We start from the raw sequence: 72,089 nt of genomic DNA, 5'->3' as shown, positions 1-72,089 counted from the left end.
TTTAACACATTGTTTGTATACATGGAGCATAGATTCATGTCTGGACGAATCTGCAGATTTTCAGACTAATGGAAAGTTTTTGAATTGCCACACACAAATAATACTGTAGTAAATTACCTATCTGTGGTAAACCAAGGGCATGTTTATCCAAAATTATTATACAACCCTTCCTTAGTCTCATCTAAAACACAATGTTATTCATATTAACACATAAAATAATTTACTTTATAGCAAAGCTGGCATTGAAAACAGTAGGGATATGATATTCAATAAATGGTATTGAAATAGCTCTCATTTTGAAGAAAGTAAAGTCATATCTTTCCCTTACATTATTAAGTCTTGCTGAAATAAATATTCAGTGTTATAAAAGAAAGCAAGGATTATCATTGTGACTATGAATCATTTATATCATTTTGAATTTTAATAATTTCAAATAACATTCATTATTCAGTTTATCTTAATATTCAATAATTAAGTATGCTATACAATACTGTATTCAAATTTAGAACTTATCTTGTGTGAGTTAGCAATTACAGACATTAGTACAGTAGGTATATGATTCTTTATATTAGATTGTGCAGTCTTACATAGATATTCTCAAAAGATAAAAATTAAACTTTATATTAATTTTTCTTCAATTTTTCTGTTTAGTTTTCTTCTAAAACTATCTTCTGATTATTATTTGATATATGCAAAACCCTTTTCAGTGTACCCACTTTAAAGGAATTCTATTTAATCACAATTCTAATTTTTTTTCAAAATTTAAGAAATTGCCTTCATTTTTACAGAGGATGTTCATGTGGCATGACTAGCCTTCTGTGGAGTGTGCCACATTAACTAAATTTTGGCTGAATTCTGGAGATGTGCTCATAAAACAGGAAACTTCCTCAAGACTATGAAGCTAGTAAACATCAGAGCTAGGACTAGACTCATGATAACCTTGACTATACTTGATAATTAAGCTATATTCTTGCCTGAGAACTTTGAATTTTGCTCTGAAAATTTTTCACATTCATTGCTTTCTCTTTATCCTCACAACAAACAATTTGGATCAAATGTCTTCACCTTTAAAATAACTATGTGGTAAAATACAAGGCATAAAATTTGCCACCCTACCCATCTTGAAGTATACAGTGCAGTGGTATAAAGTACATTCATAACAGCGTGTAACCATCACCACCGTCCATCTCCATAACACTTTTCATCTTGTAAAACTGAAACTTTGTTCCCATTAAACAATAACTCTCCATTTTTCCTTCCCAGAAGTCACCCACGAACCCATCTAGAGTCATCATGTTAGAACAAAACGTACTCCTAGTGCTTTTGTCACTTAGAAATTTACAATGGCTTAAGGACCTCAAGGGAAGAGTTGACTCATTGGAAAAGACTCTGATGCTGGGAGGGATTGGGGGCAGGAGGAGAAGGGGATGACAGAGGATGAGATGGCTGGATGCCATCACCGACTCGATGGATAAGACTTTGGTTGAACTCCAAGAGTTTCCTGATGATGGACAGGGAGGCCTGGTGTGCTGTGATTCATGGGGTCAGAAAGAGTCAGCCACGACTGAGTGACTAAACTGAACTGAACTAAGGAGCCCTTTGTCAAGGTTGGGGTCAAAGACACATATTACAATAAGAAATTCTCCTCATGCTCTTTTCACTTAGGAAATTACAAGGGTTTTACATCCACTGGATCATAGGAAAAGCAAGGGAATTCCGAAGCACATCTACTTCTGCTTCATTGACTACACTAAAGCCTTTGACAATGTGGATCACAAAAAAATGGAGAATTAGAATTGGGAATACCAGACCACCTTATCTGTCTCCTGAAAAACCTGTATTCAGGGCAAGAATCAACAATTAGAACTGGACATGGAACAACAGACTGGTTCAAAATGAGGAAAGGCTGTATATTGTCACATTGCTTATTTAACTTATATGCAGAATACTTATATGCGTATCTTATTTAACAGATATGCAACTGATGTCACTCTAATGGCAGAAAGTGAAGAGGAACTAAAGAGTCTCTTGAAGAGAGTGAAAGAGGAGAGTGAAAAAACTGGCTTAAAACTCAACATTCAAAAAAATAAGATCATGGCATCTGGTCCCATAACTTCACGGCAAATAGATGTGGAAAAAGTGGAGACAGTGACAGATTTTATTTTCTTGGGCTCCAAAATTACTGTGGATGATGACTGCAGCCATGAAATTAAAAGACGTTTGCTCCTTGGAAGAAAAGCTATGACAAACTTAAACAGTGTATTAAAAAGCAGAGACATCTCTTTGCCGACAAAGGTCCATCTAGTCAAAGCTATGATTTTCCCAGTAATCATGTATGGATGTGAGAGTTGGACCATAAAGAGGGCTGAGTGCCAAAGAATTGATGCTTTGAAACTGTGGTGCTAGAGAAGACTCTTGAGAGTCCCTTGGACTGCAAGGAGATAAAACCAGTCAATCCTAAAGGAAATCAACCCTGAATATTCATTGGAAGAACTGATGCTGAATCCGAAGCTCCAATACTTTGGCCACCTGATGGGAAGAGCTGACTCATTGGAAAAGACCTGCTGCTGGGAAAGACAGGACAGGAGGAGAAGGGGACGACAGAGGATGAGATGGAATCATCAACTTAATGGAAATGAGTTTGAGCAAACTCCAGGAGATAATGATGGACAGGGAAGCCTGGCATGCTGCAGTTTATGGGGCCTCAAAGAGGGCACATTTCATGCAAAGATGGGCTCGATAAAGGACAGAAATGGTATGGACCTAACAGAAGCAGAAGATATTAAGAAGAGGTGGCAAGAATGCACGGAAGAACTGTACAAAAAAGATCTCCACGACCCAGATAGTCATGATGGTGTGATCACTAATCTAGAGCCAGACATCTTGGAATGTGAAGTCAAGTGGGCCTTAGAAAGCATCACTACGAACAAAGCTAGTGGAGGTGATGGAATTCCAGTTGAGCTGTTTCAAATCCTGAAAGATGGTGCTGTGAAAGTGCTGCACTCAATATGCCAACAAATTTGGAAAGCTCAGCAGTGGCCATAGGACTGGAAAAGGTCAGTTTTCATTCCAGTTCCAAAGAAAGGCAATGCCAAAGAATGCTCAAACTACCGCAGAGTTGCACTCATTTTACATGTTACTAAAGTAATGCTCAAAATTCTCCAAGCCAGACTTCAGCAATACGTGAACCGTGAACTCCCTGACGTTCAAGCTGGTTTCAGAAAAGGCAGAGGAACCAGAGATCAAATTGCCAACATCCGCTGGATCATGGAAAAAGCAAGAGAGTTCCAGAAAAACATCTATTTCTGCGTGATTGACTATGCCAAAGCCTTTGACTGTGTGGATCACAATCAACTGTGGAAAATTCTGAAAGAGATGGGAATACCAGACCACCTGACCTGCCTCTTGAGAAATCTGTATGCAGGTCAGGAAGCAACAGTTAGAACTGGACATGGAACAACAGACTGGTTCCAAATAGCGAAAGGAGTACGTCAAGGCTGTATATTGTCACCCTGCTTATTTAACTTCTATGCAGAGTACATCATGAGAAACGCTGGGCTGGAAGAAACACAAGCTGGAATCAAGATTGCCGGGAGAAATATCAAAAACCTCAGATATGCAGATGACACCACCCTTATGGCAGAAAGTGAAGAGGAACTGAAAAGCCTCTTGATGAAAGTGAAAGAGGAGAGTGAACAAGTTGGCTTAAAGCTCAATATTCAGAAAACGAAGATCATGGCATCCGGTCCCCTCACTTCATGGGAAATAGATGGGGAAACAGTAGAAACAGTGTCAGACTTTATTTTTTTTTGGCTCCAAAATCACTGCAGATGATGGCTGTAGCCATGAAATTAAAAGACGCTTACTCCTTGGAAGAAAAGTTATGACCAACCTAGATAGCATATTGAAAAGCAGAGACATTACTTTGCTGACTAAGGTCTGTCTAGTCAATGCTATGGTTTTTCCTGTGGTCATGTATGGACGTGAGAGTTGGACTGTGAAGAAGGCTGAGCGCTGAAGAATTGATGCTTTTGAACTGTGGTGTTGGAGAAGACTCTTGAGAGTCCCTTGGACTTCAAGGAGATCCAACCAGTCCATTCTGAAGGAGATCAGCCCTGGAATTTCTTTGGAAGGAATGATGCTAAAGCTGAAACTCCAGTACTTTGGCCACCTCATGAGAAGAGTTGACTCATTGGAAAAGACTCTGATGCTGGGAAGGATTGGAGGCAGGAGGAGAAGGCGATGACAGAGGATGAGATGGCTGGATGGCATCACCGACTCGATGGACGTGAGTCTGAGTGAACTCCGGGAGATGGTGATGAGCAGGGAGGCCTGGCGTGCTGTGATTCATGGGGTTGCAAAGAGTAGGACATGACTGAGCGACTGAACTGAACTGAAAGAGATGTACACGTCTTAGCAACTGAACAACAACAAGGCCAGGAACCAAGGCCAGAGAACTAAGCTTGAATGTGTATGTATAAATATATATATGTATTTTTCCTATTGTCTCAAATACAGTATTTGTCTTTTATGACTGTCTTGTTTCAGTTAGTATAATGTTCTTTAAATTTATTCATGTTGTAGCAAAATTTACTTCCTTTTTTAGACTGAATAATACTTCATTGAATATACTACATTTTGCTTATCCATTTGTCCTATGATAGGCACATAGATTGGTTCTAGTTTTAGCTGTTGTGAATAAATTTGATATGATCATGGATGTACAAATATTCTTCAGGATCTTGTTTTAATTCTTTTGCTTGCATACCAAGAGGTGGAACTACTGAATTATATGGTAATTGTAGTTTTAATTTTTTGAGGAACTGACACTGACTATGTCATTTTACATTTGCAACAATGGTTCACTAGGGTTCCAGTTTCTCTACATTCCTGCCACCATTTGTTTTCCATTTTTTAAAAAAAGTAGCCGTTCTAATGGATATGATGTAGTATCTCATTGTAGTTTTGAAATTTCCATTCACCTAGTGGTGGCATTGATTTTATTTTCATGTGTTTATTGACTATTTATGTATCTTTTCTGGAGAAATGTCTATTCAAGTCTTTTGTGTTTTTAAATTGAATTATTTGTGTTTTTTTGTTGTTATTGAATTTCAGGAGTTACCTATACTGTTTGTCTTTCGTATCCGTTTTATGATTTGCAAATATTTTCTCCCTTTCTGTGCATACCTTCTTTATTCTATCAATATTATCTTTTGATGCACACATTTAAAATATTCATGAAGTCCATTTTGTCTATTTTTTCTTTTGTTATTTATGCCTTTGGTCATATCCAAAAAATCAAAGTCAAATCTAATGTAAAGCTTTTATCTTGTGTTTTCTTCTAGGAATTTTGTTTCAGGTATTATATTTAGGACTTTGGTCCATTTTGAGTTACTTTTTCTATATGATATTAGGTAAGAGTCCAACTTCATTCTTTTGCATGTGGATATTGTTTTCTCAGTACCATTTGTCAAAAAGCCTGTCCTTTCTCTATTGAATGGTCTAGGAGCAGTTAAAATCATTTTTACATATACAAAAGGGTTTATTTCTGATCTCTCTATTCTATTCCACTGGTCTAAATGCCTGTGTTTATGTCAAAATCACACTGTTTTGATTACTGTAGTTTTTTTAGTAAATTTTGAATTCAGAAGTGTGAGTCCTCCAGTTTTATTCTTCTTTTTCATAATTGTTTTGGCTATTTAGGGCCCCTTGATATTCTATTTTAAGATATATTTTTACAAAAACCATCATTGGGATGTTGATAGGGATAATATTGAGTCTATTGATTGCTTTGGGTATTGACATTTTAACCATATTAAATCTTCTAATCCATGAATATGTGATGTGTTTCCATTTATTTGTGCCTTTTTAATGGTAACATTATGTCTTAGTATTTGATCTTCTTTATTTTAGCAATGTTTTCTCGTTTTCATTATACTAGTACTTTACTTCCTTGGCTAAGTTAATTGCTAAATATTTTATTTACTTTGATGCTATTACAAATGGGTTTGTTTTGTAATTTTATTTTTAGATTGTTCATTATTATTTTATAGGAATGCATTTTTTCCATTGACTTTGGGTCCCACTACTATGGTGAGATCATTTTAGTTTTAACAGGTTGTGTGTATATATGTGTGTATGTGTGAAATCATTAGGGTTTTCTACAGGAAAGATCATATCATCTGCAAACAGAGATACTGTTTACTTCTTCCTTTTCAATTTGGTTGTCCTTTATTTCTTTTTCTTACCTAATTTCTTAGGCTAGAACTTCCATTAATCTGCAATCTCTATCTTTGCCAGGACTAAAGGAGTCTTAGTTCTTTTCCTTGTTTTTATTTTATTTTTTCTATCCTCATCTCAGTTATTCTTCCACACTTTACTTTGTTATAAAGTAATCTTTCTACATTTTAAACATGATCTTTAAGGGCCTCTGATATCCCCAAAGCTGAAGTCCAATTTCTTAGCACTACACTTAAAGTAAAAGGACTCCTACACCACACCCTACACTCTTTGGACATAGATGGCATTTTTATTTTCTGACTTTGGTGCTTTACCCGTGGTTTTCTGTCAGCCTAAATTTCAAGTCTTTCTCTTTCTTGTCATTCATAAATCTCTTCCTTTAAATTCCAGTTCAAACATCTTAACCTGTCTAGAACCATCTCTGAGTCTCCCGTCACTTACATTTCTTTCTAATTTATCCCATGGCACTATATACTGGTCTCATGGCTCTTTTCACACTTTAATCCATATTAGCATTAGTTTATCTCTCTCTGCCACACCCTTTAAATTCCTTGAGGGGAGAAATTGCTTATTTTACTTCTTCTCCAGGTTATAGGGAGTAGCACGTAGGCCTGTTAGTATTATTAGTAAATGTTCAATACATAGTTGCAGATTGGGATTCTAAACATATTTATACCTGTTGAGGAAGAAGAAGTATAAAATAGTAGGGATCTGAAATTTTTATTTCTGTTCCCTGAGTTCCCTCATCTTTACATTTCTTTCACAAATGAGACTGAATATATCTTTTCTTGGTGATATGGGAAAAATTATTTTCTTCTTGTTTCAAATTCCTCTTTAGTAAGCCCAGAGTATGACTGTGAATTTTATATCATAATAAGGGCCACTGAGAGATGCTATAAAGATAAACCAGAAATAGAATATATTTTATAAAGCAAATTTTTTCTCACAATGTAAGAAGAATATCTAACCACCAATGCACTCATTTCTCCAGTTCAGCAACTTTCAAGAAGTGCTGCATATAACTGAATATGTAAGTAGAATAAAAATCTGACAAATCCCTCCTTGGTACAAAAAGATGGATCAGTCAGAGAAACTCACCTTATAAATTCTGCAGCACACACAAAAGGTGGATTGGAAAGTCAGAGCATCTCCAGAGACACCACCACTTGCAAGAGGGTTGTAAATTGTGTGGGATTTTGAGATGAGAGCTAGATGCTTATTCCCAGGGTGTCATAATTAATCTCTGCAGTGAATTTTGCCTGAGAAATTCAAACATAAGTCTTTTGTTCGAGACTTTTAAGAAGTCAAGATTGTATTAGAAAACAGATGATGGCCTGACCCATTGTTATTGGCCTGTCTAAATTGAAATTCAAAGAATATAGTCTTTTAATTAAATCAAACTCTAATACAGATCAGGTGTATTTCTCCCAGTTGTCATTCCTGGAAAGGCTTCAGTAGTTATTGAAATTTATAGTTCAATTTAGTTGGTAAATTTACCTGAATGAAAGATATTATGGCCCTTCCTTTGGAAAATATTTAGAAACCAGAACATTACTAAAAACTTATTTATTATTATTCTTTTTAGAATACAATTTTACAAATCACAGGTTGTCTCATTCTGGAATAACTTCCTAATACTGTTATTTTGATACATACATGTATTCAAATTAGTTAATAAACTGTTATTGAATAGAAGCCTTTTGAACTTACAGCACAGTAAGTATGTTTTATAATAAGGGTATCAATTTTCTGTATATAATTGGATACTTTTAAATGCTAGAATATGTTGAAGTGTTATTTCCTCAGTCTTGTTTGTACTACAGTTTGCCCTATCTGTGCAAAAGTTTTAGCAAGGAATCATTATTACCAATTTTGCTTTTGAACAAATATACTTCAGATTCAAGTTAAGTTCAGACAGAGAGTAAAGCGTCTGCCTGCAATGCTTGAGATCTTGTTTCAATCCTTGGTCAGGAAGATCCCCTGGAGAAGGAAATGGTAACCCACTCCAGTACTCTTGCCTGGAAAATTCCATGGAGGGAGGCGCCTGGTAGGCTAAGGTCCATAGGGTTGCAAAGAGTCGGACACGACTGAGCGATTTAACTTTTTTTTTATATACCTTATATGAGAGACTTATAAATTTGACCTCTATCTATTTTGTATTATTAATCATAAGTTCCTTCCCAAGACTCTTGGACTCTAACACTATGTAAGTTCTTAGTAAATTCTGCTTGAATTAAATAAGTGAATTCAGTGTAACTTTCTTGTGCTCCTACAGTTGTTTCTAACCAGTTGGTGGATATAACTCTTCATTCTTTTTTTTCTTTTTTTGAATAGTTTTCTTGTTCTAGACCTGACAAGATACATGTTTCCTCGACTATTATTTAGTGAAAATCTTTTAAATATTAATATCTGCATTAGTATTAAGAGCAAAGAGGATACAATGATAAGATCTTGTTCCTCACAGATTGGTGGTTGGAGCAGGCATACAGTTCTTTACAATTTGATGTGACCTGTCTTAGTTCAAAGTAGCTTGGGACACTGAGGAAGAGAAGGTAGTCTGACTCTGTTTCTTATAGTATCTGTGAGATTTCAGCCACGATTTAGAGGAGCAGTAAGAGTTCCCAAAGCAGAGAAGACAGTTAGGGTATTTCAGAAAGAAGAGAAAAACATAAAAATGCAAACAAATGACATGGGAATCTTGTCCAGGGAATTTCTGAAATTTTGTAGCTATAAAATATAGTTTAAGAAGGAGCTGTGAAGCATGACATGAAGGAAACTGTATAGTCGAGTTTTGACAGTGCGACATTTTTGAATTCTCTTGCTGGGTTCGATTCCTGGGTTGGGAAGATCCTCTGGAGGATGGCATGGCAACCTACTCCAGTATTATTTCCTGGAGAATCTCCATGGACGGAGGAGCCTGGTGGGTTACAGTCCCTGGGGTCACAAAGAGTCAGACATGGCTAAGTGACTAAGCACAGTGCATGGCTGGCCAAGCTAGTGTATTCTGACCAAGGATGGGATTTTGAACTGGGTTTAGCTGCCTTTGTTGGGTTGGGCTGTGTTGAAATTGAGGCTTGGTTAACCTTTGGTCTTTAATTATGGAGCAAAGAAGAGACCAACTGCAGTATATAGGACAAAAGAAAACCTTTAGGAAACCTATAGGAAACAAAGAAACCTTACAAGCCAAGTATAGATGCTCAAAGAACTAGAGCAGGCACTCAGAAATCTAGTCCACGATAAAGGGTCTGCAATTGCTGGTATTGATGTAGCATGTGAGAAAGTTGAGACAGGATGACCATTTTAGAAAGCCTTCTCAGTCGTTAAAATGGAGATGATAAGAAGCTGAACTGGTATAATGAGAGAAAAAAATGGAGCAGATGAATGAGGTAAGAACAGTATGTAGCTAGAGCTTTCAGGCCACTTACATTTAATACAATTATTAGTTTTTAATCTTTCTAAAATTTTTAATTATTTTTATTTTAAAATTTTAATTGGGGTATAATTGATTTACATTGTTAGTTTCAGCTATACAGCAAAGTTATCAGTTATACGTAAATATATATCCACTCTTTTTTAGATTCTTTTCCCAAATAGGTCATTACAGAGTATTGAGTAGAGTTCTCTGTTATACAGTAGGTCCTTATTAGTTATCTGTTTTATATGTAGTAGTGTGCATTGGTTTTGTGTGACTTAAGTCTACCATCATTCTATTTTTTTTTTTTTTATTTTTCCCGTTTTTTAGGCCTTTTCTCCCTTTGCTGCTTTCTTTAGATGAGCTATCTTTTCTTAGAGTTTCATGTAATTTTCTCTATTACTTTTTTGACTGTATCTTTTTATTTCTTTTTTCCCCACCAATTACTCTAGGGATTAAAATATATATTCTTAAAATATCATAGTCTTATTGTTGCTGTTCAGTCACTATGTTATATCCAACTCTTTGTGACCCCATGGACTGCAGCACACCAGGCTTCCCTGTCCTTACCTATCTCCCAGAGTTGGCTCAAACTCATGCTCATTGAATGGTTGATGCTATCGTACCATCTCATCCTCTCTCACCCGCTTCTCCTCCTGCCTTCAGTCTTTCCCAGCATCTGGGCAGTTTCCAATGAGTCAGCTCTTCTTATCAGGTGGCCTAAGTTATGGAGTTTCAGCTTTAGCATCAGTCCTTCTAATGAATATTCAGGACTGATTTCCTTTAGGATTGACTGGTTTGATCTCCTTGCTGTCCAAGGGACTCTCAGGAGTCTTCCCCAGCACCACAGTTCAAAAGCATCAATTCTTCAGTGCTCAGCCTTCTTTATGGTCCAGCTCTCACATCCATACATGACTACTGGAAAAACTTAGCTTTGACTAGACGGACCTTTGTCGGTCAAGTGTTGGCTCTGCTTTTTAACATGCTGTCTAGGTTGGTTATAGCTTTACTTCCAAGGAGCAAACGTCTTTTAATTTCATGGCTGCAGTCACCATCCATAATGATTTTGGAACCCAAGAAAATAAAATCTGTCACTTTGCAACTGTTTTCCTTTATTTGCCATGAAGTGATGGGACAGGATGCCATGATCTTCATTTTTTGAATGTTGAGTTTTAAGCCAGCTTTTTCACTCTCTTCTTTCACTTTCATCAAGAGGCTTTTTAGTTCTTCGCTTTCTGCCATTAGGGTGATATCATTTGCATGGCTGAGGTTACTGATATTTCTCCCTGAAATCTTGATTCCAGCTAGAGCTTCATCTAGCCTGGCATTTTGCATGATATACTCTGCATATAAGTTAAATAAGCAGGGTGTAAATATACATCCTTGACGTACTCCTTTGTCAATTCAGACCCAGTCAGTAGTTCCATGTTCAGTTCTAACTGTTGCTTCTTGACCTGCATACAGATTTCTCAGGAGGCAGGTCAGGTGGCTTGGTACTCCCATCTCTTTAAGAATTTTTCACAGTTTGCTGTGATCCACACAGTCAAAGGCTTTGGCATAGTCAATAAAGCAGAAATAGATTTTTTTTTTTTTCTGGAATTCCTTGTTTTCTCTATGATCCAGTGGATGTTGGCAATTTGAGCTCTGGTTCCTCTGACTTTTTAAAACCAAGATTGTGTATCTGGAAGTTCTCAATTCACATACTGCTGAAGTCTGGCTTGAAGGATTTTGATCATTACCATGTTAGCATTTTAAATGAGTTCAGCTGTATCAGTCTATTTTGGGATAATATTATAATATTTAGAAAAGTAAGGCATTTACAAAACATACATATATTTACCCCTCCTCTTCTCTGTGCTATTTTCAAATGTGATAAATCCCATATTAATTTGTTACTATTCTGCTTTAAACCATCAAATGATTTTTAAATAAATTAGTTTAAGGCTTCCCTGGTGGCTCAGATAGTAAACAATCTGCCTGCAATGCAGGAGACCTGGGTTCTGTAGAAGGGAATGGCAACCAATTCCAGTATTCTTGCCTGGAGAATTCCATGGACAGGGGAACCTGGTGATGGTGTCACAGAGTTGGACATGACTGAGCTACTAGTGCACAAGGAATTTAAGGTGTTAGGTTTAGTGTGAATTTTCTGAGAGGAACTAATTCCCTCAATTTTTGTTTATTGCAAATGTCTTTTTCCACCTTATTGGTATTTTTTTCTGGTAAAGGGCAAATATTTATTATTATAATCACACAGATATTAAACACTTAAATATAATGAGATTCTTTCATTCAGCTAGTATTTATTGAGTGCCTACTACATGAAAGTCACCTAATTAGGCACTGACATCTTAGTCTTTATACTATTGATGAAATGCCCATTATGAATTGAACATTTAGGCATGGACATCTAGTCGGTCTAGTCAAGGCTAAGGTTTTTCCAGTAGTCATGTATGGATGTGAGAGTTGGACTAGAAAGAAAGCTGAGTGCCGAAGAATTGATGCTTTTGAACCGTGGTATTGGAGAAGACTCTTGAGAGTCCCTTAGACTGCAAGGAGATCCAACCAGTCCATCCTAAAGGATATCAGTCCTGGGTGCTCATTGGAAGGACTGATGTTGAAGCTAAAGCTCCAATACTTTGGGCACCTAATGCAAAGAACTGACTCATTTGAAAAGACCCTGATGCTGGGAAAGATTGAGGGCAGGAGGAGAAGGGGATGACAGAGGATGAGACGGTTGGATGGTACCACTGACTCAGTGGACATAGGTTTGGGTGAACTCCAGGAGTTGGCGATGGACAGGGAGCCCTGGCATGCTGGGGTTCATGGGGTTGCAAAGAGTCAGGCACGACTGAGCGACTGAACTGAACTATCTCACTTAGTTCTTATTTTAACTTCATGCTAGAAGACTATTTTAATTGGATTAAAATTATAATTTGACTTCTTGTTTTGACTTGCTTTGTTTCAACTCTTAATGTGTCCTTCTATTTTTTTTTTCACTTGTATTGTTTGACTGAGAAATCAGTCATCAAAATAGTCATTCTATTTCCCTATACATTATATATATATATATTTTATTTATGTTTCTTTTTTCTTTGCTTGTGTCTTCTTTCAAGATTTTCCCTTTATTTTTGGTTTTCATGAAAAACTTGTCTAGGTGTAGTTCTTTTTGTATTTTTCCTAATTCAGTTCAGTTCAGTCGCTCAGTCGTGTCCGACTCTTTGCAACCCCATGAATCGCAGCACACCAGTCCTCCCTGTTCATCACCATCTCCTGGAGTTCACTCAGACCCACGTCCATCGAGTCGGTGATGCCATCCAGCCATCTCATCCTCTGTCGTCCCCTTCTCCTCCTGCCCCCAATCCCTCCCAGCATCAGAGTCTTTTCCAATGAGTCAACTCTTCTCATGAGGTGGCCAAAGTACTGGAGTGTCAGCTTCAGCATCATTCCTTCCAAAGAAATCCCAAGGTTGATCTCCTTCAGAATGGACTGGTTGGATCTCCTTGCAGTCCAATGGACTCTCAAGAGTCTTCTCCAACACCACAGTTCAAAAGCATCAATTCTTCAGCGCTCAGCCTTCTCCACAGTCCAACTCTCATGTCCATACATGACCACAGGAAAAACTATAGCCTTGACTAGACGGACCTTAGGTTTATTGAATTTTTGGGATTTGTACATTGATATTTTTTCATCAAACTAAAAAAAAGTTGAGCAATAACTTAGTATATTTTTGCTTGCAATTTATTTTTCCTTTCATTCTATGTAAACACTTACAACCATGTTACACACTGATCATTTATTCACAAGTTACTAATACCTCAACCCCTAGCATTTTTTCTGTTTCAGTTTAGGTGATTTTTATTGGCTTATCTTCAAGTTTGCTATTTTTTTTTCTTTTACTTTCCAGCATGTGAGCCCACTCAGCATTATAATTTCAAATATTGAATTTCTCAGTTATAAACTTTCCTTTTGGTTCTTTTTAGAGTTTCCATTTCTTTCTCTCTGACTGTATCTATCTTTACCTATAAATGCTTTATCATATTTATAATTATTATTTTAAAGTCCTTGCTACTTCCAATAAATAGGTTTGAGTCATTTGTTAGACTGTGCCTATAGTCTATATTTTCTTTCTATTATTAGTCACAAGTTTCTACTTCATTGACTGTCTCATACTTTTTAATTATGTTTTTACCTATACTTCAGATATTGTAAATAAAAGTGCAGACTAAAGTATAATTTTGCTTTGTTTTGTTTCTCTCCTCTGACTGGAAATTAGAGTGATATCCTGGTCAGTTAGATTTCTCTAAGTCTTGAGTTGAGGCTATTGCTGGAAACAAGTTATACTTCCTAACTGATGTCAACTGCCTATTTGATTTTCTTATTGCCTCTTTCATGATAGATGTTTTCTGGTGCACAGTAACAGATGACCCAAGAACCACACTATGTGCCCAGCCCCATAGACCTGTCCCTAGACCTCTTTTTCCCCAATCTAACTTTCTTCCAGTCTCCTGGCCAACTATTTGCTATTGTTCTTGAGTTTATGTATATTCTTACTAAGAAATACTTCTCTTATCACACATAGTGAATGATTACTTGAACCACCTGAAGTTCTGCCTATAGGAGGATTTCTCCTCAGTGCTGTTTTTAGTGTTGCCCTGAATGCTACAATGTGAAGTGGCCCATTTTCGTTCTTACCACATGTTGAGCCAAACTATCTGTGATGGAAGTTTGTCCTGTTTTCCTCTTACTTAATCCAGCCAGATGTAAGAAGCCTCCATGTGAACATAGTTTTGACTCAAAGTCAGGTGCCAGTACTCTAGAAATGTGTGGCTTGGGAGTCTAGGCCACCTAGCTCTGACCCTGTTCATGCCATCTTGGATGTGCCTTTTAGGTCTAACAATAAAATTACTGTGCATATTCCTGATATTATGACTCTGTGGTTCTGATAAGATATAGTTCATGATGGGTTGCTCTGGTCAATTGTCTTTTTGTTGTCCCACAGATAGATATTCTTTCTCTACCAGGCCCCAGTAGCACATACGGCCTATTCTCCAAAAGGTGTTTACTTGCATGGCCTTTTACCAGAACTTGCTTCATAAATCTAGGTATTTATATATTATTCTCTTTTTGGAACTTGTCATACTTCTAATAACACTAGAGTTTGCTTGTTCATATGACTCAGGTGATAAGGTTACCTTCACTGCTCTCTAAATAACAGAATCCTTTACGATCTGGGCCCATTCAAAGCTGGCAGCCTTGCAAATCATTTGGTAAATGAGGAAGTATGTTGCCTTCAAAAAAGGCTGCTCAGTGTTTTTTGTTTGTTTATTTCAGAGAAGTCTTAGAAAGTTATGGGCTTCCCTATTGGCTCAGACAGTAAAGAATCCACCTGCAAGACAGGTGAACCAGGTTCAATTCCTGGATTGGAAAGATCTTCTGGAGAAGGGAATGGCTACCTACTCCAGTATACTTGCATAGAGAATTCCATGGACAGAGGAACTTGATTGGCTACAGTCCATGGGGTCGCAAAGAGTTAGACACGACCGAGTAACTGACACTTTCACTTAGAATGGCATGCACCAGAGAGTCCTTCAAAACTCCCCTGGATGTTTTTTAGATGTTCTCACTGAGGCCTTGTCTCTCATTTCTTTCCTTTAGCCAATGGTTTTTGGTCTTGAGAACTGGCTCAGATCTGGAAACTAGGACTTTTATTGGGCAGTTGCCCCCAGCCCCTATTTCTTCATCCTTGATTTGTTTGATTGTATAATTAAGCAGCACTTTTTTGACGACCCAACTATGTTGCTCCTGAGAACACTAAGGCCTGTTAATCATGTTTGTAGGTGTGCACATCTCTCATTTCCTCTGGCTGCCACTTTGAGCTTTGCATCAATGATCACTTTGCCTCAGATGGTCAGTTGCCACCACTGGGCTGTGGTCTTTTGGAAATCCTCATTATCCTGTAACTGCCTCTCCTGCCATCAGTTTTGATCTGCTAATGACAGCCATGACTGATCTTTTCAACCATGCTGATGCCTCACTCATCCCTTAGTATATTGGTAAATGGAGCATCTTTTGGGCTTTTCCATAGAAAATAGTTGGGTGGTGGGCTTCCAGCCTGAGGTAGTATAACTATTCGGGCATGCTCACGTCTTTGAACCATTTGATATCTCCTGCCACCATCCTTTGTGAGAGTTCTCGTATTTTCACTTCATCTAATAATGAGCCATTTCTTTCCTCAAGCTTCCTTGAGCCATTCTAGAAGCTTATTAGTATTGACAAAAAATTAAATCTTGTATCAAAGGATGGTGATCCCATGTCAATCAAGCATTGAGTTCTGCCCACCCTCTTTCATTTTGCGCCTTTAGGGCTTTGTCCTCTACCTACTCTTTCAGCTTCAGCTCCCGTCACTGTACTTTGGATAAATCTAGCAATTTTTTTCAGCATTGTGTCTCATTCCTCTCTTTTGAGACCCAGTTCTTCCCAACCAAATTATGTTGGTATTATTGGTCTAGAGGAGAAACCTTGATAATATTCAAAGTTAGAGAGGGTATATGTTGCTTTGCAAGCCAAAGATCTCTACATAGTTCTTAAATAGGGGTAAACTGGGCTTTTAACTTGGAGGAGTGGCTACTATTACAGGTCCAGAGAATTCAGGTTGGAGAGTTGAGTTTTTCAAGTACACCAACTTAGTTATTTCCATTTCAAGTCTAAGGCTCATACTCCATCCCAGTGAAGGCCCTGATCTTGGCATAGAACACTCACTAGTCAGCAGTTCACTCTTTGGAGCTCTTGAGTACTGAATTGCTCTTACTGTATCAAACTTCCAGCTATAAGAGATAAGAATCTCTTTATATATTGCAGCTGCTTTATACTTTAAGTTGATCATTTAAATAAATAATGACCTTTGGCTTTTAGTTGTCTTTCTCCAAATGTATGATAAATTGTACCTTCAGGGTATTCCATTCCAGTGTTATGCCATCCAAATTAATCACCAGTCAAACTTTTAACCATTTCACTAATGTGGTATACCAAAGACTGTACTTAATCCATCAGTAGGCAATCTGGCTTCTAAAGTCCCGTTGTCAAAATCTGTCTTAGTCCCACTCTGAATACTAACAGTCTTAAGTTCCCCACGAACAATGGTTCCAAGATAGAGACTAGAAATCAGTTTACTAAGAAATACTTTGGAACATTTCTGTAAGCGGTGAGGAGAGAAGATTGGACAGAGGGAGAAGTTGAACTGTGATGTAGTTGCAGCAAGGATTTGGCTAATCCTATAGGGAACTCTTGACTTTGGATGCCTGGATTGTCCCAAACTAGGGAAAGGGCCCATTAATTTGTTTCCCTACATCCCAAGATGTCAGCTGCTTCCCTGAAAGGAGTATGTGTTTGGTTAGGAGCTCCCTATAACTGAGAGAAATACTAAAAGAAGGGATTAGTTAGCTATGATTCACCAGTGTCCAGCACTCCCAGAAGCTTAAGGGAATGAATGCTTTATTTTTCAAGAAGTTTTGGGCAATATACCACAGCTTCCATTATATTTGATATGACATGAGCTTGGACCTCTAAAAATAAGAATGTTTGAGGATTGCAAAAACCTTAAAATTGCTCTAGGGCAGGATGTGGGAGTGTTCAAGGAACAAGATAAATGAAAACATACAAAATGTTCAACACAAGATTTGAAATCCTGAGTTATTTTTTAATCTTCTTATTTAAGTGAAGACTATCTTTCATATCCTGCTTCCTTTGAGTAGGAAGATGAATTTTTCATTCTGAAAGAAAAGTTCCTTTTCTTCTTTGTTTTATGATGGGGTAATACATTCTGTCCTGATAACTACAAATGTTTGTATTTGACAATGGCTATAAAAGTGCATAGTGAAACTTAAGAGTGTGATAGAAAGCAAGATAATATATATCATTATTACTTCCATGCAACAATCTTTCCATCCTGTGACCTTTTGGAAAATTGATGATGCCTAGGATTTTAAATTATAGGTGTAAATTATCTTCCTTTAAGAATTTACTCACACATCAGCTGAAACCTATCAAATAGTGAAACTTGGCATGTGAACTAGAGACTCAAAACTACTATTCTGGTGTGAATTTCTCCACTGAGAACATTCAAGTCACACTTGTTGACTAATCAAGGAGTATATAATATTTTAGGATTAAAGGGGAAATCAAAGTGAAAATGTTCTCCAAATGTCCAATTAAGTTTTGCCAAAGAGAATTTCATAGAAAACAGGGCCTACAGAATGTTTTGTTTAAAAAGAATTTTAATATCCCCAAAGAAACATGCTAATTTTTTTGCTTGAACCCTTCTGTTCACAGACACCAGTTTATTGTGGAACTTACAATCCATTAGAATTAGAGTTTCATGGGAACACAGTGAGATTTAATTATCTTAGATTCCTGCATGGTGTTATAGAAGCTGATGCTGCTCCTGGCTACAGAGTGCTGATTATGATTGTGGTAGCCAGACTCCAATAAGCCCCCAATTTTCTCCTTGCTCCTGGTATTTATATCCTGTGTAGTTTCCTCTTACTTTTTACAGGTCTGTGTGACTGGTAAAATTTGGCAGAATTGATGGTACTTTTGAGATTAGGTTATAAAAATGGTTGTCGCTTCTTTCTTGAAAGCACTGTCTCTTTTTCTCTCCCTGACCACTCATCTGTAGGCAGTCAGCTGCTGTGTCTTGAAGACACTAGGAAGCCAATGGATAGGCTCATATCATGAAGACCTGAAGTGATCAGAACTAAGGCCTGCCAAAAATAGTGGAGTGGAAGCAGATTTCTAGACTTTGTAAGTGTTTCATGATGTATGAAAGTCGTATCATTATGCTATACTTAAAATTTATAGAGAGCTGTATGTTATTTGTATCTCAATAAAACTGGAAATATATGTGTGTGTGTGTGTGTGTGTGTGTGTGTGTGTGTGTGAGTGAGCCAGTGAAAAGATATACTGGACCTGGAACTTTAGTGGCAATCACCACAGAGAAAAGAAAAGGGATTGTCAGGGTGAATGGACCTGTACAATAGACCTGACTTCAGACTTGGCCCCTCAAAATAAGTTATGATCAAGACATGCTGTCTGAATTAGAGAGTGGAATACAGAAGCAAGATTTTCTACTCAGGACACAACTTAAATGGGGGTGAACAACAGTGTTTTATTGAAAGGAATTCTTCTGTCAATAAGCAATCCTCAAGACAGTCTAATCTAGAGGAAGGGAAATGTGAGCTAATCAGGTTGCCAAACCCTCTGACCAGATGTTTGAGATCCAGAGACTCAGGATGTTTTACAAGACTACTTTTTGTGCTGTAATAATAAGTTATAAGCGAAGATGCTTATTAAGGTTTAGAGACATGGTCTTGTCTTTGCCTGTGTATACACTGAGATTTTTTCTTTTTTTGTTATCAAGTTGACAGAAATCCCAAATCAGTTTAAACAACAAAAGGGTTTGGTTGGCTTGCATAAATGAAAAGATATAGAGCTAAATGCAAGCTTTTTTTTAAAAAAAATTATGGTTCTGTGTACCTCTCCATGATTCTTTCTGTTCTACCTTCTCAAGAATGACAGCTTTGTCCTCCAGGTGGATTTCTCATCCTGACAGAATTGCTCCAACATTTACACCTGCATATTTTACCGTCTGGGACATAGGAGACTCTCCATGTACTGGAATCCCCACTAGGAGTTCTGAAAATCACCCTGAATGCACCAACTGAGATCAGTTCCCACTTCTGATTCTATCACTATGGCAGAAGAATGAACTTCACAGATTAGATTAGCTTAAAATATTGCATTAGGTATCTATCTAATGTTTTGTAACAAATTATTCTAAAATTAAGCAGCTTAAAACTCAATATTCAAAAAACTAAGATCACGGCATCAGGTCCCATCACTTCATGGCAAATAGATGGGGAAACAATGGAAACAGTGAGAGACTTTATTTTCTTGGGCTCGAAAATCACTGCAGTTGGTGACTGCAGCCATGAAATTAAGACACTTGCTCCTTGGAAGAAAAGCTATGACCAATAAAGGCAGCATATTAAAAAGCAGCAACATTACTCTGCCGACAAAGGTCCATCTAGCCAAAGCTATGGTTTTTCCAGTAGTCACGTGTGGATGTGAGAGTTGGACCACAAAGAAAGCTGAGTGTCAAAGAACTTGTTGCTTTCAAACTGTGGTGTTAGAGAAGACTCTTGAGAGTCCCTTGGACTGTAAGGAGATCAAACAAACCAATCCTGAAAGAAATCAGTCCTGAATATTCATTGGCAGGACTGATGCTAAAGCTGCAACTCCAAAACTGGCCACCTGATGCAAAGAGCTGACTCATTAGAAAAGACCCTGATGCTGAGGAAGTTTGAAGGCAGGAAGAGAAGGGGGCAACAGAGGATGAGATGATTGGATGGCATCACTGACTCTATGGACCTGAGTTTGAGCAACCTCCAGGAGTTGGTGATGGACAGGGAGGTCTGGCATGCTGCAGTCCATGGGGGTCACAAAGAGTCAGATATGAGTGAGCAACTGAACTTAAGCAGCTTAAAATAGTAAACTTTTGTGTCCATGGATCAGGAACATTGAGTCAGCTTAGTTGGATGGTTCTGATTCAGGATTGGTCAGGGGTGCAGTCTCGTCTGCAAGCACAATTGTATTTATATGTATATGTGTGTGTGTGTGTTTTGAATATTTGCTGTTCAGTGGCCAGGTCATGTCCAACTCATTGCGAGCCCAAGGACTGCAGCATACCAGGCTTTTCTGTCCTTCACTATCTCCCAGTATCTGTTCAGTACAGTCACTCAGTCATGTCCAACTCTTTGCGACCCCATGGACTGCAGCACACTAGACTTCCCTGTCCATCACCAACTCCTGGAGCTTACTCAAACTCATGTCCATCGAGTTGGTGATTCCATCCAACCATCTCATCCTCTGTCGTCCCCTTCTTCTCTCACCTTCAGTCTTTCCCAGAATCTGGGTATTTTCCAATAAGTCAACTGTTCACATCAGGTGGCCAAAGTATAGGAGTTTCAACTTCAGCATCAGTCCTTCCAATGAAAATTCAGAACTGATTTCCTTTAGGATGGACTGGTTGGATCTCCTTGCAGTCCAAGGGACTCTCAAGAGTCTTCTCCAACACCACAGTTCAAAAGTATCAATTTGTTGGCACTCAACTTTCTCTATAGTCTAACTCCCATATCCATACATGACTACTGGAAAAACCATAGCTTTAACTAGACGGCAAAGTTTAGATTTGCAAAACCATAGCTTTGACTTTGTTGGCAAAGTAATGTCTCTGCTTTTAATATGCTGTCTAGGTTGGTCATAGCTTTTTTTTCCTAGGAGCAAGCATCTTTTAATTTCATGGCTGTGGTCACCATCTGCAGTGATTTTGGAGCCCAAGAAAATAAAGTCGCTCGTTGTTTCCATTGTTTCTTCATCTATTTTCCATGAAGTTGTGGGATCGGATGCCATGATCTTAGTTTTTTTTTTTTTTTTTAAATTTTGAGTTTTAAACCAACTTTTTCACTCTCATCTTTCACTTTCATCAAGAGGCTCTTTAGTTCTTCACTTTCTGCCATAAGAGTGGTGTCATCTGCATATCTGAGGTTACTGATATTTCTCCCGGTGATCTTGATTCCAGCTTGTGATTCATCCAGCTCAGAATTTTGCATGATGTACTCTGCATATAAGTTAAATAAGCAGGGTGACAATACACAGCCTTGACCTACTCCTTTCCCGATTTGCAACCAGTCTGTTGTTTCATGTCCAGTTCTAACTGTTGCTCCTTGACCTGCATACAGATTTCCCAGGAGGTAGGTAAAGTGGTCTGATATTCCCATCTCTTTAAGTATTTTCCACAGTTTGTTGTGGTCCACAAAGTCAAAGGTTTTGATGTAGTCAATGAAGCAGAAGTAGATGTTTTTCTGGAACTCCTTATCCAGCAAATGTTGGGAGTTTGATCTCAGGTTTCTCTGTCTTTTCAAAACCCAGCTCAACCATAAAAAGAGTGAAATTTTACCATTGGTGTCAAGAGTGATGGACCTCGATAGTTTTATACTAAAAGAGTACTCCTGGCTGTTTCAATTTTGGAGTAAATTATCCTAGCCTTTTTTAAACGAGACTGTATATTTACTTTACAAAAATGAGCCTTTACTATTGGGCTTCCCTGGTGGCTCAGAGGTTGAAGCATTTGCCTCCAATGCAGGAGAGCCGGGTTCAATCCCTGGGTCAGGAAGATCCCCTGGAGAAGGAAATGGCAATCCACTCCGGTATTTTTGCCTGGAGAATCCCACGGACGGAGAAGTCCATGAGGTCGCAAAGAGTCGGACACGACTGAGCAACTTCACCTCACCTCACTATTTATTAATTAGCTTTTTGTCATTTAAAATATATCTTGAATATCTTTCCATGTCAAAAGAATATAAATATGTTAATTTGTTTACTGAGTTCAATGTAATAAAAATCATTCTGTTATTTATTTCTTCTATCTTTAGGAAAAACAGTGACTCACCCTCCTTATGATAGACAAAATCTTATGACAGAATGGACGGGAAAATGACTAAACCAGCTTTGGCTTTGTCAAGACTTGCTAGAGGGAAGTACTAATACTATTTTTCCTTGCTCAAATAAAAGTAGGTGTGGGTAAGTGAAACCTGTGAAGCTTCTGTGAACTGAGTCAGAATTAGCACAAAGTTTCAAGACAACTTTTATACTCTGAGAAAACCTGAAGCATAGAGATGGTGTGCTGAATCCTTCACCCTAAATGGTGACATTCTCTGTATGAAGGTCATGGTAACATAGTGGGCAGAGGACCAAACAGGCCTTCAGAAATCTGGTTTCTGATTCTGGGGCTGTCACTTGCACTTTTATAATGTTGGAAGAGTCTCTTTTCATTTCCCATGTCTGTTAGAGCTGTTCTAGCTCTGCTAGTTTATGAATCTTTAAGGTTTGTTTAAAAGATGTGGACTTTTTTCTTTTAAAAACATGTGGAAAGTCAAATTTTGCTTCTTCGAGTATTTTTATTTAATTTGAAAGTTCCTCCTTTCACTTGCATAAAGACAGAAGAAATATGAAATTTCCTCAATTTATGCTTTATTTTTAGCAGACTACTTTTCAATTTTTAGTTCTTATTATATCTTATTATAAGATGTTAAGTATAATTCCCTATGCTATAAAGTAGGACCTTCTTTTTATCTGTTTTACATGCATAGTTTGTATCTGCTAATCCAAAATTCCCGATTTACCCCTCCTCATCTTTTCTCTTTGGTAACCTTGTTTTCTATATCTGTGAGTCTTATTCTGTTTTATAAATATGTTCAGACTGAGAAAGACAAACAACAAATGATACATTTATATGTGGAATTTTAAAAAATTATACAAATGAACTTAATTGTCTCTTAGAAAAGTTTAAGACTGCTGTATATGGCCGTTCAAGCTGTGAGCTGCATATCTGTAAGGATGTAATTCACATGGACTATGATCTGAATGATGAGCTAGACTTGTGTAATGTGCAACCTGCCTAAATTTCTAGTGTGTCTATGGATGTTCTCATGATCATTGAACTTCTAATATAGGCAACCAGGTAGATATGAATAGGTCATATGTGTGTGAGGGTTATATTATTCACAATGTTTTTTGTTGTTGTTGTTCAGTCACTAAGTTGTGTCTGGCTCTTTGCAACCCCATGGACTGTAGCACTCCAGGCTCCCCTGTCCTTTACTGTCTCCTGTGGTTTGCTCAAACTCATGTGCATTGAGTTGGTGATGCTATCTAACCATTTCATCTTCCGCCACCCCCTTCTCCTTTTGCCTTCAATCTTTCCAACATCTAGGTCTTTTCCAATGAGTCAGCTCTTTGCATCAGTTGGCTAAAGTATTGGAGCTTCAGCTTCAGCATCAGTCCTTCCAATGTATATCCAGGTATGATTTTTAGGATTGGTTGGCTTGACCTCCTTGCAGTCCCAGGGATTCTCAAGAGTCTTCTCCAGTACCACTGTTCAAAAGCATCAATTCTTTGGTGCTTAGCTTTTTTATGGTTCAATTCTCACATGTGTACTTGACAACTGGAAAAATTATAGCTTTGACTATATAGACTTTTGTTGGCAAAGTGATGCCTCTGCTCTTTAATATGCTGTCTAGATTATTCATAATAATTTTTAAAATATACACTCTGACACCAGTAATGACTTTCCTGCTGTTCTACCCCTCCAAACTCTACACTTTACAGGTTCAATATCATTCTAGGATTTAAGAACAAGTATGGCTTCCCTGGTAGCCCAGCTGGTAAAGAATCCATCTGCAATGCAGGAGATCCCGGTTCAATTCCTGGGTCAGAAAGATCCCCTGGAGAAAGGATAGGATACCCACTCCAGTATTCTTTGGCTTCCTTGGTGACTTGCCTGGTAAAGAATCTGCCTGCAATGTGGCAGACTTAGGTTAAATTCCTGAGTTGGGAAGATCACCTGGAGGAGGAGGGCATGGCAACCCACTCCAGTATTCTTGCCTGGAGAATCCAAGGGACAGAGGAGCTTGGTGGGCTACAGTCTACGGGGTTGCAAAGAGTCATACATGACTGAGTGACTAGGCACAATGCAGCACATGTTCCTAATAGGAAGAAACCTTTTAAGTCTTAGGATAATATTTCAGGCTAAGAGAATAGACTCAGGCTCTCTGATGTTCTCAGTTTGCCCAATAAAGCCTGCTCTTCTAATTACATTCTTGCTTTGTTCCTTGGGACCTGAATTACTTGCTACTTTCTTTCTTCCAGTGGAAGGTAAGTTCTATGAAGGTGGGTGTTTTTGTCTGCTTTGTTCACTCAGATTATCACAGGCTAGAACAAGAGTTTGAAGTCAGTACATACAAAATAAATTATTGATTTGAATTACTGGATGCATGCATGTGTGCTTAGTCCTGTCTGATTCTTTGTGACCTCGTGGACCGTAGCCCACTAGGCCCCTTTGTTCATGGGATTTTTCAAGAATACTAAAATGGGTTGCCATTTCCTACTGCAAGGGATCTTCCTGACCCAGAGATCGAACCCACATATCCTGCATCTCCTGCGTGGCAGGAAGATTCTTTACTGCTGAGCCATCAGGGAAGCCCCTAATTAATGGATAGAACCCTGGATTATCCTGTCCAGGTCAACTGGCAGCAGGGATTTTGCCCACTCCTAAACCTGAGTTCTAAGTCAGGCACCCAGACATCTGCCCTCACATCTGTCATTCTTCTTGATTCTGCATGTTTCTAGACCCCAGACTCTGACAGTGGAGCCTACGTGCATGCTGCCCCAGGTAGTTGAACATCTGCTGAACTAAACTGCTCCCTGTCCATGGCCAACATGATTTTTTTTTTTTTTTTTTCTGACTTATGCCTTCTGAGCTGTTTACCTTGTTTTCTCTGAGGGCTTAGTCTGGCCCTGAGCACCTACTGTAATGTAAAGCATGTCTCATCTCTGGGTCTTAGGCCTCCTCAATTCTTCCCAGCCTTCCTTATTTCCTACTTAGCTCACACCTTTGCAGGACTTACTATACTTGAAGTCTGATTATTGTTAGATTTTAATTTTGACAGCATTTGAAGTTATTTCCATGCCCTCCTCTAAACCTAAAGAATTGAGTGAAGTCACTCAGTTGTGTCCAATTCTTTGCAGCTCCATGGACTGTAGCCCTCCAAGCTCCTCTGTCCATGGGACTTTCCAGGCAAGAGTACTGGAGTGGGTTGCCATTTCCTTCTCCAGGGGATCTTCCCAACCCAGGGATCGAACCCAGGTCTCCGGCATTGCAGGCAGATGCTTTACAGTCGGAGCCACCAGGGAAACATTACAAAAAGAAACAGGGTTTACTTTCAACCAAAGGGCTTATCACCAGATCTTTTCAGAATGGACATCCAGCTCTTTCATGTTCCCTGAACCTTGGGCCAGCTGGTAACATCCTCTGAACCTCAGTTTCCTCAAAAGCAAGTGGGAATTAAAGAGCTTACTTTTGTGAAAGGGCATAACATGACCTTTGACACCTAACAATTACATGCAAGTTACTCTCTGTTCCTTTTTTTTTTTAACTTTTTAAAAAATATATATATATTTTTTGATGTGGACCATTTTTAAAGTTTCTATTGAATTTATTACAATACTTTCTCTGTTGTTTATGTTTTGGGTTTTTGGCCAAGAAGTGTGTGGGATCTTAGCTTCCCAACCAGGAATCATACCCCCACCCTCTTCATTGGAAGGTGAAGTTTTAACCGCTGGACCACCAGGGAAGTCTCTCTATTCCTTTTCTTAATTAGAAACACGATAAAGGCTTGGGATTTGGCAAAAGCCAGCCTTAGGTATTAAGGTCTTCCAAATGTAGCTGACTTGTTTCTGGTCTGTGGATATGATGCTTGCCAGAGCCTGCTTCTCAGGATTCTATTCCCTAACTATTGGCATTAGCCTTTGACTGCTCCCCTCTGGTATTTCTGTCTGCCTCTCATTCCTTATTGTATATGCTGAATATCTGCCCATTTCTCAAAATGCAGCCCTTTTGTTTTGTCTGCCTCCAGTCTCTGACATCACCAGCCCGACTCTCTCTGTTCCCTTGTCTGGTTTAGGAAATTAAATTTAAAATAAGACTTCTATGTAGCTGAGAACTCCCTTCCTTTCCTCTCCTTGCTTTGAAAATGAGCCTGAAGGTAATGACGTAATTTAAAATAATGAATATACATCTGAATTGGTGCTGAAACTTGAGTCCCTCAGAGCCTTGTCCATTGAGTGATTCGCTTTGCTCCCTGATCCTCATTCATAACTTAGCTCCATCTCAAGGGTGTCACTGAGACTATTAGCTGGCAAACTCTTACTTCATACCTATGACAGCAGAAACACTTTATTAATGATCCCATAAACCATACAGGCAAAGAACATATTGTATTTTCAGGAGTGACTCATTTATGAAAAAGAAATATGTCCCGTGATTCCTAGTCTGCTTGGCAAGCTTGAGTAGAGAAACTTGACTTTTAGCTATGTTTTTAGCGGAAGTCTTAAGAGACTCTTCTGTTTTGAAACTTCTTAAGTATGAGGAATATATAAGTATCAAATATAGCTGTAACTCATGGTATTTAATGTACATTGCCCCAAGTAATGCTCTTATGTTCAAAGTAGATTGTGAGCTCCTAGAAAACATTCTCTTAGTCATCTGTTTGTTATTCAATAACTCACACAACGCTCAGGCAACATTTTTTTCTTTATGAATAAATTTCTCAGAACAGGTCAATGACGTAGAAAATCTATGACTAGTTCTTCAGAACCAATCAGTGACAAAGAAAGTATAAGACAGTTCAGAATACACCCATACTTTTATATTAGGCAATCAGAGTATTGTTTTCATACTTTGGTTAGGGATCTAAGAAACCCATATATATAGTTACCCTGCAATTAAAAAATCTTGTCTTACTTATTAAGGAACTCCTGACTCCCCTTTTCATTCACTTTTGTTAAGGAGAAACTTCCCAAGGGTCCCCTTGGATGTTTCTTCTCTCTTATGGTTGATGGCAGTAAGAAAAGGGATTTTAGGCAGGAGAGTTTGAGCTTGTTAGTTTGTATCTTTTGTAATCATAGAACTCAGACACAGAAAAGTTCTATCGAGTTAAAAATGCAGGTAAAAACCTTCAGATACCGAGAATCTATATTGATCTACCATGTGATAGGTGGGACCATCCATCCCTGGAAGCAACAATGAGTTTCTCCATTTTCTTTCTAACACTGAAAATAGCCTGTGTGTGTGTGTGTGTGTGTGTGTGTGTGTGTGTGTGTGTAGTAGTAGTAGTTTCCCCTGAGGTGGAATCAGATCCTTAATGCCTGTAGGGCCAAACTTGTACGTTCTCAGCAAGTTCCATGAATTGTTTTAGAGCTGAAAAAGTTCACAGCTCTGAAGGAGGCCGCTGAAAGGAATGGCATGTTGACTGTTTACTTTCTTCTTCTCCTGGTCTTTCTAATATCACGAAGCACTCTATTTCCTATCTCTCCGCAGGACTGGACTCGCTGTTGGCCATCTATTTGAAAAAAAATCCTCTTGTGGTTGAACAGAATATGTGCAGCACATGGAGGTCAGCATGTAAGATTCTTGAGCTCTCACCCATATCTAGACACCAACTTATCTACCTAGATCCAGGTACATCACTTGTTAGACTTCATTTTTCAGTTGAAACTATTTTAAAAAATTCAGCAATACCAGAAAAGAGTTAGAAAAGAGTTTTTTTATTGTTGTCTTTTTTAAAAGACTGAAGGCTACAATACCTAAAAGAAGATTTTAAAAAGTTTATACACACTATATGCTGCATTTTAATACTAGATTTGCTATAATTTAAGCATTTTTAATAAGAATATAACCAAAGATTAATTAGAGTTAACATTGTATGTGGTATCTTCAGATTAAAAGTAGCAGAATAGGGAACAGTTAAATAAGTTTAAGTGGCATTACAGATTTATATCTAAGCCATGTTTCTTTATTAAAAGGGGTGTATGTTTACAAAACTTTCAAAGACCTCTTATGTGTTATTGTGAATTACTCTATTTCTGTTTTTCTCCTTCCTGTGTCTCCCCCTATCATTTTTATACATTCAGAATGAGTGTTCAAACTTCAGTTCAGTGAAACACACTTTAAGGTAAATGGTAAGTAGTCATACCTTTTCCGTTCACATATAATTCTCTAAGGTCAAATAAATGGTGTTTGCTTGAACACTTAACTGACAGCATTTTTGCAAATGTTAACTGACTAAGGGGATTTAGGCTGTGTTATTCTGTTTTGAAGACTTAGCATTTAATTTTGTTTCAACCCCTGCATTCTTTGGAATGTCAGGATTATGAGTATAGCCTCATTAGATATCTGAGTTAGGTCATACTGGAAAAAACCGTTGGCCATGCAGGAGCTCAGGAAAGGGAGACCCACATGAAGCAAGGAAGAGAAAATGCTTCAGATATGAATGGGACTTATAAAGGAAGAATCCAGTTTGTTTTGTGTTGTGGCCTGTTTACATTTAAGAGATTTAGACTTTTCTATTTAAAGAGGATGACAGAAAAGAACAGAGTGTAATGGTGCTACTTAAAATTATGGACATTAATTGAGCCGAGAGATCTTTCACGCACTTATTAATTATTTATCTCTTTATTCAGCATTTAGTTGATTCCCTTCAAGCATCTACTCTCTACCTAACAAGGTATTTGTGAGTTAATCCAAAAACAAGTGCCTCATATGTTTTCTAGTTTTAGTCGATTCACCTTTTTCAACTTAAATGTTACCTTCTTCTGGTTATGTTTGTTCTCTAAACCTTGTCCATTATTCACTCTTGCTTGAGATTAGCTTTTTCTTTTACAAAATCCTTGATTGGTTACCTAGTTACAAATTTATGTCTCTGTTGTCTCAGTATTTTGTTTCAGGTTTTCACATCTGCAGTAGTAAACCCAGTAACCACTTCCTTCACTTCATCAAGTCTCACAAGCTATTCTCACTTACTGTTTTTACTGACAGGTCCTGCTTGACATAGTTTAGAACTGAGGAGACATTAAGTTTGGCTGATTGAGGCACAGTTTGCAAACTAATCCACATCACTGCCTTCAGAATAAATTTTACTGAAATCATCTCTTACAGATTTACTTATTACTAAGAATTTATCTCCCTGTTCTATTGCACTGATTACGTTCTACTCCAAAGCTCTGAAACCTCATCTCTCTTCCTGTTGGAGATGTGTGTGTGTGTATATATATATGTATGTGTGTGTGTGTACGTATGTGTATCTTACATATTGATATGAGTGTGCTCCTCATAAAGTTTGGGAATCAAAACTCTGCATGTGAGATCAACTTTAAGATTATTGGATATATTTCTGCCTGTTATATGTTATCTAGTCATAAGGCTTTTATTTATTTTAGGAATGTGAAAGGTTAGAGAATTAAATAAAATTTTGGTTTAATTCAAAAAGTATAGGTAGGATAAACTGATCCCAAAATTGAAAAAACCTTAGTCTCTAACACTGAGGGCTCAGAACTCAGTGGGAAAGATATACAAATACATAAATATAAGTCAGGCTAAAAAGTGTTACAGGGCTTCCCTAATAGCTCAGTCAGTAAAGAATCTGCCTGCAATGCAGGAGACCCAGGTCCAATTCCTGGGTAGGGAAGATTCCCTGGAGAAGGAAATGGCAATCTACTCCAGCATTCTTGCCTGGAAAATTCCATGGACAGTGGAGCCTGGTGGGCTACAGTTCATGGGGTCGCAAGAGTTGGACACAACTTAGCGACTAAACCACATAAAGTGTTATAAGAGAAAAAGAAAAATATCTACCATAGTATTATACAGCAGGAAAAGATTAACCAAGAGGATCTCAAAAGGTTATCAGAAAATGAAAGCATATATATGCTTATGTGTAGGCAGAGAAAACAATTTAAGCAAAGAAATGGATGATTTGCCAACTTCTTTTATTCATTTATTCCTCCAGTGCTTATTACTGGTCTAATGCTAGCTGGCATCAGAGAGGTGGAAGGAATGTCTTTGCTGATAAGGAGCTCTTGACCTGGTATGGAGGAGAGATTAAAAGGCAAGTTATCTGTGACAGTGATTTCCCAGAAACTCCAGGGGATATTTTAAGAAATTATGATTCCTGTAAATCACAATCTCTCTGGGTGTCTGCTTTTTGGTAACAATTATGCAGGTGATTCAGACGAGCAAAGTTTTGGAGTCAACCAGCTATGAAATAATGAAACCTGAGTCTAGAAGGAGGCAGAGGGAATTAGTTAAGTGGTGAGGAGAGGGGAAGCGCAAGGATCTTCCAGGCAGAGGGAAGAGCATTTTCCAGATCTTGGAGAGATAGTTATTGGTTCAAAAGAACATGCCTGCACCTAAGAAGTCATAACAGGTGAACCTAGAGAAGCAGAGAAGTGTCAAATTGAGAGAGCGGTTGCGTGCCATTCTAAACAATTTGTATTTTATCCACAGAGTGATGAGAATCTTTAAAAGGGTAGTGGAGAGCAATGTGGTGGAGGAGGCACAAGGAATTACTGCTAATGTATTTGATTCTGAAAGTTTTTTTTTTCACTAATGTTTGAATTTTGTAGTTAAACATTTCACTAAAATGGAGGAGTCACATGATTGATCTTCTCTCATAAGAATTTCCATTCTTGGGCTCCACTTTGGGCTTTATCACTTTTAGTTAGTTTCATCTCTGTGTGTCAATTTAGCTAAGCAGACTTCAGTTGGTCCATGGTTAAGTAAATAAAATCACACCTAATACCAATGTTTTGCTATTCTGTTTAAAGCCTCCTTAGATATGCAAGTAAATTATTGTTATTAGTTTGTATCTACATTAATACAAATTATTACAAATAAATACAAATTAATACAATTATTAATGTAATTAATAATCATGATATGCTAAGTGAAAGTGAAGTCACTCAGTCATGTCTGACTCTTTCTGACCCCATGGACTGTAACCTGCCAGGCTCCTCCATCCATGGGATTTTCCAGGCAAGAATACTGGAGTGGGTTGCCATTTTCTTCTCCAGGGGATTTTCCCAACCCAGGAATCGAACTCAGGTCTCCTGCATTGTGGGCAGACTTTTTAGCCTCTGAGCCACAAGGGAATCCCAATATGCTAAAATATGTGTATTCTAATTAGTGATCTCTGATCACAAAACAATTCAATAAAATTAAATTCTTAAGCACTTGCTATAAGCAAGATGTCTGTGCAATATTGTAGGTGATAAGAGGATGGGGTTCTCATTCTAATCATGTGTTTCTTTATCCGTAAATGTATAATAGAACTACCTCTTGCACTTGTTGGGAGAATGTAAAAACATAACACTCAAAAATCAACCAGCTTAGTGCATAGCATATAATAAGCCCCCAATAAGTGTTTTACAAGCTAAGAGCTAATTAATATTGATTCAAAGAGAGATTACATACAAATGAGCCTCTCAATACATTCAAACTATGAGAACATTTGAGAAGATCCTGGAAGATGGAAGAAGATCTCAGGGTATAGGTTTGGGAGACAAGAGAGAGAAGAGACAAGAGTGGGAGGAGAAGATTTTTCTGAAGGAGGGTAGAACTTCACAGCATTTATACATGTGCATAAAACAAGACATAAAGTACATCAGAACTGCCCATCCTTCATGAGTGATGTCACTGCCTCTCTGAGGGCAGATTGGTTGAAACTATATCACTGATAAATTCAAATGAGTAAAATGCCTTGCTTCATAGTTTCAGTAGAAAGCTTTCATTGTACCAGTATGATGATACAAATACCATGACTGCCAGGTCCTGATTCTTGCCTATTCAATGGTGGTTATGATGGATCTTACATCTGACTCGTGCTTGAGGATTAAGGAGTCAGGATGTTGGACAGGTGACAGATAGAGTGGGATTGTCCCTGAACACTTGCCAGATTTGAGTAGACCTGTTCTCCTCGGGAGGACTTCCATTTCCCTGACTCATCTCCATTGACTCTTAGAGTTTCCACTGGATGCTTGCCTGTGCTCCACTTTGATGCTCTTGGATCCTAACTCTGATTCTGCCACTTTCTAGCTCTATCGAGTTGGATAAGTCACTAATCAAATAGCCCTTACGTTCCTCACCTATAAAATGGTGATATGATGCCTCTCCAATTGCGTCTTTAATACAAAATGAAATAATATAAATGAAAATATCTAAAAACTGCAATTAAATATGACTAAAATTAGGAATGTTGATACAGTTTTTTCATTAATTCTTTAAGCACTGGTATATAGACCTTTTTGCTCATTTGAGGCATAGCTAAAGAAATATACTTGAAATTTTGTCTTAAAACTAACATGATGTCTGACACATGCAACTAATTCATTTTTTCATTCAACATGTATTTATTGAAACCTAGCATTTAATAAAGCTAGTCAACACAGTTCCTATTTCCAAGGGGGCATACATTCTTAAATAACAGATAAACGTCCCCAGCAAGTGTGCTTCTACAATGATGCCATCATTGCACTGGATATTGTGGGACATTTAAAACACAGGCAAAAACAAAAAACAAAAAACAAAAAAAACAAGCATTCTTGCCTGCTTACTGGTGTTTGCCTCAAACTCATTTCTCAATAATGTGATGCACATTCACCCTCCCTCTTTTTTTCCAAGATGTTTAATTTGTCCGCTCCCTTCTTTTATGTTTAATGAATTATCATCATATTAGAACCAAATCAGCCATCTTGTCTTTCATGAAGCATTTTGTAATTGTCTAGAGATACCAATCACTCCATCATTTATACTCCTAAAACATTTTTCAAAAACAGATATTTCAACAAAGGATTGGTCTTCCTTTCTATATTTATGTATCTATCTATCTCTTCTCCCAAACAATTGCAAACTTCATGAATGGTGCTTTATTAATGTTTGGATATGAAGTACTTAATGTGTGCCTGACATTTTCTACTTGGTAATTTTTTGTGTGTGTTTGTTAAGCATCATCTGGAGACATTAAGCTAATATATAGAAACCTTGAAATAATGGCATGCTAAACTGACAACCCACTCCAGTGTTCTTGCCTGGAGAATCCCAGGGATGGGGAGCCTGGTGGGCTACCGTCTATGGGGTTGTACAGAGTCAGACATGACTGAAGTGACTTAGCAGCAGCAGCAAACTATGTGGTTATTGATTACATATCAAACAGAGGAGAGTGAGCTAAAAATATCACATCAGGCTTTGTAAAGTTAATATTCATCCCTTGATTGAATATTCAGTTCAGTTCAGTCGCTCAGTCATGTCCAACTCTTTGCAATCCCATGAACCACAGCACGCCAGGCCTCCCTGTCCATCACCAACTCCCGGAGTTTACCCAAACACATGTCCATTGAGTCAGCGATGCCATCCAACTATCTCATCCTCTGTTGTCCCCTTCTCCTCCCACCCTCAATCTTTCCCAGCATCAGGGTCTTTTCATTTTTTTTATTTTATTTTATTTTATTTTATTTTATTTTTCTAATTTTAAAATCTTTAATTCTTACATGTGTTCCCAAACATGAACCCCCCTCCCACCTCCCTCCCCATAACATCTCTGTGGGTCATCCCCATGCACCAGCCCCAAGCATGCTGTATCCTGCGTCAGACATAGATTAGCGATTCAATTCTTACATGATAGTATACATGATAGAATGCCATTCTCCCATATCATCCCACCCTCTCCCTCTCCCTCTGAGTCCAAAAGTCTGTTATAGACAGCTGCGTCTTTTTTCCTGTCTTGCATACAGGGTCGTCATTGCCATCTTTCTAAATTCCATATATATGTGTTAGTATACTGTATTGGTGTTTTTCTTTCTGGCTTACTTCACTCTGTATAATCGGCTCCAGTTTCGTCCATCTCATCAGAACTGATTCAAATGAATTCTTTTTAACGGCTGAGTAATACTCCATTGTGTATATGTACCACAGCTTTCTTATCCATTCATCTGCTGAGGGACATCTAGGTTGTTTCCATGTCCTGGCTATTATAAACAGTGCTGCGATGAACATTGGGGTACATGTGTCTCTTTCAATTCTGGTTTCCTCGGTGTATATGCCCAGCAGTGGGATTGCTGGGTCATAAGGGAGTTCTATTTGCAATTTTTTAAGGAATCTCCACACTGTTCTCCATAGTGGCTGTACTAGTTTGCATTCCCACCAACAGTGTAGGAGGGTTCCCTTTTCTCCACACCCTCTCCAGCATTTATTGCTTGCAGATTTTTGGATCGCAGCCATTCTGACTGGTGTGAAGTGGTACCTCATTGTGGTTTTGATTTGCATTTCTCTAATAATGAGTGATGTTGAGCATCTTTTCATGTGTTTGTTAGCCATCCGTATGTCTTCTTTGGAGAAATGTCTATTTAGTTCTTTGGCCCATTTTTTGATTGGGTCGTTTATTTTTCTGGAATTGAGCTGCATAAGTTGCTTGTATATTTTTGAGATTAGTTGTTTGTCAGTTGCTTCATTTGCTATTATTTTCTCCCATTCAGAAGGCTGTCTTTTCACCTTGCTGATATTTTCCTTTGTTGTGCAGAAGCTTTTAATTTTAATTAGATCCCATTTGTTTATTTTTGCTTTTATTTCCAGAATTCTGGGAGGTGGATCATAGAGGATCCTGCTGTGATTTATGTCTGAGAGTGTTTTGCCTATGTTCTCCTCTAGGAGTTTTATAGTTTCTGGTCTTACATTTAGATCTTTAATCCATTTTGAATTTATTTTTGTGTGTGGTGTTAGAGCATGGAAATTGAAACTGTAATCAGAAATCTTCCAGGAAACAAAAGCCCAGGTCCAGACGGCTTCACAGCTGAATTCTACCAAAAATTTCGAGAAGAGCTAACACCTATCCTACTCAAACTCTTCCAGAAAATTGCAGAGGAAGGTAAACTTCCAAACTCATTCTATGAGGCCACCATCACTCTAATACCAAAACCTGACAAAGATGTCACAAAAAAAGAAAACTACAGGCCAATATCACTGATGAACATAGATGCAAAAATCCTCAACAAAATTCTAGCAATCAGAATCCAACAACACATTAAAAAGATCATACACCATGACCAAGTGGGCTTTATCCCAGGGATGCAAGGATTCTTCAATATCCGCAAATCAATCAATGTAATTCACCACATTAACAAATTGAAAAATAAAAACCATATGATTATCTCAATAGATGCAGAGAAGGCCTTTGACAAAATTCAACATCCATTTATGATAAAAACTCTCCAGAAAGCAGGAATAGAAGGAACATACCTCAACATAATAAAAGCTATATATGACAAACCCACAGCAAACATTATCCTCAATGGTGAAAAATTGAAAGCATTTCCCCTAAAGTCAGGAACAAGACAAGGGTGTCCACTTTCACCGCTACTATTCAACATAGTTCTGGAAGTTTTGGCCACAGCAATCAGAGCAGAAAAAGAAATAAAAGGAATCCAAATTGGAAAAGAAGAAGTAAAACTCTCACTGTTTGCAGATGACATGATCCTCTACATGGAAAACCCGAAAGACTCCACCAGAAAATTACTAGAGCTCATCAATGAATATAGTAAAGTTGCAGGATATAAAATCAACACACAGAAATCCCTTGCATTCCTATACACCAATAATGAGAAAGTAGAAAAAGCAATTAAGGAAACAATTCCATTCACCATTGCAACGAAAAGAATAAAATACTTAGGAATATATCTACCCAAAGAAACTAAAGACCTATATATAGAAAACTATAAAACACTGATGAAAGAAATCAAAGAGGACACTAATAGATGGAGAAATATACCATGCTCATGGATCGGAAGAATCAATATAGTGAAAATGAGTATACTACCCAAGGCAATTTACAAATTCAATGCAATCCCTATCAAGCTACCAGCCATATTTTTCACAGAACTAGAACAAACAATTTCAAGATTCGTATGGAAATACAAAAAACCTCGAATTGCCAAAGCAATCTTGAGAAAGAAGAATGGAACTGGAGGAATCAACTTGCCTGACTTCAGGCTCTACTACAAAGCCACAGTCATCAAAACAGTATGGTACTGGCACAAAGACAGACATATAGATCAATGGAACAAAATAGAAAGCCCAGAGATAAATCCACACACATATGGACACCTTATCTTTGACAAAGGAGGCAAGAATATACAATGGAGTAAAGACAATCTCTTTAACAAGTGGTGCTGGGAAAACTGGTCAACCACTTGTAAAAGAATGAAACTAGATCACTTTCTAACACCACACACAAAAATAAATTCAAAATGGATTAAAGATCTAAATGTAAGACCAGAAACTATAAAACTCCTAGAGGGTCTTTTCAAATGAGTCAGTTCTTCGCATCAGGTGGCCAAAGTATTGGAGTTTCAGCTTTATTAGGGTTATAATAAATGGCCAGAAAAATAAAAAACATTCCATCCAGAAGAAATAGCACAAACATATGTTCAGAGACAGAAGTGACCAGAGGTTAAGAAAAAATTGCATAATGTCTAGAATGAAACTCTATTGAGAAAGATTGAGTGAGCAAAGAGGAGTGAAATATAATCTTCAGTTCAGTTCAATTCAGTTGCTCAATCGTGTCCGACTCTTTGCGACCCATGAATCACAGCATGCCAGGCCTCACTGTCCATCACCAACTCTGAAAGTTTACTCAAACTCATGTCCATCAAGTCAGTGATGTCATCCAGCCATCTCATCCTCTGTCATCCCCTCTCTTCCTGCCCCCACTCCCTCCCAGCATCAGGGTCTTTTCCAATAAGTCAACTCTTCGCATGAGGTGGCCAAAGTATTGGAGTTTCAGCTTTAGCATCAGTCCTTTCAATGAACACCCAGGACTGGTCTCCTTCAGAATGGACTGGTTGGATCTCCTTGCAGTCCAAGGGACTCTCAAGAGTCTTCTCCAACACCACAGTTCAAAAGCATCAATTCTTCGGCACTCAGCTTTCTTCACAGTCCAACTCTCACATCCATACATGACTAACTGGAAAAACCATAGCCTTGACTAGACAGACGTTTGTTGGCCAAGTAATGTCTCTGCTTTTGAATATGCTATCTAGATTGGTCATAACTTTTCTTCCAAGGAATAAGCGTCTCTTCATTTCATGGCTGCAATCACCATCTGCACTGATTTTGGAGCCCCAAAAAATAAAATCTGACACTGTTTCCACTGTTTCCCCATCTATTTCCCATGAAGTGATGGGACCAGATGCCATGATCTTCATTTTCTGAATGTTGAGCTTTAAGCCAACTTGTTCACTCTCCTCTTTCACTTTCATCAAGAGGCTTTTTAGCTCCTCTTCACTTTCTGCCATAAGGGTGGTGTCATCTGCATATCTGAGGTTATTGATATTTCTCCCGGCAATCTTGATTCTAGCTTGTGCTTCATCCAGCCCAGCGTTTCTCATGATGTACTCTGCATAGAAGTTAAATAAGCAGGGTGACAATATACAGCCTTGACGTACTCCTTTTCCTATTTAGAGCCAGTCTGCTATTCCATGTCCAGTTCTAACTGTTGCTTCCTGACCTGCATATAGGTTTCTCAAGAGGCAGGTCAGGTGGTCTGGTATTCCCATCTCTTGAAGAATTTTCCACAGTTTATTGTGATCCACACAGTCAAAGGCTTTGGCATAGTCAAGAAAGCAGAAAGAGATGTTTTTCTGGAACTCTCGTGCTTTTTCCATGATCCAGCGGATGTTGGCAATTTGAGCTCTGGTTCCTCTGCCTTTTCTAAAACAAGCTTGAACATTTGGAAGTTCATGGTTCATGTATTGCTGAAGCCTTGCTTGGAGAATTTTGAGCATTACTTTACTAGTGTGTGAGATGAGTGCAATTGTGCAGTAGTTTGAACATTCTTTGGCATTGCCTTTCTTTGGGATTGAAAGGAAAACTGACCTTTTCCAGTCTTGTGGCCACTGCTGAGTTTTCCAAATTTGCTGGCATAATGAGTGTGGCACTTTCACAGCATCATCTTTCAGGATTTGAAATAGCTCAACTGGAATTCCATCACCTCCACTAGCTTTGTTCGTAGTGATGCTTTCTAAGGCCCACTTGACTTCACATTATGAGATATCTATTAGGGTTCTCCAGAGAAACACACACACACACACACACACACACACACATACTGGATTTTGGAGGTGGGCAAGTCAAATTCCAAGATCTGCTTGATGAGTAGGCAAGCTGGAGACCCTGAAAAATCCTAGGTCCAATGTCCAAAGCTCTGAAAACCAAGAAAGCCACTGGTATATTTTTCATTTTAATGTTGGAAGTCTCTAGACCCAAGTTTAGCTTCAGTCAAGAGGCTAACAGATGAGGAAAGTTAACATTCCAATTCTATCGCAGTCTGGCAGGAAGAATTCTCTCTTTTTGGGGGGATGGCCAGCCTTTTTTGTTCTACTCAGGCCTTCAGTGGATTAATAAAGGCCCACTCATGTTAGCCCCATGTCTAACATAAATCTGCTTGATTTAATGCACTGATTTAAATGTTAATCTCACCCCAAACACCCTCACATTTGGATATTTTTACCAAATGTCTGGTCACTCTATGGCTCAATCATTTTGATAGAGAAAGTTAACTATCAAAAGATGTGTAGAGGAAATAGAAGAAAGATAATTTCATCCAGCATTATTGATAAGAGGTTTTATGAAAAAGATGTCTTGAAGGATATGTAAATTTGAGATAAGTAGATTTTGGATTTTAGCAGGGGTCATTCGTGATGACAAAGCAGCATGAACAAAGGTATAATTCAGGAAAGGAGAGGCTATTTGTGGTTCTGGCAGTAGTCACCTACGTGGAGCATCGCTTAGGATACAGAGAGGGAGTGGCAGAGTGACCCAGCCTTACCTCCTCTCCCCTGAACAATCAAGACCTTTGAGTTTCTGTTTTCTTCTCACTCTCTCCTGCTTTTCCTGATCAAATTTGACCGTGAAAATACTGTTGGAAAAATTATGAAGGTTAAAAAATGTAGGACTGCAAATTTATTTCTAAATTAGTAGAATTTTAGCTCACCTGCCAAAGAATCAGAGAGACAACAAAGGCCTGGAGGTACCTTCCCTCTGTGGACAGAGGGAAATAAGTCTGCAGATAAACTGATACAAGGTAGGGTCCCTGGGACCAGAGCTGAGTAGAATACAATGGAGGTTATTCAGATTGGCAAGGAGGGTGGGCATGAGCTGTGTCCTAGGGAGCACCAAAAGCTAGGGAATACAGTCAGCTTCTAAGTCTGAAAGGTCCATGGTGGGATTTCAATGACAGATAAACTCCAAAGACTTTGAATCCAGGAAGACAGGGCAGTGGTACAGGATGATGTGGGGCAAAGTGCTAGAGACAGAGTGAAGAGGGAGGACCCAAAATAGTTTTCTAAAATATAATTAATTGACTAGAACTTGTTTCTATTAGCTTCTTCACACCTGGTAGATCACTCTGGTTTAAAGGCTGAAGATTAGGGCAGATAGGAATTAATTTTATAGATAGTAGTAAAAAGAGATGCTAGCTGACCTGCCTACTACTTTACCACTCTCGCCCCCTTGTCTAAAACCTTCAGTGGCTGTCAATAAATTGTATGTTGATCCATGCTCCTTAACCTAGGATTGAGGATCTTCTGTGATGATGCCACTCCAGCTCTCTTTTCCTCTACTGTCCTAAACATACACATAACTCTGGGCACAGCAGAGCACTCAGTGATTCTTCATCTTATACTTTGTTCTTCTGCCTCTAAACCCTTGATAATGTTATTATCACTGATATCATCTCTCACCAGTATATTGAATGAAACCCCAAATTTGCCATCTACTGCCTTAGGTAAAGGCTTTGTGCAATTTCCATTCCAAATGAGCTAAGAATACATCAGTTAAGACAACTGGATTATAAAGCTGAGCACGAGGACAATGATAAGGATACAACTCAACAGTATATAAGCGCATTGCCTACAGTTTCAGTGTTTTCCTACTCAATGTGGACTAAGTATACAGTGAACTTTCACTGTAAATATATTCATCCTTAATATAGGTTTTGTAATTTAAAAAAGATGAAACTGACTCATAGGTGAATGCTTAAATATGTGGAAAGAAAATAAGAGGAAGTACAAAATGATGAGAAAAAAATTGTAATAGTTGAATGTGCTTGAGTCAATTAAAAGATGTTCAAATTGTAAGATAACTGATTTTGATATATTTATTTTAAACCACTTTAATAATGAAAATAAGGATATATGTGGAAGGATACAAGCCATTCAAGAGAAAAGTTTCATGTTAGGATGGCTTCCTGAGCTACCAGTTAGCCCATAGGGAGTAAAACACTGCCATTTGACACTGGGTTTATTACGTTGTGGTTCACCCAAAGCACCATTGATATCTTACTCGTACTGTACCATAATGAAAATTTTGGTTTTCAAGGGGAAATAAATTACAGAATGAATAATGATATATGCATGGCTGCTGAATTTGAGGTGTGGTTATTGATGAATGATTCACTGAGTCATCTCTGAGGTTTGGCTTAAGAAGGTCTCATACTCTATGTAAGGTAAAAGATAAATTAGGAATACAAATTTTCTAGGACCCCATGCTCTCCAAGCATTCTCCAAATCAGAGTTCAATTATCCCACCATGAACGGACACAGGAACCTTTGTCAATGGTAATCCTTTCTGTTTGAACATCTCCAGTATTAAGGAACCCATCAGACCAGACCACTTTCTTTTTAGTCGGTTCTGATTGTTGGCAATTCTTCCTGAATTGAGCAAAGCTCTTCCTTTCTGTGCATTTACAATATTTTGTTATGTTCTCTGAAGCCTCCTGGAAAGATTATTATTCATTTCCCATTTGACAACCCTTCTACTATTTAAAACTGACCATCATGTTTGCTCTCCCCTTTATTAAGATTCTAAATATCCTCTTCTTCCTAACTTCCTTCAGTTATAATTAATATAAGATGGTTGTCAATCTCCTCACTTACTTCACTAACTGGAACCTTCTCCTCTAGGTGAGCTTAGGTCCATCTTAAATGAGACTCATGAGCAGACTCATGAGCAAACAGAGTAAATCCAGATGGGGTCTAGCTAAGATGAACACAGGAATTTCAGTTTAACACAAAGAAAGCCTGTGTACTAGGTTTTTCAGTTGGAACTGTTTTAGTCCCAGTTTCAACTGAAGTCACTAGACAGTAAATACCACATTCCAAAATGAGATGAGGGACCCCATACAGGAGTTGCAAAAGAGTTGTCTTTGAACCAGTTTTGCAACTCTTAGTGGGCTAACTATCTCCACCCTTCTTACCCTTCTCAATCTCGCCACACACATACAAAAAAAGACAGTTATCTCCAAGAAAAGAAATGGATATTAGGAGAGATTTTCAGAAAGTTCTTGATATGTATTGAGCCCCACTTCCCTGCCTCCAGAGAGGAGAGTTCTTGCACCTTAGTTTAAGCCCAGAGAAAGGAATTTCAGCTCATCTACACTGAGAACCTGGTGTTTGTTCCCTGAACCTGGAGAGACCTAGTAGACTGCTGTCCATCTTTGGGTCCAAGAAACCTAAAGGGTGGAGACTATGGTAGGCACATTGCTATGAGGCCTGCACAAAGGAGGATTGGCTGCAAAAGGTTTGGCCATTGTGCAGAGTACAGATGTTTATATAACTGGAATGACGCTGTGTCTTTGTGCCTTGAAATGACTGCTAGAATTTATATTACCCAATAATGACAGCAATATCATAGGACTTACCCTAGATTTCATCCAAGTGGCAGGCAAAGAATTGGCTCAAAATGAATGTATTTGAAAGGACTGTAGGAGAGAAAAATGAGATTGCTTCATGATTACACCTTTTGTTTCCTCTGTGTTCAGTTGACTAAGTTGTTTTACCTATCTATATATCTATCTATGTATGTATTACGTCTATGTGTATGTACATAGATATGCATAGGCATACACAAATACATACCTGTACACACATGTATATCCATACATATGGCACATCTGAAGAAGAGCAAGATTGTAATGTAAAAAAAATAGTAGCTATAGTTCATTGATTATTATGTTTCAGGCCCTGTCTGAAGACCTTTATAAATATTATTTATTTTTCATAGTCAACTTAGACAGAATTTGTCATTTTCATTTTATTGAGCCAGCTATTAATTAAGTAGCAAATGGTGTGCCCATGAGCTCACGTATGTTAAGTGGCTTAGCCTGAACTTGAGTCTGCTGACTCTGAGGACCAAACTCTTTTACCATGGATTTATTTTGCCGTTAGATGTAGTCAGTATGGTGTTTGACAGCAGCAACTGATTTTATTATGTGCATTTTTCCAGTGAGCATTGGGCAATTAAAAAATAGTGAAAAGATTATTCATAAGATGTGGTATAAATCAGCTTATTTTTCCTAAGAACATATAATGAACATAGAAGGAACAGTGTGTGACACTAACAGAAACAAGAGCACAAAAACAACTTGCTGTTTTTCCCAACTGAAAACGCAGAGCTGCTTCCACCTGCAGGCCAAAGGAACAATTGCAAGATGTCCATCTGAGCTGAGATGCGGAGTCAGGGTGCTAGGCTGAGGGCACCGATCCCTTCATCACCAGGTGGCTCTAAATCTTCAACCAGGAGTCGTTCAAATGCTGGGCCAGTGGGAACATGGTGTTTGTGAATCAACCACAATGTCTTAGGGATCCTGAGGAATGAACAGCTATGGAGCTGCAGGTGTAATGGAGCCACCCTTGTTGGCCCAGTATTTATCCTGAGGAATGTTGCTTGATTCTGAAGGACAAAGTCTACTATTCCTATCTCTTCTGTCAAATGTGAGAGCTGTGAGAAGTAAATAGAATGTATCATCTAGTTGCTGAGAGCTTGCTATGGGGGGTGGGAGGGGGCAGACTTTTAAGCACTTGAGGGTAGATTGGTCAACAAAACAAAACTGTCTGTCTTCATGGAGCTTAGATGAGACCATGGGTTTGAAAATATTTTGTAAACACTGCTGGGTCCCTTGCAGAGTGATGACTGTCCTTCATGTTTATACTACACTGGGAAACCCCTGCATGTTTCTAACCAATGTGCCTCTGTATTACACTTGGAAGCGGTACTGTCACTCAGCTGGCTGAACGGAACTCTTCACTCCCTCTCGTGTGCCAGGTTTCAGGCCACTCACTGCACCTTCTCAAGGATAGGAACCAGAGCTTCCGTACTCTATTTTCTCTGTCTCCAGGATCTAGCATAGTACTGCTTGGAGTAGGCTGTATGTGTGCTGAATGGAATGGAGCTAACCTAGGATTGAGTTGATAAAGCTAAGTATTAGAATCTAGAGCATGCGGAGAATGAATGGGTTTAATTATATAGACTCATGAATGGTTTTTTGCTTTTGTTTTTGTCTTATTGAAGTGTAATTAATTTACAATGTTGCATTAGTTTCAAGGTAAAGAAACTCCCTGCATTGCAGGAGACCTGGGTTTGATCCCTGGGTTGGGAAGTGAGTAGTAACCCACTCCAGTATTCTTGCCCTCGTCCCTGTCCTTGAGAAGCTGCAATGAGTGGCCCAAAACCTGGAACACAAGAGGCAGTTAAGTGTTCCATTCAGCCAACTCTGAGTACAACCTGGAGAATTCCATAGACAGAGCAGCCTGGCAGGCTACCGTCCACAGGGTTGCAAAGAGTCGGACATGACTGAGTGACTAACACTTTCACACTTCACACACACACACACACACACACACACACACGGGGCTTCCCAGGTGGTAAAGAACTTGCCTGCCAAGGCAGGAGACATAAGAGATGCAGGTTTGATCCCTAGGTTGGGAAGATCCCCTGAAGAAGGTCACGGCAATCCACTCCAGTATGTTTGCCTGGAGAATCCCATGGACAGAGGAGCCCAGCGGGCTACAGTCCATGGGATCGCAAAGAGTTGGACATGACTGAAGCAACTTAGCACATATTTTGCATATCCTTTTTTCAGATTTTTTTTCCATCATACCTATTATAAGATACTGAATATAGTTCCCTGTGCTATATAGTAGGTCCTTGTTGTTAACTTACTTTATATATAGGAGTGTGTATATGTTAATCCCAAGCTCCTATTTAGCCCCTTCCCCTCTGCTATGCCCTCTGGCAGCCATCAGTTTGTTTTCTGTACTCATGAATGGTTCATTCTGCACCTGCGCCTCCGTCCTCATGGCTCCCAGCACATTTGGTCTGAGGTGCACTCAGACCAAACCTGTGATATCCTTCTTACTCATTGGTTAATCTGCATGGCTCTCCTTTCTTGGATCTCCTGTCATATGATGGACTCACCCATACAAATTAACCTTTAAACATGCTTGTCTTATGTTACCCTCTGAAAGTACTATACTTTGATTCAGGAATAATTCTATGGTAATATTAGTAGTCGCCCAATCCTTAACCACATACAACATCCAGTACAACTTGGGGAATGAAATAAGCTACAGCCGACATTTTTCTTGTGAAAGAATCTCTGATTTCCAGATATGTGTGTGTGTGTGTGTACATGTATATGTTTGCATACATAGTGCATGCATGGTGCCCAGTTCTCTTTTTTTCATTTCATCTTCTCTATTCAGTTCTGATATTTGAATTTGGGACCTAATATAGCAGTAATTAAGGAAGAGTTGGTACCAAAGATGTGATTCTGGTATCCCCCTTTCCACAGCTTTGTCTGTGAGCTGTAATATAGTGTGAAAGTGTTAGTCACTCAGTCCTGCAACCCCAAGGACTGTGGCCTTCCAGGCTCCTCTGTCCATGGAACTATAGTATATGACTCTGTAAAGTACCATGCTGGTTTTAATGCTGATTTTTCTTCTCTTCCTAATCCTTCTAAGCATGGTTGGCTGGCTCAGAATCAGAATTTTGTATAAAACATTTACAAAATGTGAACTCTTGGCTTTCATTCCAAATTTCCCCAATCCAAATCTCTGAGGCTGGAGCTCCAAGGTCTGCATTTATAACAAGTGGCTTTGGAGATTCCAGTGTGTACTCAAGTTTAAGAACCATTGCCCTGGGGTGCATTGTTAGCAGGAAAAGTACATTGTGAAAGGTCCCTGGGTGGCAAGCTAGCAGCCAAGTCCAGGACTTTTCCTGTAATGGGCATGTGCTTCTGGAATTGGTTTCCTTGCCCAGATCAACAGAGCATGAGCATTTTAGATTTTAGGGCACAGGGACAGACTCACTTATAACTCACGAAGCAGCATGTGTATATTGTAGCTGCCTTACACTATAGGAAATTCCATTCTTTGAGGGAGCACTTTAAAAATAAGTATTCTTTTCTCCAATTATTAAGTAAAATAAGACAAATAAAGTAAATAAAATAATTTGTAATGCACCAACTAATGACAACTACTGACATATATGTATGTATACATATATATATATGTATATACATACACATAGCCTTGTTTATGGCAATAAATAGACATATTCCACATATGGCTTTACAAAAGCTCTCACATTTATATTTACATTCTCTACTGTTGAACACAAATCAATTAAAGTTAGAAAACAAGAAACTTTAGTCACAAACGTATATTATTTTAATATATACTTGAAGGATGTTTTATCAATACTGATTTTAACCTTTTACCCTAAATATTATAACTGAATCATTAAGTGGAAAAAAGTAATCCCTTCCTCAGCTGTCACTAAAATAACTATCTTGGTAGCTGATTCTTCCCAGAGTAATGACCTGTTTCTAATCCTTTTCTCTTGTTCCTCTTTCTCTTTCTCTCTCACTCTCTCTCTCCCTGTCTTTCTCTTTCCTTCCCTTGCATTAAGAACCACATAAATTGTTTTAAATGTTCATTTACAAATCTGTATTTTAGTGTAGAAGGATCTGTCTGATGATGATTGAATGTTTTTTTAAGTATTTAAAAAATACCACTAGTTATGGCATATTTATCAGCTTTCCTAGGACTCAGATGGTAAAGAATCTGCCTACAACTCTGCAGGAGACCCAGTTTCAGTCCCCGGGTGTCTGGAAGATCCGCTGGAGAAGGGAATGGGTACTCATGCCTGTATTCTTGCCTCGAAAATTCCCATGGATAGACGAACCTGGCAGGTTACAGTCCATGGCATCACAAAGAGTCAGACATACTGAACGCATTCCCTTTGCTTCTTTGAGCATTTATACTCAATAAGGCTATGAAATTCAAGTTGCCCATGCTATATTGCACACTTAAAATAAATTCTTTTATTCTAGCACACAGTTTCTTTTTCAAGCATCTTTTCAAACATTGGTTTATGGGGAAAAAGTAATCATATAGGGAATTCTTGGTCATGTTAATATTTACCATTTAGCTATTTTGTCTGACACTATTATAAATGATTTACAGACACAATATTGTTTTATTTTCCCAAGCACGTCATGATGTCTGCTTGTATTAATATCCTCATTTTACAGAAACTGGAACCCAAGCGCCTTCAGCCTATAAACTTCAGAACAAGGATTTATACCCTGAGCTGTCTGGATTAAAATGCGTACTCTTTCCCACTGAATGATGTCAAAAGGTTAGGAGCCATGGCTCTACCTGGGGCCCAGGTGCTTGGGAACCCTTTATGGGCTGTTCTGCCCAGCACTTTGGAATGCAAACTCCCTTGAGCAAGCCCTTGTTGGCATAGTTTCACCAGTAGCCTGTCTTAGGTAGTTAGCGAATATTAAAATAGTCCTAATAATAAAATAGCGCTTGGTCAACCGTGTAGCCCCCTTACTGAGGGGAGGAGGAGAATAGCTCACTTTCCCTGGAGGGCCTGAGAAAGATCAGTTTACAGGCGTCAGCATGGGGTGTAACCCTTCTTCCTTCTCTCCATCTTGACGCTGGCACGTGCTTCTTGTGACCATCATCTCCCATTAGCCCACGGTCTGGGCAGAAACCATGAACAGGGCTCTTTTTCTCCCCCACCCCAAACACACTCAGTCCTTTCACTGACCTGGCTTCTGATTGGAGGCTGGTTGCTGCAGATAATGACCTTCAAGACCCCTCTGTGGGTTGCAGCCTGTTTGTTAAGACACCTGCAGCGGGGAGCGAGGAACGGAAAAGAGCAGTATTTTCAACATCCCCAGGAACCAGAAGCACAGAAGACTGGGCCCAGGGCTGGCAGCTTCCCATGTGTCCTTTCCAGACAGTCTTCTCGCTAGGATGAGGGATCTTCTTCAGTATGTTGCTTGCTTCTTTGCGTTTTTCTCCGCTGGGTTCTTGGTCGTGGCCACCTGGACAGACTGTTGGATGGTGAATGCAGATGACTCCCTGGAGGTAAGAAGTCAGTAGATTCTTTTACTGACCCAAGTCCGTCCAACTTTTCTCTAAGCCCCCTGTCACATTACATTCTAGGACTAGTGATTGTAGTACTAGCCAAAGTGGACAGACTTATTCCTTACTTGGTACTTACTAAGTCTTTACATTATTAACTTATTTAATACACACAGCTCATCTATGGGGTAGGTATTGTTATCCCATTTTACAGATGAGGTAACTGGATAATCTCCCTTTTTTAATAAAGATAAACTCATACAAGCATAATTATATAAGCTTTCCAGAAACACCTCTTCCACTGCTGTGTATACCCAATTGAATAACATTCCAGTAACATCCTTCCTCACAAATAGAAATTTGCTAATCTTGAATATAGCATTAAGGGTAATGTGATAGACTTTCTTAAGAAATGAACACCTAAAAGTTGATCAAGTGATTAAACTCAAGTCATATAAAACCTACCCAATCACTGTGTAATGAAAAAATGTCCTTTTAAGGCGTTCCCAAATAGGATAAAAAATTCCGCGTGAAACCAAATCTTTCCAGTGTGTCCCAAAGTGCAGGGACAGATATGGATTCAAGAAACCCTCTTTTAAAAATGAGTTGCTCTTGGGAATCTAATGTTCGTCCAAGAGATGAGTGAGCGGTTCATATCTGAAAATTTTATTGTTGTCACTAGAGAAGTTCTGAATGAAGTAATTTTGAAATTTAGAATTTTTTTCAGTGGCTAGAAGAATCTGAAAGAGGTAAAAATCAATTCTTCAGAATCAGCAACTATTCATTAGCAAGGCCTCAAAAAGTGTAGGTAAGAAAAAGAAGCTGTATCAGGAACTCAAATAAAGAATATATAGCAACCCACTATGTTTTCCTGTGTACATCCTGAAGAGAACAGTTTACTCTAACAAATGCTGTAACTTTATGAAGTTTAAGAAAGATACCTGAGGGGAAGTTTTTATATTTTCTACTAATTTTATTTGTTAAACTCTCATGTTGGAGTTTCAGATGGAAAGTAATAATCTCTCTGTTTTTCTGTGTATTGTTATGTTTCTGTTTTATTTATTTTTTCTTTCTTTTAAATTTCCTCTGACTCCTACATGGCACTTCAAAGCCAATAGAGTTTTAAGTATTTCTTCAGCTAGCACTTGAAAATTATATTTCTGAAAATTGAAATAGAATTGAAATATTATAAAGGATGTCTGTTATATGTTAGTGCAGAGTGCATTATCTGACCATGCCCATAACTGGTGACTGAAAAAAACTCTGCTTTCAACAGTACTCAGAAAGTACAGATAGAAACATTCTGCTACCATTAGCTTGCTAGAATATGGACTGTCAGTACTAGGTGATGAATACAAAAAAATGCTGGACTTGAGCACACTTAAAATTACTTTTTAAAAAATATGCAAAATCACATCTAAAAACATTCTTAAAATATTTTCTAAATCAACTTGAAAATCTTTCCCCTTAAGCTGATGGAACTGCTAACTTCACTTGATAAGAAATAAAAATTTTAAAAGGGTCAGACCTTGCTGAGATAGATTGGAAGTCCTAGCACTTAAAGTGTCTCCTTGATTTCATCTCAGTACATACAAACAATTTGCCATCTGTTCTGTGCAAGAACACTTCTAGTGAAAATGAATGCAATGAGCAGTCCAGTTTACTCACCTCCAGTAAATCCTTGCAAACTTTGGACTATAGTTAGTAGTTCCTAGCTTTTTTCATATATCTTGTACCTGAAATGTATCATAATAAACACTCCCTAAGAAGACTTCCTATTTTAAGAACCTTTAAAATTTCTCTCCAACAGTCTCTTTATTTGTCAATATTTTGTGGATCTCTCATAATAATTGCTCCTTCATTTGGCAACATGTAAAGTCATAACATTTTCCATAAACGTCAATATGATACTCACTGACAATTATACTGTTCTCCCTCTTTGCTTCCTTCTCATGGATATATGTACATATATAATTGGTCCATATTAACAACTCACTTTAAACAACTATTGGAAAAAAAGAAGTTGACACAATAAAAGTGCTTTAAAAAAAAAGGCATAGCCATAGAAAATTTGAACAAGAAGGGATATAATGAATTTTGAACTTTGTTAATCTTTTATTGTGATGAAGACATCAAAGTGGGAAAATGGATGCTACAGTTCAGGATAACATAAACATGAAATGTATGCATGTAAAAAGGTGCTCTGCTAATCCTACTAGGGGAGGCAAAGATAAAACAAGAGCAGGTCCTGCCTTTCATGAGTATACACTTAGGAACAAAGATACCATGAAACTATAATAAAGGGCAGAGGCCAGCTCATATTGAGAAAGAAATGAAGTACCAAGGGAACAAAGAAGATAGGCGATCATTTCCTGTCAGGGACATTGAAGCAAGCCTTAGGGAGTAAAAGCCATTGAACAAAGCCTCAAAAAGATGCAAAGGATTTCAAAAAGTAGAAATGGCAGCAGAGGTCTTCTGAGAGAGGACAAATAGCAAAAATACAGAACAAATGTGAGTAACAGGGAGCAGGAGGCAGATAAAGCTCAAATACCCCTTTGCCTTACTAGAGAATGCTCAAAATACAACAAAATAGTATTTTGTCTTATTTACACCTGCCCTGAAGAGAAAAGTTCTTTGAGTTAAGAAAAAGAATGGATGCATGTGTATGTATAACTGAATCACTGTGCTATATTCCTGAAACCAGCTTAACACTGTTAATCAACGGTACTCCAATATAAAAAATAAATAAGTAAAACATTAGGAAAAAAGCACATGGGATTGTGTCGCGCACAGCCCCAAGTCAGGCAGCAGGGGTCCTGAGCCATAATGCTGCTCCTCCTTCATTCTTGGGCCACGTGTGTCCTGGAAACACTGCAGTGTGACAAGAACTTGGGTTTTGAGATTATTGTAGCCTGTGTTTGCATCTTAACTGTCTTCTACTGAGCAAGTCACAGCTCGTGTCTTTGGCCCAGTTTCCTCAAATATGAACATGAAGTCGAATTCAGTTGTTTTAAGGTCCTTTTCAGTCTTATATTCTTCAATATCAGAACTCCCCGGCTATGACTCTGTCTAGAGACATGACTATGTCTTCCAGAGAGATGGCCAGCCGACACAGGAGGACCAATGGCATCTACAGCCTCCCCAGAAATTTCCACTAGGAAATCTAGCGTTAATAGTCTTCCTTTTTCTGTAGCTTCATATGTTCTTTCTGCTTGTTTCCCACTCTCCTTCCATCTTTTTTTTTCCTTTCTATTCTTCCTCCCTCCCTCCTTTCTTTCTCTTTCTTCCTCCTCTCATTTCATTCTCCCCTTCTTTTTTTTCCTCTCTTTTAGAAAGTCTTTTATGCTCTACTTCCCTTTTCTTCTTTTTCTTCCCTCCCCTTCTCTTCTACTTTGTCTCTTTATGCCCTCTATTTGTGCTTCCTGTTTTTCTTTTCTATCATCTATCATTCCACAAATGCTCTTTGATACCTATTGTCTACCCGATACTGTAGTGGGTACACATTATGAAAGAGGATGAGTCTTGGATCTTCCTTACATTTCTCCCAGCGTATTGGGAGAGACAGAAAGGTGAGCTGATAGACACAGTATGCTATGGCCAGTGAACGCTGTGATTACAGGTACCTCTGAGTGGCCAGCTCACTCAATCATGAATAATCAGTGAAGACTACCCAGAAGTATCTAATCCAGACTAGAGGAACAGGTGAAAGGGCCAGAAAAAGAAGAGAATATTGCAAGCACAGGATATGATATAGGCAGGGATCTAGATATGAGAATGCTGTATGTTAATGGCTTTGGACATATTTCAGCATGGAAAGACTTTCCAGTGTAAGGAAAGAATATAGGTACTGGATCATCAAGGGATTTGTGTTCATGTAAAATATAATTCTTATATGAGGCTTTTCTTTATCTCAGTTGGTAAAGAATCCACCTGCAATGCAGGAAACCCAGGTTTGATTTCTGGGTTGGGAAGATCCCCTGGAGAAGGAAATGGCAACCCTTTCCAGTATTCTTGCTTGGGAAATCCCATGGACAGAGGAGGCTGGCAGGCTACAGTCCACGGGGTTGCAAGAGTCAGACACGACTGATCTAAACCACTACCATAGATCTTATATCATAGACAAAAGTGGTTCACTCTAAGCAAACATATATATGTGTTTTAGAAAAATCCATCATTCTGGCTAATGTAAGGATTAGAAAAGGTAAAATGAATTACAGGGAGACCAATTAGGAAGCTTTTGCCATAGAACAGGAGGACAACATTGATAATCTAAACTAGTGTGGCACCAAGCATTAAAAGTTGTGAAGATACAGGAAGCTAAAGAACTTGAACTGGTGGGATTGATAATTGATTGCAAGGCTGATGCACAAGGAGAAGTAAAATTTGAAATCCACTTTCCTGTTTTAGGGCAACAGAAGGAAGGATGGAATCATTCACCTCGAGCTTAAATGGAGGAAGATTAATCTTTATGCAAAAGTTATTAAGCCAAAATGTTCCTACACCATGCCATTTCTTTTTCACTTAGATTGTTGCACAGCACCTTGTGAGGGCCAGAGAGGTCATGCTTTGTAGGGTGGATGTTTACAGGTTGAACCTGATGTTAGAAGGACCTGAAATGAAATCTCAACCTGCCAGGCAATAACTGTGTGAATTTAGACAAATGTTTTTGTAAAACCACATTTCCTCTCCTATAAAGGAAGAATAATGATATGCACATCATAAGTGTCTTGTGAGGGTTAAATGAGCCTATGTATCTAAAGTATTTACCACAGTACCAGGCAAATATGAATCAGTCAATGAATGTTAGATATATTATCATCTATCTGCAGTTTATTGCTTTGTTTTTGTTCTGGAGGAGGAGATGACATTTTGTAGAATGTTCACTGAAGAGAAAAATATGAGATTTAAGTTCTGTTCCTATTTTCTCTATTGATTCTGTTGGACAAATTCTGTTTATTTCTCTGAGCTGTTGGTTTTTCCATTTTAGTTTCTATGATTGTTCCCTTTTTGTCAAACTAGGAGAATAAGGCAGAGAATAAAGACAAAATAGCATAAGTATTCTACTAAATGCATTTTAAAAGAAAATAAACTGTGAATTAATAACATTATTAATATGTTATTATGTTATGTGTAATTCTTCGTTATTCATCAGTTCAGTTCAGTTCAGTCACTCAGTTGTGTCCGACTCTTTGTGACCCCATGAACCGCAGCACGCCAGGCCTCCCTGTCCACCACCAACTCCCGGAGTTCACTCAGACTCACGTCCATCGAGTCAGTGATGCCATCCAGCCATCTCATCCTCTGTCATCCCTTCTCCTCCTGCCCCCAATCCCTCCCAGCATCAGAGTCTTTTTCAATGAGTCAACTCTTTGCATGAGGTGGCCAAAGTACGGGAGTTTCAGCTTTAGTATCATTCCTTCCAAAGAAATGCCAGGACTGATCTCCTTCAGAATGGACTGGTTGGATCTCCTTGCAGTCCAAGGTACTCTCAAGAGTCTTCTCCAACACTACAGTTCAAACGCATCAATTCTTCGGCGCTCAGCCTTCTTCACAGTCCAACTCTCACATCCATACATGACGACTGGAAAAAACCATAGCCTTGACTAGACGGATCTTAGTCGGCAAAGTAATCTCTCTGCTTTTGAATATACTATCTAGGTTGGTCATAACTTTTCTTCCAAGGAGTAAGCGTTCTTTAATTTCATGGCTGCAGTCACCATCTGCAGTGATTTTGGAGACCAAAAAAATAAAGTCTGACACTGTTTCCACTGTTTCTCCATCTATTTCCCATGGAGTGATGGGACAAGATGCCATGATATTCGTTTTCTGAATGTTGAGCTTTAAGCCAGCTTTTTCACTCTCCTCTTTCACTTTCATCAAGAGGCTTTTTAGTTCCTCTTCACTTTCTGCCATAAGGGTGGTGTCATCTGCATATCTGAGGTTATTGATATTTCTCCCCGCAATCTTGATTCCAGCTTGTGTTTCTTCCAGTCCAGCATTTCTCATGATGTACTCTGCATAGAAGTTAAATAAGCAGGGTGACAATATACAGCCTGGACGTACTCCTTTTCCTATTTGGAACCAGTCTGTTGTTCCATGTCCAGTTCTAACTGTTATCCATAGTGAAATTGAAAAGAAGCTTCTCTACAAAGTTACTGGTCTCTCAATTATCAAAAATAAAAAATGTTTTCACAAGATTTTTTTTTAATTTTTCAGTTCAACTTTTCTTAGTTATTTACTGAGAAGATCTGCTATATACCAAGCAATGCTATGATTAAAATTTTATGACCTCAAAGGAAAGGTAATCCATGTTTGGATTCATTTTATCTTCATAACCAGATTTCCCCTGGGATTTCCATTTGCATTAATGATGCTACAATTCTTTAAGACATAAGACAATTTTCAGAAATAAGACAAGCATTAATGATGCTACAATTCTTTCAGATATAAAGTAAATATTTAAATTACTATAACTAGCATATACTCTGATTATTTCTATACTAGTTGTACTTTCTAACTGATTTCCAATTCCTTCAGCAGACATTCGAGGCTACAAATACTCTTTAATTCGCCTCATTGTCTCCTACAGTTCTTAGCACCTCCTTCTAAATAATGCGAACTTAGGAGGTATTTGTTGATATAAACCGAATGGGTACCTATTATGATACTTGACACACTCACTAAAAGAATGAATAAATAAATGAAATAAAATATGAAGTACTATTTGGAAATCTCACATTGAACAAGAAGTATCTCTGTAGAAAGATCATTATTTTTTCTTAGGCAAGACTTTTCATCTTGTTGCAATTTAAATTTTTCCAATATGTGGATCTGGTTCCTCTTTTTAATCAGATAACAATAAAGATCCAGTCCCCTGAGATGTATAATAAAATTAGTGAAGAGAGTATTCTCATCTAGAAAATATAGCCTTTCTTCCTGGTGCTTCAAAGGCAGAAAGAAATGAAAAAAAGGAGAGATATAAAAGGAAATTAATATTTTATAATAATTCACTCAACATAAATTGTGATCTCTGTCACTGGATAGTAAATATTGCAAAATTAAGATACCATACTTTCATAAGGAAAACATTCTAAAATGATTAAATATATGGCTTAAATTAAACAATAAATATTACAATGAAAATACTTATATAGTCCATATATGTAAATTAGATGATATTATCATGAAGACCACAGACATTATATTTTACCAACTAAGTTTGCATTGTCCCATTCTTGCCATTTATACCTTTAGCCAGTGCTTCACAGCTAAGTAAGCAGAGTTAACCAAATGTATTTTAGCAAATAAATTCATGGTATGTAAATGGAGTAGAAGGGAAAGATGACATTTATTAAGTTTATTTTAATCTTGCTTCCTCATCCTTATAAATGCCTGTCTTGTGTTCTTTTAGGCCCTAGAATAGTAAGAAAAAGAAAATAAAATATAAAAATTAAAAGTTCAGAGCTCTAGTATGAAAAAATTCAAAAGCCATGTTTGTTCAAAGTGAAAATGTTTCATGTTTTAGAAAACGTTGTTTACTATAGTATTATTAAAACTTTTGCATTTTAATAAATATATTCAAGTAAGTCCTGGAAACCAGTAAGTTGCACCTTCAAAACTGCAATACACTAGCATGAGGTTGGCAAAGTGGTGTGAAACTATAAGTTTCTATTTTATCGTGGTTTTTAAAAGAATATATCTTCATGACTTATCCCAGTTTTCTTTTGGCTAGTGCATTATTCTTCCTATATTTTATATTTACACATAAATCCCAATTCATATGCATTTATAACATAATGCATAGTGAAAACGAAAAATCTTGTTTGATAGTGGTCAGCCAAGGATAAATATTTACTAACTTGCTGTGTATAATTACTACATATGAAAAATGTAAATTAAAGTATTTTAAGTTTGTCTCTTCTCAAAAGATATATAAAATATATAGAGGCAAGACAGACACGCAAAACTGTAGTAAAAAGACAATGTAGGCAAAATTGTGTGTTGCTGCTTGTAACACAGAGTGATGAGAAAAGAGAAACTGGCAAAGACTAGGATAGAGATGCCTTAATGGGAAACTGCTAAAGAGTTTAGAATAAGAAATCCCAGGATTAAGGAATTAATTTTTGCCATTATATACTCAACTTCCCCGGTGGCTCAGATGGTAAAGCGTCTGTCTACAATGGAGGAGACCTGGTTCGATCCCTGGGTTGGGAAGATCCCCTGGAGAAGGAAATGTCAATCCACTCCAGTACTATTGCCTGGAAAATCCCACGGACAGAGGAGCCTGGTAGGCTACAGTCCATGGGGTCACAAAGAGTCAGACATGACTGAACAACTTCACTTTGACTTTCATACTCAAATGGAAGAGATTATCAATCTAGTTTCCTTAAGTCTTGTCTATGTGGTATCCTGTTCATCCTTACCACCATGGTAAATAATTTCCAGAGTCAATAGAGGAGATAGGGTCCAATCAGTATAAACTCCTAATCTCAGTAATAGTTCTTAGACTCCTGGATTTGACTTTTCTACTCTATCCAGTCAAGCTGAAAGGACATATTAAGCATCAACTGTACATCTAATGTTTCAGTAACCATTTTCCATGGCAAATTTGAAATGAGAGTTAATGTGTATGGATTAAAAATAAATTGACAAATATTTTCTCTCAGTAAACATCTACTGAGCATCTATTATACACTGAGGAGCAGGGGTTGTAAGCTCCTTGAAGCAAGCTGCCATACCTGTCTTGGTCATTGCTGTATCCTCAGCATTAGTTGGTTGACTGACATGGGGCAGACATTGAATGAGTGAACACAGTCTGAAAGACAGACTTGGGAGACTGATGCACATAAATGCATATGAAAAGGTAATGCAGCAGTATAAATGCTATAGAAATACGGAGAGGTTGCTGTGGGAGCCAAGAAGACATTAACTCCAGCTGGAGAGACTGGGAGAATCTCATGGAAGAAGGCATACTTTTGAGGCAAGCTTTCAATGATAGGCAGAAATTTGAAGAGCCACTCAGTTCTTGCTAATTGTTGCTACATGGAACTAGGAATTCCTGGTGGCCAGACTGGCCAGAAATCTGTACTCTTATAAAATCTTTATGTTTTACTGTTGGCAAAAAATACATATTAAGAAATTTATGCTGGCTTCATATTTGTGTCCTGTACTTTTACTGTCACAGCTTGGGTAAACTGACTTCTCCTCACTTCAGGATCAACAGATATTCATTGAAATGATATAAAAATTCATCAAGTATCAAGACTGCCCTAGTGGTCCCGTGGATAAGGCTCTGCGCTCCTCACACAGAGGCCACGGGTTCGATCCTTGACCAAGGACCTAGATAGACCCCACATGCCGTGACAAAGATCGAAGATGTGCCACAGCCAAATAAATAAATAATAAAAATAAAAACCCTTTAAAAATAAAATTAAAAAGTGAAAAACAAACCAGGGAAAACATTATTTACAGAAAAGTAAATGCTTTCTTTTTGCAATCGCCCTCTATGTTGTTTATCAGTTTAACTTTATGGAGGCTTTCAATGGCTAAGTCAAAGATCTTTCTTGGCAAATGTCACATTACACTTGAAAATATGTGGGTTATTTTTGAGTATCTCTGATATTGATTTATATCATAATTCCACAGTAATAAGAGAACAGGCTCTGTTATGATTTCAGTGCCTTTAGACCATGAAATTTTTGCACCTTGTTTTACATCCTCAGATACGTTCCAGTGTCTCCTAGCTTGCAGTCTATGGGAACTTGAATAGAGTTTGTATTCTACTGTTGTGTAGAAATTATATAAATCTTAATTGTGTTGAATTGGTTTACAGTGCTTTTCAGATCTACTCTATCCTTCTACTTCTCTGTAGACTCATTCTGTTAATTTTTGAATTTGATATTGAAACTCCAACTAAAAATCTTAATTTATCTACTTAAAAGATAATGGTAGCATATAGTGGCACTACGTATAACCTTGTTCTGTATTTTCCAAGTCTTCTGTAAATGTGTTATCATACTTTTATAATTAAAAAATAAAAATTGATATAAATAAAAATTACTGCTTTTATTTTATATGTTATCTATTAATATATGGATCACATGTTAAGAGGACAAAGCTTAAATCTGGAATTGTCCATTTTGGACAACACTGTGAGATAAAATTATAGTTAATGTTGTTTTTGCCCTTTCAGTTCTGTTCATTTCAGTTGCTCAGTCATGTCTGACTCTTTGCGACCCCATGAATTGCAGCATGCCAGGCCTCCCTGTCCATCACCAACTCCCAGAATTCACTCAAACTCACGTCCATCGAGTCCGTGATGCCATCCAGCCATCTCATCCTCTGTTGTCCCCTTCTCCTCCTGCCCCCAATCCCTCCCAGCATCAGAGTCTTTTCCAATGAGTCAACTCTTCGCATGAGATGGCCAAAGTACTGGAGTTTCAGCTTCAGCATCATTCCTTCCAAAGAACACCCAGGACTGATCTCCTTTAGAATGGACTGGTTGGATCTCCTTGCAGTCCAAGGGACTCTCAAGAGTCTTCTCCAACACCACAGTTTTGCCCTTTAAGAAATATTAACCATAATATTTTAAGCATCAGTCTGCTTTACAAGAACCTTTTCTTACAACTTTAAGAATTATAGAGTTGCTTGCCTTCCTCAGAGGGTAAAGAATCTACCTGCAATGCAGGAGACCCAGGGTTGATCCCTGGGTTGGTAAGAGCCCCTGGAGAATGGAACGGCAACCCACTCCAATATTCTTGCCTGGAGAATTTTATGGACAGAGGAGCCTTGCAGGTTACAGTCCATGGGGTTGCAAAGAGTCAGATACAACTGAGTGACTAACACTTTCACTTATCTTTGTGCCTTTTAGAGAGTTCTTAATAAGCCATTATACAACAGAAGGATAAGTGAAGACTCTAAATTTTAGGCAAGGAGGGCTTTCCTAAATGTGATAAATAACCTACAGTCTTTTAACCTTGTTTTTTTGTGCACAAAGGCACCTTTAAGAGTGTCTCCAGTAAGTGCTATATTAACACAGAAGTTTAGTTAATTACAGCCACTATTCTCACGTACCTTGACTGAGTGTGAATACCAAACAATCTAATATTGTGCCCTAAAGCATTAATACCTAATGAAATTGGATTCCTTGTTTCCCCTAATGAGCTCATTGCTTTTCTAAATACGGTTATTGCAGGTAAATGATCAATAGCCTTGAAAAATGACAGCACTACTGGATTATTTTGGCAAGAAAAAAATACTTTTTAGCTTAAAATAAGTATCCTCAAATATATATTTCATCTCATTTTCTAAATACCTCAGATAGAATGACTAAATTAGATTTCATTAGTTCATTTTAGTAGCTGAGTTAGCAGGAAATTGGAGATTATTAGTCAATCTCTGATTATTAGAATAGTGACTTCAGATCCACATAACCTACTTCAGGTTGTAATGAACCAGATCCAGTGTGTTTCTGTTCATTCAGACTCCAACGAGTAAAAGGCTATGAGAAGGCTTTTTTTCTGTTGTATTATGATAATTTAGTACAAACCATCTCTACTATATCCATTTCCCCAGGCTGCCATAGCACATTACCACATTTTGTTGACTTAACACAAGGGAAATTTACTCTTTTGCAGTTCTGGAGGCCAGAAGTTTGAAGTCAAAGTGTTGGGAGGGCTGCACTGCCTCTGAAGGCTCTTAGAAGAGAGCATTCCTCGCCTCTTCCAGCTTCTGATGACCTAGGCATTCAGTGACATGAGGCTGAGTCACTCTGAAGTCCGCCTCAGTGGTCACATGACCTCCTTCTCTTCTTTCTGTCTCTCCTCTGCGTTTCTCTTCTTCTTCTTTTTTTCAGAATTTAAACTTTTTATTTTGTATTGGAATATAGCCAATTAACAATATTTGGTAGTTTGAGGTGAAGAGGGAAGGTACTCAGCCATACATATACATGCATCCTTTTTCCCCCAAACCCTCCTTCCATCCAGGCTGGCACATAACTGAGTAGAGTTCTATATGCTATACAATAGGTCCTTGTTGGTTACTCATTTTGAATATAGCCTCGTGTACATGTGTGTGTCTCTTATAAGGACACTTGTCACTAGATTTAGGGCCACCCTGGTAATTGAAGATGATTTTATCTCAAAACTCTTAATTTAACTACATATGCAAAGTTCCTTTTTCCAAATAAGGTCCCATTCACAGGTTTTGGGGTTTAGAACATGGTCACATTTGTGGCCAGGTGTTGCCATTCAACCAATTACATCTACTTTTCTCAACTTTCCTATGGTTCATTAGTAATGCTGAACTTAGTCACTACTCAGGTTATTATGATGTTTAAGTACTTTACAAATTTTATCATTTATTGAGCAAATCGCTTGTACTATGTATGTTTTGTAATTTTTAATTCTTACAGTTACTTTAGCATTAAAGTGAAAGTGAAGTCATTCAGTCATGTCCAACTCTTTGCGACCTCATGGACTGTAGCCTACCAGGCTCCTCCCTCCATGGGATTCTCCAGGCAAAAGTACTGGAGTGGGTTGCCATTTCCTTCTCCAGGGGATCTTCCTGACCCAGGGATCGAACCCAGGTCTCCAGCATTCCAGGCAGATGCTTTAAACTCTGAGCCACCAAGACAAGGAGTTTGAGGTTCAAAAAGGTAAGATCTTGCTCAAAGAAACAACACAAGTAATGAGTGTCAATTTAAAGTCTGTTTTGTCAGTTATAGTTTACATTTTATGTGTATATAACTTTGGGCTTCCTTGGTGGCTCAAACAGTAAAAAGTCCGCCTGCAACAGTGAAGACCCAGGTTTGATCCCTGGATCAGGAATATGTCCTGGAGAAGGGAATGGCAACCCACTTCAGTATTCTTGCCTGGAGAATTCCATGGACAGAGGAGCCTGGTGGGCTACAGTCCGTGGAGTCGCAGAGTCAGACAACTTAGCAACTAACACTTTCATTTTTCATATAACTTTGTATGTTCAAATCCTCCTTCAGAAACATATATTAGATTTCATAAGATGAATTTTCTGTATTAAATTATTAGTCTCTGTGGTGTCTCAGATCAGATGTGTGTACTAAGTCATTTCAGTAAAGAGTCTGCCTGCAGTGTGGGAGATCCGGGTTTGATCCCTGTGTCAGGAAGATCCCCTGGAGAAGGAAACGGCAACCCATGGCAGTATTCTTGCCTGAAGAATCCCATAGATGGAGGAGCCTAGCAGGTTATAGTCCATTGGGTCACAAAAGTCAGACATGACTGAGGGACTTCACTTTCAGCCAGTAGTAAAGTCTTATTTGCTGCACAAACAACTTCAAAGCAGAACATGGGGCAGGGAGTTTCATAGCACAGTTATCCTCTGATATAATTTTATTTTGCCAAGAAAAATGTTCTATATTCCTTTCTTCTCCACATCAGTTATAATCTCCCTGCCTTTCATTTCTCTTGCCACTCTGCTCTCTTATTTATTCTTTCCTTAAGGAAAATTTTAAGCTTTCATTTTCCAAGATAATTTTTGGTTAAATCTCACTAAACTATTCCCAGATTGCCAAAATAATGTGAATCTGTAATTGAATCAGAATAAGCAATCATATTAGCTCTGTTCCATATGCAACAGTTCTGTCAAGAATACTTGAAAACATTTCCTGTTAGCATGTTTATAATTCTAGGAAATCTATTTTGACTTACAGCTTGTAAAGTATGAGAAGTTTCAGGACACTGCTACCTTTTAGCTTTAAAGTGGATATTTAGAATCATCTGTACATTTCTAAGTAGTAGTGGTTTACAGCTGTCAGGTTTATGAAATTAATGTTCAGTTTGTTTACAACCACATCATAGCTCAAGCATTTGTAGTCTGTCAGTGGAGCAAGGGCGAAGTCATGTGGTCTTTATATTTCATTTATTGTTGTCTTCATGTAGAACTTTCTTTGACCATTATTTTAAATCTATGAATTTCATGTATAATAACATGTTTCTTCATGGGATTCATCTTCATGATGAAGAAAAACTAATGTACATTCCTAATAGATTCAAGATGTCAACAGTGATCAGCTATTGTTATATTGATTTTTTTCTTTTTTTTTTTGGTGAGTAAATGTCAGCATAGCAAAATGAAGTGCTGCCAGATTAGATCGACTTGATGGAACCAACCATAGGCATCTGAATGTGTTTAATTCTGATTTTATCCATCTTCAGCATGACTTACTCCCCCTCCACTCCCAAATCAGGAAATAAGTTTACTTTCTGTTGAGAAAAGTCTTTATTGTTAGTGCTTAAGAGAAAATACTCTAGAATGTATGGTGTTTGTTGTCAATGAAATGCGTACAGTGCTTGTAAGCACTGTGCTTTGCTATTAGTCTCATAACAGCCAAGTTCTTCCTTTGATCAAGGTAAACTGAAGTGTGTCTGCCTGGCTTTTTCACATATTGTCTTCTCCAACATCTAGGTGAGCACAAAATGTCGAGGCCTCTGGTGGGAGTGTGTCACAAACGCTTTTGATGGAATTCGCACCTGTGATGAGTATGATTCTATACTTGCTGAGCACTCCTGTACGTATGCCTTACACATCCTCCTTGTCAGGGCAGGGAGACCAAAGGAAATTGGACTCAGGTTTCCATGATGTGTTTTTGTCTTCTACTATACTATAGTAAGGTTCTGTTCAGTTCTAAATGTTTTGATTAAAATTTTAGTTTATTATTTCTGAAATGTGAATTGAAGCATTGTTAGCATATTTAATCTTTTCCCATCTATTTATAAATTCTTTTAGGGTAAAATTGTTACCTTATTCAGCTCTGCTATCTCACAAACAGTCTGTTATAGTGCCTTATACACAGTAGGCTCTTAGTAAACAATTAAAAAATGAAATTAATTCTTTAAGGGCAGTGATTTTTATGATTAGAGTTGATAGGTTAGATGAAAAGATTTCAGAGAAGTCTTTTAGCAATGACTTAGGTCAGATAGAAAATTTACAATATTTCAGTGAATGATTTGCTAAGAAAGAGAGAAGGTCGAGGCAGAGGGGCAGATACAGAGACAGAAGGCTAGGGAGACAAAGAGATAGGCAAAGAGACACAGACTGTGGGATCAGGGAATGAAAAAAATTCAGATATGTGACACATTATTAGCAGATACAAAAAGCCAGTTCCTTCATCTTCTCTACCTTTAGCTTTAAATTATAATTAGGTGTTAACAAGGCCCTTGTTTCTATGAATAGAGACTTCACAGATTGAAAAGCCTAATTACTGATTTCTCTCCACTCTTCTCCATACTATTTATTTATTTACTTAAAACATCAAATTGTGCTAAAGTACTGGTGTAGTCACTAAATTAAATTTGTTTTAGTCTCTTTCAAATAAAATGATGGGTGGTGGTACAACATGGCAACTTCTTTTCTTAAGATAAATGAAAAGTAAACCCTTAGAATGTGACTTTTCCCCAGGACAGCTATTTCAGTCCAGGAAAAAGCACTTAAAAGGAGTTGCACTCTAAAAACAGCATTCTCTGCCATTTAGGATTTGAATGACTGGAATACTTTTTAACATAATTCATAAGGCTTTTATTTCACTTTTTTGGTAAAAAAAAAAAAACAAAACCTTTTTTGTTTTCTCTTTTTCCTTGCACTAACCTAGAAAGAAGCATGATTTAGTCTAGGAATGGACGTTTGTATTTGTGTGAACACTAGGTTATTCTAGAAATTCAGGGCTACGTTTAGAGCTGAGAAGAACATAGAAAGATACAATATTTCCAACTTTTAAAATATTGTTATGTATATTTATGCAAGAAGAAAATAAAATCATTCATAAGCGTACTACACAGAGAAAGCCACTGTTTGTACTTTAAAATGGTCCTGTATCTTTTGCCTATACTACTTCACATTTTCCTCTTGATATATTTTTATCTATTACTTTTTAAAAATATCCTAAAAAATCTCTTAATATTCTTTAAAAATTCTACCATATGCTTAAAGACAAAAGAAATAAAAATCTGTTCTAAGAAACTAATGAGCTGTATCCTCTAAGTTAATGATGTTACCTATAAGAGAGCAGGATTTTATTTTTAGTCTTTGATATCTTTTATACAATCACAATTAGATCAGCTTTCTCATTGCTCTGGCCTACTTAGGGTATTTAGACTCAGAGGCATTTTTTAGGACTCTGTTGATACTGTTAGTCTGAGTCCATCTCACCCCTTCAATATTCTGGTAGCCCAATACCAGACAATCTCCAAAAGGAGATTCCTGACTGGCCAGCATTAGCAACCTACTTGCAGAGCTGCCTTCTTGAAACTGGATTAGCTATATGGTTATTGGGTGACACCACAGGAGTGAGTCCTCAAGTTCCACGGAGCGTCTGAAACACACTTTGTATAGGAGTTTAGGTCAGACGGGAAGACCAGGGCCCGCAATGATTTCAGGGCACTCTATCCGGATGACAATCCTGGCCCTGTTGACCTAAGTTTCAAAGGAGACTTACAAAACTTCAAGGGAAATACTCCAGAGTGTGGGACCACTTGATTTGGAGTGCTGAACAGGAGGCTTATTTGTATATACCATTTGTGGATCAAGGAGATCTGTCGAAATATAAAAACTATCAACCTAACAAGTTACATATTTTTCTCTTTCTTCAATTTTGAAAAAAAAATGAAACTCAGATTTGGCCTAAATTTGAGTCAAATTTTTAAAAATATCGTCACTTTTTGATATCTTAAATATTCACCTTTTAAGGTATAGATTGATTTTATGCATTGATTTCCTCTCTTAGAAGGATTACGAAAATATTTTATATTTGAAATGAGGAAGATTGGCCACATTTTTACAGGCAGTCTATAACTAAGTAGGCCCTAAAGTGGTCTCATCATTGGAGAAAAAATTATTTCAATAAAATGAAACCCCAAATCACTATGAAAGTAAAATAATTACTATAACATCAAAGCAATAAATTTTATTACTCTTCTCCACTAGCCAGCTAAAGTACCAATAGTTCTGACTTCAGATAAATTAATCCTCCATTAGTGGTAGCATTATCCTAGTTTTAGTTTAGTATCACTGGGACTCACAATTGAGGAAACTTTCACAGCTGATGTTCCCATTACAGATGACTGCTACTATTCCACCTCTATTTACCCGATCTTCTCTTTCCTAGATTTTCTGCCAAATATTCTCATTGGTGATGGCTTTAAAATATGTACAGTTGACAACACAAGGTGGATAGATTAATGCAGAGTGTTGGCCAAGAGGGGTCACGACATAAAGGAATTAAAAGAAAATATGATTCTGGCTTCCAGAAATAGTCTACTTAATAACAGAAGTTCCTTCTTCTAAAGATCTGCTGATGGCTTCCACCTGAATTGGCATGAGACATCTGGAAATATTTTATTCTTCTCCTCTATATTAAAATTTAACCAATTATTTACACTTTTTCAATAAAAATTAAAACAAATATAGTGATTAATTATTTACTGAATATTTATTGGATATCTTTGGAAGAAGAAATACTCTACTTTCAATATAGCTTTCAGCTAATACTTGTGAACAAGACTCATTCCAAAACAGGAGGCAAAAAGAGAAATAGTTATTTAGTCTCTGCCATATGCCAGGCATTTTGCTAAGAGGCCAACAGGATCATAATAAGCAGTGCTTAAACAAATAATGTTTGTTTAAACAATTAATGTCAGTAGTCTCATAATACTTTTGAATTTTATGAAAAAATTAAGAGTATTTATTTTCAAGTTCATGTACATTTAAAGTGTGATTGTATTCACTGGGCATGTGTTAATGTATGCAGTTGTCTTTTTTTCTTTGGTGCACCTCTATGTATTAACATGTCTCCTTCCTCTGATTATGCTGAAACCACATGCTCTAATCTTCTAGTGAAGCTGGTGGTAACTCGGGCGCTGATGATTACTGCAGATATTCTAGCTGGATTTGGATTTATTACCCTGCTCCTTGGACTTGACTGCGTGAAATTCCTCCCTGATGAGCCATACATCAAAGTCCGCATCAGCTTTATTGCTGGAACCACATTACTAATAGCAGGTACTGATCTGGACTAGTGATGGGGAAAAAGATACTCAACTAAGGTTTTGGGATGAAGAAGGGTGTTGTTCTGAAGGAGTTCATTTTAGGATCATATGTGACTTGCTTTTCTAGAATGAAGGAATAAGGAGCACATCCACCAACCCTGCTTTCCTTAGTTTTGTAATTAGATATTAATCTTTGGCTAATATCCCCAATCAAGGTTTTTGATGTCCTCAAACAATTTTTAACCACTTAAAAAGTATATAAAGCTTTAAGTTTTTAAAAACTTTTTTGGTGATTATTCTTGAAGTTAAATCCTAAAGTAAGCCCCAAGCTGCCACCACCTTGCCTGTACACATCCTCACCAATTCTTTGCAATGACCTAAGTTGTATCAGATGACACCACCCTTATGGCAGAAAGTAAAGAGGAACTAAAAAGCCTCTTGATGAAAGTGAAAGAGGAGAGTGAAAAAGTTGGCTTAAAGCTCAACATTCAGAAAACGAAGATCATGGCATCTGGTCCCATCACTTCATGGGAAACAGTGGAAACAGTGTCAGACTTTATTTTTTGGGGCTCCAAAATCACTGCAGATGGTGACTGCAGCCATGAAATTAAAAGACCCTTACTCCTTGGAAGAAAAGTTATGACCAACCTAGATAACATATTGAAAAGCAGAGACATTACTTTGCCAACAAAGGTCTGTCTAGTCAAGGCTATGGTTTTTCCAGTCGTCATGTATGGATATGAGAGTTGGACTGTGAAGAAAGCTGAGAGCCGAAGAATTGATGCTTTCTAACTGTGGTTTTGGAGAAGACTCTTGAGAGTCCCTTGGACTGCAAGGGGATCCAACCAGTCCATTCTGAAGGAGATCAGCCCTGGGATTTCTTTGGAGGGAATGATGCTAAAGCTGAAACTCCAGTACTTTGGCCACCTCATGAGAAGAGTTGACTCACTGGAAAAGACTTTGATGCTGGGAGGGATTGGGGGCAGGAGGAAAAGGGGACGACAGAGGATGAGATGGCTGGATGGCATCAGGGACTCGATGGACGTGAGTCTGAGTGAACTCCAGGAGTTGGTGATGGACAGGGAGGCCTGGAATGCTGCAATTCATGAGGTCGCAAAGAGTCGGACATGACTGAGCGACTGAACTGAACTGAACTGAACTGAACTGAACTGAAGTTGTATCAAGTTCTATATTAGACTTTCCTCATGTGCCAACTCATATGATCATATCTGTAACAATAAACAAGTATGATCTGATCTTTACTTAAGCAGAGAATAAGTGGATTTATGAAGACATAAATCAAGCAAGACTAAAAAACAATAAATCAAGACGCACTTTATATGGGGTTTATTAGTGAAACAGCAAAATTGATATTTTCCTGAGGTCAGCCATTAATTTCAAATTAGTCATCCTAAATAAAACCCAGTGTCTTTCTTGGATCATAATGCAAATTGGGAGTAAGTGCACTATGAAAAACCAAAATGTAGGAAGATTGAAAACCATCTTCTTTTTTGATAGCAGCAAACAGTCACCAAAGCAAATTTAAGTGGGAACCTGACTGGGACGTGAAGGGTAAATTGATGAGAATTTTAAAACTAGAAATACTTGGAGATATGTATATATGTGTAATGTGGGACTTTATGCCAGTTAACTTAATCTGTCTCCTTTTTTTGGTCTGCAAATTAGGGTAGAGCCCCAGCAATAGTATCCATTCTTAATTGTTGCTGTAAAGATCCCAAAGTGGGCAGAGTAAGCTCATAGCAGAAAGTCTCACCCATCACATGGTCAAAAATGGGACCTCCCTGATATTTTCACACAAGGCCCTAAGGATCCTTAGCTTGCACTAAAAAGTCACAATAATTTATTAGTTTTTTTTTCTTTTCAAAATATCCATTCCCATATCCAGCTTAGTGAAAACATAAACCTTTTGAATGTAACAATGTACTTTATTTAGCAAATTTAAACATCATTTAATGCTATGCAATTTTGTTCTAGAATTCTTTTTAAGACATCACTAGATAATCTACTCTATTTTTCATAAAATATCAAAACTAAATTTAAAGAAAAATAAGTCAATGAAGAAAATTCCTGCAGGAATGGCTAAAGAGATGACTGAATTAAATCACCCAAGATGACCAAAGCCTTGGAATTACTATTTGAAATTAGTATGATATATATATATATATATATATATATATATATATATATATATATATATAATCTTTTTTAAGTTTCAAAAAAAAAAAAAGAATTTTCATACAAAACCTATAGGTTTCAGTATTACAGAAAAGATATAGTAATTTATGTCCTGTATTCTAAATGTTACTATGTGTTCACGATCAGGTCCTTCTTAAACTTGTTGCATTAAATAATTGTGAAAAGAGTGCAATGAAATTGTGACTTACTAAGAAAAAAGGTGAGAGTTTCTTGGGGGCTTACAGATTTCAGAAACACTATTTTCATATAGTCTTTTGTTCTACAACTGCCATGATATTTTCTTCCATCTGAGCCCTGACATGCAATTTATACCTGTAATTTATACATGTGAAAGGACTCTAGTTGCATCATTTCAAACCAGTCAATTTTCAGAAAGACAAATCTGTGAGGATTAAATTTTATTTGAAATAAACAAAATATTTAGTCTATTCTTACATGGTGGGTGTGGTAGATAAATTTTCAATTTCTACTTCAGTTATTTGTTTTTATCCCCAAATCACTAAAATTACAGGTGCTGATTATGTAGTTGATGTAACTTCAATCGTGGGTCTGGGTGGTGAGTCAGGGGAGTCATAGACTACTCTTAAATACAACATGATAGAATACTCTTAAGTACAATACAATAGAATAACTTAATCTTCTTGGATTTATATTTGGAAAAGACATGAATTATTTTTATTTGGAAAAGACGTGAATTATTTTTAGCTATTTCCATTTCTTTCAGGTGCTCCAGGAATAATAGGCTCTGTTTGGTATGCTGTTGATGTTTATGTAGAACGTTCTTCTCTGATTTTCCACAATATATTTCTTGGCATCCAATATAAATTTGGTTGGTCCTGTTGGCTTGGAATGGCTGGTTCTTTGGGTTGTTTTTTGGCTGGTGCTATCCTCACATGCTGCTTATACCTCTTCAAAGGTAAGGACAAAATAAAATAGCACACTTCCTTGCCTCCAGTGTTATTTTTCCCAACCTAATGGAAACACATCTCACCAGCCCAAAGTAATATTGATAGCTTGATACTTATCTATTACCATTAGAGATTTCCATTGTTCAAGGACAACTGACTTGTAATACTAGAACCTTACTATCCAGTTAGTGACATATTTGTTGAAAAAGGTGGGGGGGAAAGCAGATACAATTGTGTTCAAAACCCAAATAGATAATGATTATTTCAATGTGTCATTATCTTATATATCTCATTTCACACAACCGACTAAATTTATATTTAGAGTTAAACAGAGAAGTAGATGCAGAGTCAAATCAAATGCACCCTTGTTGTTAAAGAATGTAATGTGTTACTAAAAAAAACTAGGAAATTTCTCTTTTCACAAAAAAAAAAAAAAAAAGGAAATTACTTGGCTGAATTTTAAATCTAAAAGCAACTTTTAGATTGCAACTCAGACTTTCTTCTAGGGTTCTTAGATGATTCCTTCTTAAAATATTTATATTCTTGCCTCTTTGAGAGAAGAATATATAATTACATTTTCCCAAAATTTACTGAGCCATAATTATTTTTATATCACTATGTTTATCTCTCCCAAACAGATGTTGGACCTGAGAGGAGCTATCCTTATTCCGCAAGGAAAGCCTATTCAACCACAGCTGTTTCCATGCCCCGGTCACATGCGACCCCTCGAACACAGACTGCCAAAATGTATGCTGTCGACACTAGGGTGTGAATTGACATGTATCAGTCTGTACATATATTGTTTAACTTATCAAGTGAGTTCAAATTAACCAAATAGCAGGCCTATCCAGGATCAGACATCTAGGCCTCAAGTCCAACTAAATTAATTGCTCAGCTTACTCAAAAAATTAGAATCTCCTATTGCTTCTCCTCAATTATTACTTTCTTCCGCATTCTTTTACCATCTCTCTCTCTCTCTCTCTCTCTCTCTCACACACACACGCACACACTTCCCCTGTATTTGATGATAAGGTTTCTGGGATACAAAATGTTTGTTGTGATTTCTATATTGCTATTAGAGATAGTGACATGGTGGTATTAAAATGATATGACTCTTTTTAAGAATGGACAGAAACTTTCAAAGGAGGCCAGAGATTCTAATCTTTGAAGGTACTGACAAGCTCTTAGCTCTTTCCCTGGCTTTTGGCTCACTTTTTTTATTCTTCATTGAGTGAGTTATTTGATAACTCTGAAGAAGATGATTTTTCCGAATTCAAACCAGTATATCAAAGCTTACCATTGCTCTGATTCTGTTAAAATAGAAAAAGAAAAGAACAGCTCCAGGTACCAGCCCCTGGTGGGAGTTAAAGATGAAAAGTGCCCTCTCTATGCTCTAAATGTCAAAAGCAAATGCTGAATTAATACCAAATTAATATCAGAGTCAGTGCTGCCTTTCTTCCTCATTAGGAACATAAGAGATCTGTGTATTATTTTATCACTACTCGAAGTTTGCTTGTATATTGTCAAACATTAAACCACAGCAGTTAATAGCTAAACCAGGGAGTTTGCTTAGTATTGATTGCTTGGGCATCTAAATGCCTTTCAAGAATGTGTCATATTAGAATTCACTGATTCAAGTGTCCTCTCACCACTGGATTCTCAGTACCCAGCAAAATAGCCAACATATGATAAAATGCAATAAATATGTTTTTGCTTGAAAGCAATAAAGGCTCACAATTCTTTACTGAAAAAAAGTCAATTTTCCTCACAAAATGTGTGCTTTTTGAAAAAATAGAGTTATATACACATTTAAAGACATCAATGAAAGATTGCTCATGGATTTTACTCATATACATAATATAACCATTCTTCAATTTTTAAACTGAAGAGTTTTTTTAAAGCTACAAAATTTTAACCTTAGTTTTTCTGCTTCCTTGAAAGTCACATGAATAGCATTAATAGTCATGCAGTACCTTAACAGATTATAAAACCAAAATACTCTGGAAAATGGGAATACAGTTGTGAATTTCTGAAGCCCTCAAAAGAAGTGTTTCCACTTTAAAAAGCTAGATAATGTAAAAATGAGATAATAACATCTTGCTCATATATCCTTGAAAATGATGTTCATACTTCACAAGCATCTCTTTACCAATATCTCAGGAGAATTACTAATTTAATCTTAGAATTAAGAGTGATTGATTCACTTTTACTTCATGGATATTATTGACTGTTTAATAGACATTTAGCAAAATTAATTATTATATTTATTAATTATATGGATTTTATTCTAAGCATTTTAAAATGTATTCTGTGTTCTTTTTACTCAACATTGGCATTTAAATTTTTTATTCCCACATTTATTTTATGATTTATTTTCTGTCATGTTTTGTATATTCTATTAAGTCTCTTGAAATATTTCTGGGAAAAGGCAGCATAAAATTAATTATGATTAGTTAAATTTTAGAGATACAAAATTTTCCCTCCTGAAAGTTTTTGTTTCTATGAGGAAATATTTCAGAAGATTATGGAGATAATTAAAATCTATGACTGTTTTGAATTTTTTTCTCAATAAAACCATTTTTGCATATCCTAGGAAAAATATTAGTAACTTTTTGAAAATTCCCTTGGGAATCTTTATTCCTAATCCATAGTAATTCAATGAAGCATCCCCAAATAAAGCAGCTAGTGAACAGCAAAGCAAATGTCAAATTGTGAAGAAGCAATAATTAACACAGTGATAGATCAACATGCTTGGAAAGAAAAAATAATATAAGCCCAAAATATATACACATCTGGTTATTAGATTGAAATATTAAAATAGCCCACTCAATCTGTGTACTATAATTTAATTATGTCCTGTTAATTGTGATAAGAAAAAAATAAAAAATAATAAAATGGAAAAATAAAAAATTTATAAGCAAAAAAGATTTAATAAAATTTATAAATTTATACAATTTATAAAATCTTTAATATCACATTTTAAACTGGAATTAGCCTTTTGTTATTAACAAAGTTATATGTGTGCATTGTATAATAGAAAGTTGGAAAGCACAAACAACCAAACTTACTAAAATATAGTGGGACCATATGCTCTCTGCCTATATCACTACTCCTAAAATCCTACTGAACATCTGCACATTCTTCCAGATATTCTGTTTATGCATATATGTACAAAGATAATATATTTCTTTTTTAAGAGTGCATTCCATATGTGTGGCTTTTTAATCAAATTTTCCTCCATTAATTATCATAGTCTTTTCATAGCAATAACTTTTCATCTTACCTAACATCCAGTCCATGTTTAAATTTACCCAAGTTTCTCAAAATGCACTGTGGTACTGATTTCTTCAAATCAATATTTGCATTTCCTCTGGTTGTTATGCCACTCAAGGCTCTTTTAATCAAGCTACATTTTCTTTCACCATTCCCTAATTTACTTAAAAGAAAAAAAAGGTGAACATTTTTTCCTAGTTTTTTCCATCTTCTGGATTGTCTGGTGGTTATTTAGCTTGTTTTCCTATACCTTGTATTTCTAGCAAATTGAAATTTAAATCAAAAGGCTTTGATGAAATCAAGTAAAATAGTTTC

General features: G+C 37.5%; 1 protein-coding gene across 1 annotated transcript; it reads left to right on the top strand.

Annotated features, from left to right (window-relative positions):
* The first annotated feature begins 47,200 nt into the window (after nt 1–47,200).
* CLDN16 (claudin 16) lies at nt 47,201–69,273 on the top strand. Its single transcript, XM_052649584.1, has 5 exons — nt 47,201–47,365; nt 61,802–61,904; nt 65,225–65,389; nt 68,318–68,509; nt 69,140–69,273. The coding sequence occupies exons 1-5, from the start codon at nt 47,252–47,254 to the stop codon at nt 69,271–69,273; spliced, it is 708 nt and encodes a 235-aa protein (XP_052505544.1). The 5' UTR covers nt 47,201–47,251.
* The last annotated feature ends 2,816 nt before the right edge of the window (nt 69,274–72,089 follow it).

This window comes from Budorcas taxicolor, chromosome 1 (genome assembly GCF_023091745.1).
Source record: "Budorcas taxicolor isolate Tak-1 chromosome 1, Takin1.1, whole genome shotgun sequence".
NCBI lineage: Eukaryota > Metazoa > Chordata > Mammalia > Artiodactyla > Bovidae > Budorcas > Budorcas taxicolor.
The sequence above is the reverse complement of the archived record's forward strand: the minus strand, read 5'-3'. Positions and strand labels throughout refer to the sequence as shown.

Coding starts and splice junctions, on each gene's coding strand:
- CLDN16 (XM_052649584.1), top strand. CDS start 47,252: ATGAGGGATCTTCTTCAGTATGTTGCTTGCTTCTTTGCGTTTTTCTCC. Junction 47,366..61,801: donor ATGCAGATGACTCCCTGGAG/GTAAGAAGTCAG, acceptor TCCAACATCTAG/GTGAGCACAAAATGTCGAGG. Junction 65,390..68,317: donor AACCACATTACTAATAGCAG/GTACTGATCTGG, acceptor CATTTCTTTCAG/GTGCTCCAGGAATAATAGGC.